Below are 60,948 nucleotides of genomic sequence, written 5' to 3'. Positions count from 1 at the left end.
TCTAATTCCTATGTTTTTGTTAATGTAGGAGGTAGTAGGGCTCTCCAGTGAGCTTCCTTTTAATTCCTTGCCAAGGTTAATTTTTTGGTAACAATTCTGACAGAAATTGACCAAAAAACCCCCACATTCTTCTGTCTGATATGGATATCTGTTAGATGAGGTATAAATTCACCTTGTCCTAAATCAAGGCTACTTAACCTTTTTGTTTGTTTGTTTGTCTGTTTAGGTTATGGGCCCCATCAGCAGTTTTTAAGTGCATAAAATAAAATACATTGAATTGCAAAGAAAAGTAATTATATTGAAATATATTTGTGTGTGTATATATATTGGTTGGTTGGTTATTGTCCTTCATTCTTGAAGAGGACCAAAATGACATCACTATGCTAGAGTCAAGTTATGGTGTGTCTGACTGTGTCTGATCAGACCAATATGAGCTTGGAATGCTCTCTCACAGGTTAGGCACAAATAGTCCACACGAACATTTGGGGTAGATTCTCTAAATTTGGGCATCTCATGTTTCTTTTGAGCTACTTCAATTCTGCTTTGCTCATAGAGCACAGCATCTTCTCTGATGTGGGTGTGCTATGCTGAGTGGTCCTGTGATGGTGTCTCCCATGTGTATATACACACATACATAGAGTGTTCTTAAATTGGGGCCTGTGAACTTCTAAAAAACTGTGTGTAATATACATATATGTATATACATAGTATATCTATATCCACATAGATATAGATAGTGTGTGTGTGTTATGTACGTGTGCGTTTTTTAGGTATGTACTCTAAAAAGAAATCTGAATGAGAAGTGGTTTTTGTTCCCTTCTTCTGTCTCCAACTGAATATGGTTCTTTTGTTTTTTAAAAAAATTCTCTGCAGTCTATCTTTTGCCTCTTTTTTTTCTTTTCTTCTGCTCTGTTTCCATGTACCTTAGACCATAGGCTATACCTAAAAGATGCCAATATCAAAATGAAAATCAATAGGTTTGATTTTTAAAATTCAGATCATTTCTGTACAAATAACCTAATGTCTAGATGTTAATTGATAGAGAACTAGCTGGTGTTAGAGGAAGGAAGACCTGGTTTCACCTCTGCCATACTAGCTGTATGACCTTGGGGAAATCAACTCTTAGTGCTCCAACAATTCTTCAAGTCTAAGAGTAACAGAGAAAGTACTAATCTTCATTTGGTAGACAAAGTGTCTAACCTAGATCTTGTTACATTGAGGAAATATGGGCATGGTAACAAAAAAGTAATGATAACAACTAATTTTTACATATTGCCCTAAGTTTTGCAAAATTATGTATATATATTACCTAATTTGATACTCACAAGATAACAATTATATTGAAATATACTTATTATGTATGTATGCATACACACACACACACACACACACACAAATTGTTCTTAACCTGGGACCTGTGAACTTGTTTAAGTGTGTGTGTGTGTGTGTGTGTGTGTGTGTGTGTGTGTGTGTGTGTGTGTGTATGCATGTATAACCTATATCAGATTGCTTGCCATCTTAGGGAGAGAGGGAGAAAAAAATTTGAAACCTAAAATGTAATAAAAATGAATGTTGAAAACTTTCTTCACATGTAATTAGAAAAAATAAAATGCTATTTACAAAAAAAAATGTAAACTTCTTGAGAAAAGGAGATATTTTGTGTTTTGTCACAGTGCCTAATACTAACAAGGTGCTTAATAAATGTTTATTGATTTATTGAAAAAAAGTGTACATATTTATACATATTTATATGCTTATATACACACTATATCCTTATCTATATGCCTTGTGAAGTAGGTGCTATTATTATCTCCTCTTTACAGATGAGGAAACTGAGGCACAGAAAGGTTAAGTTACTTGCACAGGATTACATAGCTAGTAACTGAAGCAAGATTTTAATTCAAACCTTTCTTACAACAAGTTCACTACTCTATTCACCATACCAAGTTGACTCTTTAATTCTTCCATTTTTATCTACTTGTCTATCAAGCAGGTGCAGTCAGACCCTCAGCTCCTTTTATAAGTCTCTTATTTAGTTGGGTCTAAAGTATCATTTAGATAACTTTTCTGTCATATCTCAAGTAGAAAAAAAAAGGGACCTCTCCTTGGGAAAAAATATTTAAATGATAATAGATGATCATATTTACAATGAAAATTGCACAGCAAAATGTTTGGAAATGTACCCAAATCAGAGTATTAGGCATTTGTAAATTCCACTTTCTTTGCCCTACTATATAATTCAAACATTCAACAAGCATTTATGAAGTGACCACTATGTAACAGGCACTCTAAATGTTAGGGATAAAAAGATTTAAAATGAGCTTAAATTCTATAATACAAGTTAGAACAACATTTCTTATTTATTGTTTTTGTATTTTAACCTATCTTACATGATTTTGATTAGTAAGTTTTCCCAAACTTGAAAAATCAGTAGATGGGCTGAAGTTAAAATATTTCCCTGGAAAGAAGCAATTTTATTTTGTTTTATTTTTATTCTGAACTTTGCAAAATTGAATATAAGGAGCATTCCCCCCCCCATATAATTGTTGATAGCTGCTTTTTCTCCTTCTGAGAACTGTCTATTCATATCCTTTGATCATTTATGCACTGGAGAATGGCTCTTGTTCTTTTAAATTTGAATCAGCTCCTCATATGCCTTAAAGAAACCTGCTTTGAAAATTCCACAGCCACCCCCCTGCCCCCTTTTAATTTTTAAAAGAATCAATAATAAGTTGGTAAGCAAATGTTATGTGCCAGTCATTGTGCTAGGTTTTCACAATACAGTGACAAAAAAGTAATGGTTTTTGCCCTCAATGCCTGGGATCCCCTTCTATCAGGGGAAACATGTATACACTGAATATGTATAACACATATAAGTTGTTGTTGTGTGTTATTAGTCATCCTTCGTTTTTTTTTTTTAATTGGTGAGGCAATTGGGATTAAGTGACTTACCCAGAGTCACACAGCTAGTAATTGTTATGTGTCTGAGGTGGGATTTGAACTCAGGTTCTCCTGACTCCAGGCCCAGTGCTCTATCCACTGCACCACCTAGCTGCCCCCATTCTTTGTTTTTTTAAGTGGACCAGTGACATCATGGGTGATGTCTTGACTTGTGCATGAATTGGATCTAAGTCAGGCAGAGTTGTACAAAGTCATCAGCCTCACTCTCTCTTCTGGTGTCATTGAAGTCCAGTGGCAGCACAAAAGTGAAGATGACTGGCAATGGTCTAGCATGCAGTGGATGACCTTGGTGTCTTTGTTGTCTGACCAAGCTCTAAGCACCTCAGAATACTTGCTTCATCCACCTTCATGGCCGTTGGGACACCCATTCTCCCGGGGGAAGTTTTCACATGCTTGGGTGGACATCCCCCTAACTTACAAGGCCTACCACATTTGAGGCCTGTTGGTTACCCTCAACCTGGTTTGACTTCTCTGCCAAAATTTTACTGGGCCGTGACTACTGCACTTCTTAAAGCCACAGGTGAGAATTGGGTGAGAGGTGGATGTATATAACATATATACACAAAGTAAATAAAAGGTAATATGGAGGTAGACTGTAGCAGAAGAAGGCATCAGGGGGAAAAATCATGCAAAACAAGATACTTGAATTGAGCTTTGAAGGGAGCTATGGATTCTAAGAGGCAGAGATAAGGTGGTACTGCATTCCAGACATGGCAGACAGGCTATACAAAAGCGTGGAGAGGATGCATGGAATGTTCTGACTGAGGAACAGCAAGGATAGTTTGGCTAGAATATAGACCACTTAAAGTGATTTTCCCAAGCTTTCAGGCAACTCCTCCCTCCAACCTCGCTCCCTTTATGTTCAGAATTGATCTCAAAAGCAAAAATCACAAGTTCAAGTTCCTCTATGCCAAGCTCTGTTAAAGAACTGTAATCTGGTACAGGAGATAATGATGTCCCAATTCTTCTCTTTGGTATTTAAAAACCTTAGGAATAGGCAGAATGTGGGCTGTGTCTTCCAGTAAACCCAAGCATACCCAGCCTATGTTCTATGTATGCTTATATTTGAAGTGCTTTGAAATATGTCTTCAGCCTACCTTTCCAGTAATTATACATCACTCCCCCATACACATTCTTTGTTTCAACCAAACTGCTCTTGCTGTTCCTCATACACTGCATTCTGCATTCCATTCCATTTCCTGTCTCCATGCTCATGACTAGAATATACTCCCTCCTCACTTCTGCCTCTTAGGAGTCCTAGGATGCTTCATAGATCAGCTAAACATTGTGTCCTAGGTCAGCCTTTTCCTAATCTTCCCAACTGTTAATAACTCAACCACCCAAATTACCTTGTATTTATTTTGTATATGCTTCTATGTGTAACTATTGTTTTCCCCAAAGAATGTTAGTTCCTTGAGGTCAAGGATTGTATTTGTATCTCTAGTGCCTTGTACAGGGTCAAAGGACACAGTAGGCACTTGGTAGATACTTGTTGATCGATAGATTGAGAGGCTATTTAGGTATTTAGACTTCAAACTTTTCCTGATTCCATGAATAGTGGTAGTGATAGTACCAATAGTGATAATACCAATTGCTCCATGAGTGTTGGATTGAGCTCAGACCACCAAATGATAATTTTTCATTAATGAACACAATTGACCTCTAACCAGTGAGCTGTTGGGATAGACTGCATATGGCTTTAGAAGTCTCCAAGCTAATATGAACTCTTTGGTGGATATGGGGTGTTTGATGTCTCAGCTTTGAAATTTCATTCATCTGTGTTAGATCAAAGCTCATTCTTTCTACCTTAAGTATTCTTGCAAAATGTGTGCTTGGAGAATATCAGCATCTTTAATGAATGGAATGGTCACAATTCTGTGATATTTTCTGTGTATGTGTGTGTGTGTGTGTGTGTGTGTGTTTCTGTGTGTGTATGTGTATGTGTGTGTGTGTGTGTGTGTGTGTGTGTGTGTGTGTGTGTGTGTGTTTTAATCTATGTTGAGGTTATTTGTGATTATGTTACCAAATCAATTTTTCTCAAATTCGGCAGCTTTTCTCTTTGCCTTTTATGTGGCTAATATCTTTTGAGTCAAATTGTTGTTGTTCAGTCATTTCAGGCATGTCTGACTCTTCATGGCCCCATTTGGGGCTTTCTTGGTAGAGATACTGGCATGGTTTGCCATTTCCTTCCCTAGCTCATTTTATAGATTGAGGAAACAGAGGCAAACAAGGTTAAGTGATTTGCCCAGGGTCACTCAGCTAGTAAGTATCTGAGGCTAGATTTGAACTCAGGTCTTTTTGGCTCCAGGCCCAGCACTTTATCTACTATGCCACCTAGGTACCTTTGAGTAAAATCTATCTACACAAATTTCAAAAGTCCCTGTGCTAGAATTATGTATTTAGGTGCTTCATAGCTATCAGAATGGCCGAGTTTAGCTTTGAACACCTTCAGCAACAGAGATAGTAGCCACACTTTTATTCTGCCTTTTTAAACTGCATTAAAAACAATTGTCCTTGTCCTGGAAACTTGTTCCTGTTTTGTTTTTTTCTTTTAGGGGCCTGGGGCTGGGAGGGGAACACATAAATAATTTTTGCCCTGGGACCAAGCAATCAATCAACCTATCAATAAACAAGCACTTAAAATTATTTTTATTTAATTAGTGAACATTTATTTTCTCTCTCTTCCACAATCTCCCCTCCCATTGGGGAAAAAAAAAGAAAAACAAAAACCTTATAAGAAATATACATGGTCAGGCAAATTAAATTCCCAAAGTGGCCATGTAAAAACATATGACTTATTCTATGTCTTTATCCGTCACTTTCTGTGAGGAGGTGGGTAGCATTCTTCATCCCCTGTTCTCTGGAATCATGGTTGGTCTTTGCATTGATCTTAGTCTTTCAAGGTTAAGAAATGTGTCTACTAATGTGTTAGGCACTGCACCAAATGATGAAGATACAAGGACAATGGAGCAAATAATTTCCTAGTCTCCCTTCTTGTTCTGTAAAATGGAAAAAAAAATAACACCTGAATTTGGAGGCTACCCCGCAGTGTTGTTGTGAGGATCAAACGACGTAATGTGTGGTAAGTGCATTTTAAAACTCAAAATCGCCTAGATTTGTTATTTATTGTTGTTATACTCCTCTTCTCCAACCTTGAGTATTGGGTGACACATTGAATTCTGCAATTAAAAACTGGGCCTTAAGCAACATAGAACCCTGCCTTGAGTGCTAAAGTCAGCCTTGGCACAAGTATGAAATAAGCTTGGATTGCCATTGCAGCACTTTTTTTGTGCTTACCCTAGCTCTCTTTATGCTGCCTCCTTGATTTCTCAGAACTTCTCACTTCAATGTTCCAGGAAGCATGCATATTCTGTAAATATTCTTCCTCTTCCCCATTGTGAAAATTCCTATTTCTCCTAAGCCCTGATGCCAGCTGGTAAGTGGAAGAGGAGAGCTACTAGGCAACTCATTCACAGTCAGATCTGTTAATGATGGATAAGACAGTAAACTGTAATTTTCCTCAGGGATGTTTGTCATTTAAAGGAAGACTCTTCGAGAGGGTAATACCCAAATTAATTAATCTAGACCTGAGGACATTTCAGACATTATGGCTGGCTTGTATGGATGAGATTTTTAGTGTGTTTGTGGTTCCAGTACTCATCAAATCATTCTACAAAGGAATGTGTCTACAATGTGATCTATTGCAGCAGAATGGTTTAGTGGAAATAGTACTTAACTTGAAGTCAAGAAGACTAGAGTGCAAATATTTGCTTTGACACTTCTAGATGTGTGGCTCTGAGAAAGTAACCTAACCTCTCTAAGCATCTGAGTCTGTCTTAATCACCCTAATCATCTTTTTTAAAAAAATATTATCTGTGATTTATTTATTTATTTGTTAGCCTATACATACACATTTCTATTAAGCATATTTTCACATTAGTGATGTTGTAAGGAAGAATTAGAACCAATAGGAGGAACCATCAGAAAGAGGAAACAAAACAAAACAGAAGGAAAAAAAATAGCAAATAGTGTGCTTCGATCTGCATTCAAACTCCATAGTTCTTTCTTTGGATGTGGATAGCATTTTCCATCGTGAGACCTTTGGAGATGTCTTAGATCTTTGCATTGGTGAGAATCAGCTTAATCATCTTTAAAGTGTAATGGTGGCACCTAACTTTCCTTGGTGGTTAGGAGGATCAAATGAGATAATGTTAAGTATTATGTAAATGTCAAATATTAGTCACCTGTGCACAAGGCTAGCCTAGCCTATGTTTGTGTTTATACATGTGAATGAGATTAACTATTTTACCTAACTAAAACTGAATATGTTCCTTACTGAAGTTATATTCTTGCCTCTACTGTCAACAGCATCACCATTCAGCCTATCCTTGTTGAAAATCTTGCATTAGCTTTGATGATTTCCTCTTTCTTATCTTCTGAATCCAATTGGTTGTCAAGTTTTGTGGCTTTTACCTCCACAAAATCTCTTACAATGTCCTCCACCCTGTATTCCCATTGCCATCACCCTAGTCAGACACTACTAATTACAGGCTTTCTAGACCACTGCAATGGCCTCCTAACCAGTTTTCCCAGCTTCTGTTTTCAACTCAGGTCTATTTTATTTCTGATAACCAATGCCAATTGACCAGCAAGGAGTTGTCAGAGAGGTATATGTTGGAAGAGGAGTTAGGATAGTAAGTTAATGAAAGAGAATAAGTGTGTTCCATTAGTATGCATGCAATATCAAAAGATCTCAGAGAAGGTTTCTCAGGTTTTTGAGTGGAACTCTTACCAAAGTACCAGATCAAATCATAGAACTAGAGGCTAAAGGGACTTCAGAGGTAATCTATTCCAACTTCTTCATTTTTCAGAGGAATAAAGTAAGGCCAGTTAAGGGACTGGTCCATGGTGACACAGAGAATAAATTTGAAGCCAGATCCTCTGAGTCCAGAGACAGTGCTTTTTCCATGGTACTATACTGCCTCTGTTAAATGGGACAAGAAAGCATGTAGGCAGGGGTGTGCCAGAGCCTGCTTGCACTGGCTTCAGAAAGATTGTTAAATTTTCACTGTGAACATTTATACCTCAGAAATCAGCAAATGCTACAAATCAGAGTTTTGTTGATTGTGGAGACATAAAAAAAGTGATAAAGAAAATGTTAGTAATGCCTATAAAACTTAAAAATGTTTTGTCTTTTATTCCCCCTCCCCCCCAAAAAAAGCCTACAGTGAAACATAGGTTATTATCTGCACCATTTTAGGTAAAACTTACATGAGTCAGCTCACAGATCCATAGAAAAATGAAGTAAGTTAATTGCATATGTGTCACATGCACTTAAGACTAAAAGCACCATAAAAGTGCTTCTACCCTAGCTTTGGCAAATTGGCAAATCAAGCTGACAGGGTATAGGCTCTGGAACCACCCACTCCCCAGCTTCCCCTGAACTCTCCCACATGGCCCTAGCAACAGCCTAAGGCTCATCTCAATATAATTCTTTCAGCTGTCCTTGCATTGTGGCTTTGACCCTACCCCAATCTCCAATTCTCTGTTATTTCTAACCTAGCCCAGCCCTCATTGTCTGCACCTGGCCCCACTCTAGACCACCATTCCTTGATTCCACCTAGACTCCTAGGCCAACCTGGCTCTTCTGGGTCCTCTGTTACATCCCAATTCCAGACTATTTGATCACATCCAGATCTTCCCATAGTCTTTCTGTCTAAAAGGTCCATCTTGGCTCCATTAAGGTGTTTTAATAAATCTTATCTCTGACTGCAAGCAGGCTTAAGTTGAATTCATTTGAGGCAGAACCTGTGTCATTTGAATTTTGGGGTTCCTAGAACCCCTGGACCACAACAAAGCCATTCAAACCAAACCAAACCAAAACTATCAGTGTTCTTTTTAAAACAATATTACCAGTCCAGTGAATTCCAACTGGATGATAAAAATTAAAAAGAAGTATAGAAATAAGGGATTAGAATAAAGCATTTTTCTCAATCATGGAGAGATTAATTTTTTAATTCTAAGAATAAGAGGAAATATGAGGAGTTAGATGGGCATGAATAGATTGAAAACATTATGCATTATGAAAATACTTAAAAATAAAGATAAATTGGGGCAAATACTTACAGAAACTGATAGATAAAAACTTGACATCTAAAGATGCGTAAGAAATGTTAAAAAGTTGCAGAAGTGCCCAATTGAAAAAGGCTAGATGGTAAAATGATATGAACAAATTTCAAAAGAAGAAGAAAAGATTATTAATAATCATTTGAAAAAAGTTTGACCTTACTGATAAGCAAAGAGATTCAAATAAATTTAACATTGAGGTATCACATTACACGTCAAATTTGTAAAAAAAAATTACAAATTATAAAACTCTATGCTAGCAGAGTTGTAGTGAAAGAGGTACATTTGTTCATTGCTAGTAGAATTGTAAATATTTAAAATATTTTTGGAGAGAAAGCTGGTAATATGCAATAAAAGTTACAAAAAGAATCATACCCTTTGACCCAATAATTCCACTTTTGGGAATATACTCTGAAAGTGTAAAAAAAAATAATCAAAACCCCTGTCTCTTTAAAACCTTTTGACAATAATAACATTGCTGTCTGAGAGGTTGAGACTGGAGTACAGGACAGGGTTGTCTGGAATAAATTCACAGACTCAAGCATTCTTTGAGTCAAATTGGCAAAGATTTGTTGTTATGCTTTTCAGCGGGCAAGGATTCTTAAAAAACCTGTGACCTTGTAGAGGTTTGGTTAAAGTTTATATAGGATAAACTGTAGTAAAACATGAGCCAAATATGCTAACTAGATGATTTAGGGTGGGATTGGGGAATGGTTAAGGAGTGGTCAGTTCTTAAAGGAACATGGACTTTTTGTATCTGCTGCACAGGTGTTTTACCCAGAGTTCACCAGGAAAAGCCCAAGGAGGGGCAACATAGAGGTGTGGTTTTTAGGTCTGCTATATCACGAGGTTAACTAGCAGTCAGGGCCAACTGAGGGTTGCCCAGTCTGCCACCAATTAGTGTCTTGTTTGACAAGATAGATGTAGGGAGTATACTTATGTCTTAAATCTAGAGTACGTATAATGAGTCCAGGATATAGATAATGAGGTAGAGAGATAGTATAGATAGTCCCGTGGGTATGAATATCTTTATGACCCAGTTCAAAGCCATTTCAAATTAATAATTCCTTCAGGGGTGGTTTGTAGCTGCACCAGGAAGAGAAATAAGTGTGTTGCTGAGGCCCACTCATGAATAACTGCTAGGCATGGTGTCCTTGGGCTGGGGAGAAACTGCCAGAGATAGTGTTTCTGATGCTATGGAGAAATATGGTCTTGGAATTGGGGTCCCAGTACAAGCACCCAAGCACCCCATCATTAACATATGTAATTGCAAAAATCTGACAGCAACCTAAACAAACAACAATGGATATTGGCTAAATAGATTGTGGCATATTAATATAATGGAATATTATAATGAAATTAAGACCAACACGTATAAGGGATATAAAGAAATCCATAAACACCAGGGTGTAATAATGCAAAGCAAGAAAGAAGTAGAATTAATGGCCATGTCAGAGGAAAGTGAGCAAGAATGAAAGGACAAAGAATCCTGATTGGGATTTAGAGTAATGACTAAAAATGTTATGACATTTTATAAATTGAAACCAATTAGCTTAAATGTAAATAGTTACTATGCACATTTCATTTGTTGTACTATCATTTAGGCAGCTAAGTGGCACAGTGGATAGAGCACCAGGCCTGGGGTTGGGAAGACTCATCTTTCTGAGTTAATATCTGGCTTTGTGACTCTGGGCAAATCACTTAACCGTGTTTGTTTCAGTTTCCTCAACTGTAAAATAAGCTGGAGAAGGAAATGGAAAACCACTCTAGTATGGTTGCTAAGAAAACTTCAAATGGGGTCACATTAGGAAGAGTTGGATGTGACTGAAATGACTTAACACTCACAACTGTCATTGAATGTAAAGCTTTTGAAAAGTTACTAAGAAAAGCAAAATTGCAAGTCAAGTACAAAAAATTCTTTTTGTATAAGTTTTACTTAAGATGCAACAATAAGAGTACTTGTACTTTTGTTAAAATTATACACTAATTTCTTCATGCAGAAAATTTATTCACTTAGAATTGTTTGGAAATGAATCCAAAATAAAAGTAATCTGGGTTAATATTGAATAGCCGCTTAGTTCATTTTATTAGAGCATGGTGCTAATGAGACCAAGATTATAGTTATAGATTCACATACTATACAGAATAGTTATCATCACTTGATCCATAGTTACAGACTATACTCCTAGTCTTGGGTAGCTATCTTGAGAATTCATACCCTTGATCACCTGGAGCAATCACCAAGGAGTTGGAATACGAATGTTGTTGTTTTTCAGTGGTTCAGTTTTGTCCAACTCTTTGTGACCCCATGGATCATACTGTCCATAGAATTTTCTTGGCAAAGATACTGAAGTGTTTTTCCCTTTTCTTCTTTAGTAGATTAAGGCTGTCACCTTGAATTTAAATGAAAACAGTCACTACAACAAAATTGAGATCTTTAATCAGAGCAAGTGAATTGCAGTTCAGGGTGTCACACAGCTAGCACTAGGGTACTGGGAATGATGAGGTCTAGAGGTTTAGGGGTGCTGAAATCCCAAAATCACGACACACTGGTCCTGCCTGAAAGAATTCGACCCAAGGCTTCTTTCAGCCAAAGACAAGGTTTATTAAAGATCTGCCATATTAGCCAGACTCTTAAGGAATCTGAGCACCTGTGACCTATTGGCTAGATTGTAAAAACCTGAGCAGTGGCTAGATTATAAGAATGTGAGCATCTTAATGGAGGCAAGATGGACCTTATATAAAGAAAGACTGTGGGAGGGATCTAGGAGTGGCCAAGTAGTTTGTTGGGACAGTGAGGTAATAGAATGCCAGGAACCTGAACCACATGGCCAAGGGAGAATGGAGCCTAGCTAGGGTTAAGGGTGGGAAGTGGCCAAGGGCCATAGGGAGGTAAGACAATGGAGGGCTAGGCTAGGTTAAGGGTAACAGAATTGGGAGATTGGGTGTAGCTGCAACGAAAGGCCAGTTGATGGGCTTATAGCCTCAGGTGAACGTCAGAGATTTGGCCATGTGGGAAAGTTGAGGATTTTTTCTTTTTGGGGTCTAGATCCTATCCTCATCAGGAACAGGGTTTGTATAGGGTACTAAGGCAGAGAGAATGACTAGGTTGTCAGTGGGAGGTGTTAGGCATCTTGGTAAATTGTCTTGCATTATAAACAAAAGTCTATAAAATAAAGCTTGGGAATCTGTGGAGGGGAGAATTAGGAGATCTACAAAATGATCGGAGGCTAGAAGTGATGATATCTGGTCAGTCCCAGGTAATTTATTGGCCTGAGAATGGAGACCAGGGCAGCTTCAGTCAGTTCTTAGTCAACTGTGTTTGCCCAAGGTCACACAGCTAGTGAATGTTTGAGGCCAAATTTAAACTCAGGTCTTGCTGATCCAGGCTGAGAGCTCTATACACTGCCACCTAGCTTCCTCCAGAAAATATGGAGTATTATAAATCCATTATTGCTATTTTAAAAAGTATTCAAAGAGCATGTATCATAAAAAAAGATTTGTTATCCTATATTTATATATAAAGAATAGTACATGTATTAAAATACCTTGGAAAGCTAGTTGTGGTGTGGAGAAAGAGTGATGGTTTGGGAACTGGAACAAAATTGGGCTTAGACCCAGAAGAACTGAATTCAATTTCTGACATGATGGAGTTGGGATCTGGACCCCAGAAAGGAAAAACCCTGGACTTTACCACATGGCCAAATCTCTGGCATTCACCTGAAGCTATAATCCTATCAACTGGCCTTTCATTGTGGCTATGCGCAGTCTCCCAATTATCTGTTACCCTTAACCTAGCCTAGCCCTCCATTGTCTTACCTCCCTATGGGCCCCCAGCCATTTCCCATCCTTAATCCTCCATTCTCCCTTGGCCATGTGATCCAGGTTCTGTTCACCCCTGCTTACTGGCCACTCCCATCCAGATCCTCCTTAGACCCCTCCTCCAGTCATCCCAAATTACTTGGCCACTCCTAGATCCTTCCCACAGTCTTTCTGTATATAAGGTCCATCTTGTCTCCATTAAGATGCTCACATTCTTATAATCTAGCCACTGACCAGATTTTTACAATCTAGCCAATAGGTCACAGGTTCTCAGATTCCTTAAGAGTCTGGCTAATATGGTGGATCTTTAATAAACCTTGTCTTTGGCTGAAAGAAGGCTTGGATCAAATTCTTTCAGGCAGGACCCACGATTTTGGGGTTTCAGCACCCCTAAATCTCTAGGCCTTATTATTACTACTACTTACTAGTATTGTTGACTATGGACAAATCTCTTCACTCTATAATTTATGCAGTTCCTCCATTTGTAAAATGTACTACCTACCTCAAAGTATAGTTGTGAAGAAAGAGTTTTGTAAACCAGAAGAAGCTATATAAATGGGAGCTTTTATTATGCTTAGGGACATGGCATGTGCACAATTCTTTCAGCCCCTGAAGTTGAAATGCTAAGGGAAGAAGACAGCTAAACACATATTCTCTCCTTCCCCTTCTCTTCGTAAATATTTAAAAGGATGTTTTGGCAGCAATGAATTACCAAGTAATTCTCAACACTACTTAAAGAGGAAGAGAATTGAAAGGAAGCTAAATTGTGAGCTTTTTTGTTTAAACTGTGCATTAGTATTATAAGGGTAAAATTCACCAACAGACAGCCCATTTTACAATTACAAGTTCATTTTCTATTATTAGTCTCTGTGCTATAATTAGGAGATTGCATGTGTAGGCTCTCCTTCAGTAAATAGTAGAGAGAGGTACTGGGTTAAATTTTAAAGGATGATTTCCTGGCAAATACTACTTGAATTTTGCCCAAAATGGAAACAAGCTGTGTTGGAATTTGATACGTTCTAGTCACAGAAACATTCAAGAGGGTTGGTACCAATCCTGAGTTCTCTCTCTCTCTCTCTCTCTCTCTCTCACACACACACACACACACACACACACACACACATACACACACACACATGCACACACACAGAGCATTATTTGGTGGCAGTGTTACTGTGAGCAGTCTCTTGTCATTTGAAATAGCCGTTTGTCCTCTGGAAGAATGGACCAGATTTAAAAAAAAATAAAACCCACAGAATACACTGAACAAATTTATTTACAGAAATGAACAGTTAAATTTTAATGGACTCTACTTACAATTCATTCCACTTCCATTCTCAATAAATTATTGGGAAACATTAAAAGTTTTTTTTTTAAATTTGAATTTAGGTCACTGGTTTGGCTTGAAAAGTTGTTCAATAGAAATATAGCTTTTATCCATATTTAAGCTAATGCTTTGTTCCATAGATTTCACATATCCGATTGGTATAACTACTCCAATAATATATAGATATATAAGAACTAAATAAAAGGTGCTTCCCAAATGTGTCATCACACTCATATTATACTAGCTAAGTGTATAACTTTCTACCTTTAGTTATTCAGAATGATCACATCATTATGCAAAATTGGGTCCTGACCTTGGTCAAGTCCTTTCACCTTTCTGTGCCTCAGTTTCATCTGTAAATTAATATAACAATTGTACCTATCTCACAGGGTTGTTGTGAGGATCAAATGAGTTACCATATGTAAGTGCTTCACAAAATTTAAAGTATTATAAGGTAATCATTGTTATCATTATGACATATCATTATAACAAAAATATAACATGGCTCATTATCACATAACTTCATATATGATCTGGATGAAATGATAGCCCCTGAAATAGAACAATTTAACAATGAAAACGTTATAGAATTCAATTTACCTACTAAGGCATAGGATCATAGGTTTAGATTTGGAAGGGACCTTGGAGACCATCTGGTCTGATACACTCATTTGATACATTTAACTGGGGCCCAGAAAGTTAAATCATTGTCCAAATTCTCAGTTAATTAATAGAGGTAGATTTTGAACCCAGGTCCCCAGACTGTAAATCAGTGTGCTCTCTGGTTATCTCCTCATCATACTATTCATCCTTCATTTTCTTTTTCTTTTCTTTCTTTTTTTTTTTTTTTGCTTTGGCAATCAGGATTAAGTCACTTGCCCAGGGTCCCACAGCTAGTAAGTGTCAAATGTCTGAGGCCAGATTTGAATTCAGGTCCTCCTGACTCCAAGGCTGGAGCTCTATCTACTGTGCCACTTAGCTGTCCCTCATCCTTCATTTTCAAAGAGGATTAATAACATCATGGATGATGAATTGACTTGCTTGTGAATTGGATTTAAATGAGGCAGAATTGCACAGTCATCAGCTCACTCTCTTTTCTAGTCACCAAAGTGCAGTGGCAAGACAAAAGTCAGGATGATTGGCAATGGCCTAGTATGCAGTGGATGATCTTGGTATCTTCTATTCCTTACTCATCTTCTCCTATTCATTTTTTGCTTTCTGAAGCTTTTTTTTTTTTCAAATATGGCACAGCAGCTAGATGGGCACCACTAGTTTGAGGCCACAGGAGCTGACAATCTTTGCCAATTACTGTTCTTTACTTGCCCTCCATTTTTACTCTGGGTCCATTGTTCTTGTCTCTTCAAAAAGGTGTTAGGGTTCCCTGTACTTCAATTCCATCCCCACCTCAGATTCCTGAAGAACAATTTTCATCTATTTATGTATTTATTTTTTTGCTCTGGTCTAAGGGGTCTCCAGCATGAGAAGGGAGGAAGTAAATAAAGTAAATGTGAATCAGTTATTCAACAGGTACTTTTATTTCCATGCTGAAAAAGGAATGCTAAGCAATGATCATAGAGTGAATACAATCACTTGAGAACTTAGTATTCAAGCCTCATCAGGACAATTGCCACAGGGATGCTCATTGGCTACTTAACATTTCATCTCCATTGACTACAGCCTGATCATACCAAGGGGGCTCATTCTTTCATTGATCTTTCTTTCTGCAGGCAACTCTTCTCTTTTTAGCTAGTCTGCCTCTGTTGCTCTTTCTGTCACCACTACTTCAGTAGCTGCTCTCTCTCTGATCAGGTGCCTGGGAGGGGAGAATGCCAGTTGACTGTGGAGGTCTCATGCAGTTCCTGTACCAACAGTAAGAAGACACAAACAAGAGGCACCTCATCCAAACACAAACTTGCCTAGGAAGCCATGAATTGCATGACTCGAAGCCTGGTGGGAGTTAGGCCATCCCCTCTGGAGCTCAGAGAGTAATTGTTATGCTTCAAGGCCAGTAGGAAGGAGAGCCGTGAGGGGCAGGGATTGCTCTGTATTTCCACAAAGTATTTCTACAAAGTTCCAGCTCAGCTCCCAGTTATATCATCATGGCCAATAGGAAGCAGCCAGAGAATGTCAGTATCTAATCTAAAATGGGGGTGGGGAGTGGGGTTTGAAAGAAGAGCCCCTCCATGAGGTATTCGTAGAGGGATGTCACATAATTACAATCTCTATGCCTTTCCCATGTACTTCTAAGGTTTCATAATGCCCCAAAAGTGGTTTAAAATGAAATATTAGGGTGGAGCCAAGATGGCAGAATGAAAGCCGTGACTTGCTTGAACTCTCCCCCAAACCCCTTCAAATGCCTGTAAAAAAATGGCTCTAAACAAACTCTAGAGCAGCAGAATCTACAAAAACATAGAGTGAAATAAATTTCCAGCCCAAGACAATCTGGATGGTTGATTGGAAGGGTCTGTTGTACCAGGCTGGGGGAGGAAAGCAGTTAGGTCGGGCACACAAAGGCACACAAAGGCCTCCGAAAACCTGGAACAGGCCTCAGAATACTGAATCACAAGTAGCTGTGGTGGTTTCTAGATTTCTCAACCCACAAATGCCAAAGACAAGAAAGTCAGTAGGAAAAGTCTGTGACCCTCAGTGAGAGAGAAGCTGGGTTCTAGCCCCAGGCCAGGTACAGTCCCGAGGTGGTAGCTGCTTCTAGAGCTCCTGACCCACAAAATGAGGGGTAATTGAGTGGCTAATTAGAGGGGGATTGCAGGGATCTTTTTGCTGGTGCTGAGGCAGGATTCTCTTGCTTTACTGGTGCTTGGATCTGGGTCCCAGTTTTGGGTGGCAGTCCTGGGGTGAGGAGGAGCGCTGGCGTGGTGGAGCTCATAGTGGTGGTAGAGAGATAATCCTCCTCACAGTTCTAAGGCAGAAAAGAGTGCTTGTGGTCACTCAGAGACCAGAATAAAGGCCAGGAAAGGAGTAAACACCTTGCCTTTGATCATACCACCTTGGAAGAACTGAAAAATTACAGGTTCCTAGAAGTACCTCTGAAAATAGCTGCACAAACCCCTGAAGCTTGGGACAGTGCATTCTCCACATTGGAAGCAGACCCCCTACTTTAACAAAGAGTTTATAACTCAAGTAATTGGCTGGGATCATGACCAAACTGTGCAAAAAAAAAAAGTCAGGCCATAGTAGCTTTCTTTGGTGACAAAAACATATAGCCAGAAGAAGACAACAAAGTCAAAACTCCTATATCCAAAGCCTCCAAGAAAAATATGAATTGGTCCCAGGCCATAGAAGAGCTCAAAAAGGATTTTGAGAAGCAAGCAAGAGAAGTAGAGAAAAAACTGGGAAGAGAAATGAGAATGATGAAAGAAAATCATGAAAAACAAGTCAACAGCTTGCTAAAGGAGACCCCCCCCCCATACTGAAGAAAATAACACCTTAAAAAACAAACTAACCCAAGTGGCAAAAAAGGTCCAAAAAGCCAATGAGGAGAAGAAAGCCTTAAAAAGCACAATTGGCCAAATGGAAAAGGAAGTCTAAAGGCTCATTGAAGAAAATATTTCCTTAAAAATTGGAATGGAGCAATTGGAAGCTAGTGACTTTATGAGAAATCAAGACATTATAAAACAAAACCAAAACAATGAAAAAAATAGAAGATAATATGAAATATTTCACTGGAAAAACAACTGACCTGGAAAATAATCCAGGAGAGATAATTTAAAAATTATTGGACTATCTGAAAGCCATGATCAAAAAGAGACATCATCTTTCAAGAAATTATAAAGGAAAACTGCCCTGATATTTTAGAACCAGAGGGCAAAATAGAAATTGAAAGAATCTACTGATCTCCTCCTGAAAGAGATTCCCAAAAAGAAAACTCCTAGGAATATTGTAGACAAATTCCAGAGTTCCCAGGTCAAGGAGAAAATATTGCAAGCAGCCAGAAAGAAACAATTCGGTTATTGTGGAAACACAACCAGGATAATACAAGATTTAACAGCTTCTACATTAAGGGACCAGAGGACTTGGAATATAATATTCCAGAGGTCAAAGGAGATAGGATTATAACCAAGAATCACCTACTCAGAAAAACTGAGTATAATCCTTCAGGGGAAACAGGAAAGAGAAATCATAAGGGACTTATTAAAGTTGAATTATTTACATTCCTGCATGGAAAGATGATATTTATAACTCATGAGACCTTTGTCAGTATTAGAGTAGTTGAAGGGAAAAAATTATAGGTATAGATAGAGAGATAGATAGATAGACAGAGGGTACAGGGTGAGTTGAAGATGAAGGAATGCTATCTGAAGGATAACATTAAGGGGTGGGAGAGGATTATATTGGAAAAAGGAGAAAGGGAGAGGTAGAATGGGGTAAATTATCTCACATAAAACAGAAAAGAAAAGGCTTTTACAATGGAGGAGAAGTAGGGGAAGGTGAGAAGGAATGAGTGAATCTTATTCTCATTGGATTTGGCTTAAGGAGGGATTACCATTCACACTCAATTGGGTATGGAAACCTATCTTACCCTATAAGAAAATAGAGGGTAAGGGGATAAAAGAGCAGGGGGATAATAAAGGGGAGGGCAGATTGGGGTAGGGGGTAATCAGAAGCAAACACTTCTGAAGAGGGACAGGGTTAAAAGAAAGAATAGAATAAATGGGGGGGGTGGGATAGGATTAAGGGAAATACAGTTAGTTTTTCACAACATGCCAACCATGGAAGTGATTTGCATAACTACACATGTATAACCTGTATTGAGTTGTTTGCCTTCTCAATGAGGGTGGGTGAGGAGGGAGGAAGGGAGAAAATTTGGAACCCAAAGTTTTAAAAAGAAATGTTAAAAAAATTGCTTTCACATGCAACTGGGAAATAAGATATACAGGCAATAGGGTATAGAAATATATCCTGCCTTACAGGATAATAGAAGAGGAAGGGGATAGAGAAGGGGGGTGTGTGTGGAGATACAAGGGAAGGCAGATTAGAAGAAGGGGTATTCAGAATACATGCTGTCTTAGGGTAGGGGGGAGAGATGAGATAGGGAGAAAATCTGGCACTCAAAATCTTGTGTAAGTGAATGTTGAAAACTAAAAATAAATAAATAAATATTTTTTAAAAAAATGAAATATTCAAAGCTTCTATCAGTTATGCTTTTTAATCTAGCGGACCTCAAAACATGGATTTGACTTTTGCCCTAAGCTGATTGTGCATGAATGAAGTGACCAGATATATTAGCACCATGCTGATGTAGCTTAAAAGTATTGTTGGGTATGCATTGTTGTGAGTGTATGAAGCTTTCACAACTGTGGGAAACAGTCATAGTAGCCAGGAAAATAGCTGTTTGCAGTTGTAATAACCTTGTCCTTATATGCAACTGTTACTTTTTTTCGGATGTTTTTAAAGTTCTGCCTCGTGACCAAAGAGTGCCTAAGCAGCTTAGTTAATTCCTATGAACCTAGAGGAAGCAGCTGATTGGTGCAGTGAATAGGGTGCCTGGCCTGGAGTCAGGAAGACTCATCTTCCTGAGTTCAAATCTGGCCTCAGATATTAGCTGTGTGACCCTAGGCAAGGCACTTAACCCTGTTTGCCTCAGTTTCCTCACCTGTAAAATGAACTGGAAAAGGAAATAGAAAACCATACCAGTGTTGCTCCCAAGAAAACCCCAGGGGCAGTGAAGAGTTGGACACGAGTGAAATGACTGAACAGCAACAAACTTAGAGATAGCTGGGAACAGCAGAAAATGCTGGACTAGGAGTTAGGAGACCTCAGTTTGAGACTGGCAACTAGGTGGGGCAGTGGATAGAGCAGGAAGCCTGCAATTAGGAGGACCTGAGTTCAAATCCAGCCACAGACAATTACTAGCTATGTGACCCCTGGACAAGTCACTCAACCCTGTTTAAAAAGAGTTGGAGAAGGAAATGGCAAACCACTCCAGTATCTTTTCCAAGAAAACGCCAAATGGGGTCCTGAAGAGTCAGGCATGACGAATCAATCAAACAGCAACAATAGTTTGAGATCTGACTTGGGTACTTACTAGCTGTGTGATCTTGGCAAATCCTTATCTTCTCTGAGCCTCAGTTTCCTTTAAATTAGAATAATAATCTTTTTACTACCTACCTCATGACCTGTCACCCAACTCTTACCTGTATCTCTAAGAAGCTGTAGCATGTACAGTGGCCAGGCCATGGTAAAACTGTTTGAGTAGATGTGCTAAAAGAGGTTGAGAGTAACAGTAGGCCTCAAACCCATTGGTGAATTAGAGGGATTTCTACCTCAAGCGTGTGGCTGTCTGGCCAAAATGGGCCAATGAGAACAATTTGTTCCAATGACCCCTTTCCTACCAAATACCAGTTACAATCAACCAATCAATAAACATTTATTAAGTGACTAGTATGTGCCAGGCACCCTGTTAAGTTCTGGGCATACAAAAGAAGGCAAAAGACTATTTCTGACCTCAAGGAACTTGCAATCAAATAGGAGAGACAACATGTAAGCAAATATAGACAAAGCAAATAACAATTCTCTCAGCTACTATGGCTTACCCATAGTAACATAGTGTTTCTAAAATAGTGCTTTAGGGGCAGCTAGGTGGTGCAGTAGATAGAGCACTGGCCCTGAAGTCAGGAGGTCCTGAGTTCAAATCTGGCCTTAGACAAAACACTTGACACTTACTAGCTGTGTGACCTTGGGCAAGTCACTTAACCCCAATTGCCTAAAGAAAGAAAAAAAAACCCAAAAAACAAAATAGCACTTGAAGCTAAGACTTCTTGATTGCAAAGCTTATCTTCTGAGATTTATACCATGGTGCCTTTTGAGCTATTATTATTGAATAATGATTTATTGAGTAGCGCTAATAGTTTATAGATTTTTAAAAATAAGATTTAGCACCGAAAGGAATCTTAGAGACTGTGTAACTCAACTTCTATGTTTTATATATGAAGAAAGCCCAGAGAGGATAGCTATTTGCCCAAGACAAAAAAAAAATCAGATACCAAATTATTCATCAGCCCTGTTTTTTATTTTAGTAGCAAAGAATTGGAAACAAAATTGATGCTCGTCAGTTGGAGAATGACTGAAAAAACTCTGGAACATGAATGTTAGAAATGTTAAATTTGAGGAATTCTTTTTTTTTTTTTGCTTTCTTTCTGGTGAGGCAATTGGGATTAAATGACTTGCCCAGGGTCACACAGCTAGTAAGGGTCAAATTTTACCTCAGGTCCTCCTGACCCCAAAGCCAGAGCTCTATCCACTGCACCACCTAGGTGCACCCGAATTTGAGGAATTCTTAAAAAAACAAACCAAAAACCATGAGATTTGTATGAGCTTATATCACCTGAAGGAATCAGAAATAGGAGAACAACATGCTTACATGACTATGAGATAAGCACACTAAAGGAAACCAAACTGAGTACTTGTAATAAATCTTCCTTCTGGAGACAAGCTAATGAAACATAGGCTGCTCCTTCCTTTAGGTAGAGTGGCAAGAGAATACGGGTCAGAATGTTTCATGCATTGTCAGAATCCATTATTTATGTAAGTATTTTCATTTGTTAATAGGGAGGATTTAATCCTGGCAGGAGTGGGGAGGCTGAATCCAGAAATGTTTGTGTTGTCAAACCCAAAGGCACTCCAGAAAATCTTTATTTTAAAAGTTATTTGCCCAGGCAGGTCGCACAAGTAGCAGAGCTATGATTTGAATTGATCAGGCTATCTGCTAAGTACCAGGATATAAGAATAAAATACTTTCTACATGCAATGAGCTTACATTCTAATGGGGAAAGAGAGTAAGTGCTTATAAAATATCCAGCATAAATATAAAGTTAAGAAATGCAAATATATACAAAGTAGTTAAATGTAGGGTGGTTTGGGAGGGAGGAAGCTAGGAACTAGGGGCATTAGGGAAGGACTTATGCAGAAGATGATACCTGAACTGTGTTTTTTTTTTTTGCGAGATAATTGGGGTTAAGTGACTTGCCTAGGGTCACACAGCTAGTGTCAAGTGTCTGATCTAAGACTGGATTTGAACTCAGGTCCTCCTGACTCCAGAGCCAGTGCTCTATCCACTGTACCACCTAGCTGCCTCTTGAACTGAATCTTAAAGGAAGAGAGAGAATCCCTGAGGCAGGAGACAAAGAGGGAATGTATTCCAGGCACATGGGGCAGTTGGTACAGTTCTGAGAGGAGAAAGAAAGTATCCTGTGTGAGGAACAGAGAAGTTCTTCTGACTCCAAATCAGTACACATTAATCCCAGTTCCACTTGCTTCACCAGGCAAACAGAAAACCAAGCCAAAATGTTTTGTAAATAAACTCTCATGTGGTGAGAATTGCTGGAACAGTTGTCCAAATCTCATCCTAAATGTTTTCCTTTTCCTTTCTGATGTAGGCCATGATTTCAAAGCTTAGTGTTTCAAGTGCAGTCACTGCAACTTGCTCATTGTGGGAATCCCTGCAACAGTTGGGGAATGTGTCAGTTTGGCATTTTGTTTCAGAGGCTGGGAAAATTTATAATAATTTTTTTTTTTTACTACTAGCCTTGGCTGCCTTTTGGACAGCTAGCTGAGTGAAAGATCTTATCTGTGTTATTTTAAACTCTCAAATATTTGGGTCCAAACTACTTAGTAGCAGACATCCTTTTGTTCTCTGCCTGTTGAAACTCTTGTGGTCACCCAGTGAAGTTTATTGATATAATAGCTAGATGGAAGGAGGCTCGATGAGGAAATTGCTAACGAAGACAACAAAGAAAAGTCTAACCTGCGGTTTTTATTTTAGTTTGGGCTAGACCAGTTTCTCTGGGCAGGATAACAATTGCTAGGGTGAAGATAAAACATCCAGTTTTAAAGAATTGACTGTCAGGAAGGCTAAAGCATACGAAACTCCTCTACCATTAATTTTTAAGTCCATTGACCAAATATCCTTATTCCTTCTAATGCTTTGGGCAGGACCAGACAGGTATGCTAGTCAGGCTAAGCATTTTAAGGGACACAGAAAAGGCCTTATGCTGAGCTGATCTAACCAAAAGGTTTGTTGACTACCAAAGAAACATGGAGATATACTCACTCATACAGGAAAGAGACAAGACATATGGATATGTCACCACTACCCATTGTTTGGTGAGGGGCTAATGAGGTCCCACAAGTAACTCTTAATTCTATGTAGATGTCATGAACTTCTAGAAGGAAGGGCAAACAGCAGCAGTGGCAGATAATAATAATAATAATGTGTGTGGACATAATGGCCTGTCCACACACCTTAGGATTTTATACCAGGCTAGACAAAGACCAGAATCCCTTCTAACTGCACTAATTTTAAGTGATTAGGTAAGGCTAAACACAAGGGATAGTAGAAATCCTTTGGAGCCAGGAGCTACAGTCATAGATATTCATCAATGACTCTTCAGGTATCTATCCATTTCCCCTTCTCTGGACAAAAGTGTCTAACTGGCCAATGTCAAGGAGATAGGATAGGAAAATTTATACTGAAAAGAAGCCCAGAGAGTGTTTTGCAGTAACAGACTATCCTATTCTAGCATCTCTGTAGTCTCATCGTACAGTGTAAATTCTAGAGACAGCTAGGTGGCACAGTGGCTAAAGTACTGGGCCTACAGTCAGGAAGACTCACTTTCCTGAGTTCAAATCTGGCTTCAGACCGCTACTAGCTGTGTGACCCTGGACAAATCATTTAACTCAGTTTGCCTCTGTTTCCTTATCTGTAAAATGAGAGGAAAAAGAAAAGGCAAACCATTCCAGTATCTTTGCCAATCAAAACCCAAATGGGAGCATGAAGAGTCAGATCTTACTGAAAATGACTGAACAATAAGTATGAGTTCTATGAAAAATTATTATTTTTAAAAAAAGTGATAGTATTTTCTTTTTTCCCAATTACATGTAAAGGTAATTTTACAACATTCATTTTTGTAAAATTTTGAGTTTCAAATTTTTCTCCCTCCCTCCCCTCTCCTTCCCCAAGATAGCAAGCAATCTCATATAGGTTATACATGTACAATCATGTTAAACATAGTTCCACATTAGTCATGTTATGAAAGAACAATCAGAACAAAAGGGGAAAACCACAAGAAAGAAAAAACAAAAAACAAAAGTAAAAATAGTATGCTTTGATCTGCATTCAGATTCCATAGTTCTTTCACTGGATGTGGTAACCATTTTTCATCATGAGTCTTTTGGAATTGTCTCGGATCATTGTATATCTGAGAAGAGCTAAGTGAATCATAGTTAATCATTGCACAATTTTGCTGTTGCTGTGTACAATATTCTCCTGGTTCTGTTCACTTAGCATCAGCTCATGTAAGTCTATCCAGGTTTTTCTGAAATCTACCTGCTCGTCATTTCTTACAGCACAATAGCATTCCATTATATTCATATACTACAGCTTGTTTCCTAATTGATGGGCTTCCCCTCAATTTCCAATTTTTTGCCACCACATGAAGAGCTGCTATCAATATTTTTCTACATGTGGGTCCTTTCCTCTTTTTTTATGATCTGCTTGGGATACAAACCTAGTAGTGGTATTGCTGGATCAAAGGGTATGCACAGTTTGATTGCTCAAACTGCTCTCCAGAATGACTGGATCAGTTCACAGCTCTATCAACAATGCATTAATGTTCCAATTTTCCCACATCATCTCCAACATTTATCATTTTTCTTTTCTGTCATGTTAGGCAATCTGATAGGTGTGAGGTGGTACCTCAGAATTGTTTTAATTTGCATTTCTCTAATCAATAGTGATTTAGAGCATTTTTCATATGATTAATAGATAACTTTAATTTCTTCCTCTGAAAACTGCCTGTTTATGTCCTTTGACCATTTATCATTTGGGGTATGATTTTATTTTTATAGATTTGACTCAGTCCTCTATACATTTGAGAAATGAGACCTTTATTAGAAACACTGGCTGCAAAAATTGTTCCCCAGCTTTCTGCTTTCCTTCTAATCTTGGTTGCATTAGTTTTGTTTGTGTAAAACATTTTAAATTTAATATAATCAAAACTATCCATTTTGCATTCATGCTAAATTATTATTTGAGTAACATAGTTCAATATATCCTTGGCATGGTGACTATCAGTTTGGGAGTTGGGGAAAATAATTTTTGCAACTTCATGGCAGTAGTGTACAAGAATACATTTGGGAATTACAAGGGGGAGGAAGCAAGAGTCAGGAGATTTTTGTGCATTTCAAGATTACATGAAAACGAAGCACATTTTCCTTTCTCTTTGATTTAGCCTTTGATCTTTGACCTCATTGGTTTACATATTTGGAATAATCTTTTGCCATTTGTTGTTCTTCAGCCAAAAACATTTCTTCTTGATTTTTTTTCCCCTTAAAAATATAAGTTTGAGGAAGATCTTGATAAAGGAAAATATTCATGAAAAGATGAAGTTTGAATGAAAGTTGCTTTTAAATACTATATCAATAATCATTTTGATGATATTTCTTAGGTTTCTAAAACTACCTTATACATTCCAACAGGATTTTAGGAAGCAAAAACCAAGTTGCTGGAGATGATGGGGAGAATATTAGATAACCTTCCTTTACATACACATACATACATACATACATACATACATGTATACATATGTTAGATCAGTGACTGCTCAGCATGGCTCTTGGAACATTCTTTCCTAAATTGTGGCTCCCAACTTGGCCAAAGGAGGAGGTAACCATTAATGTTCTCTTTCATTTCTTGTAAGTTATGAGATTGCTATCCCGTACGAGCAGCCAACTAGGGAACCAGAATGAAGTGTGATGATAAAATAATGAGGCTAGCTTTCATGGTATTGATTTATGAGCTTGGTCTCATTGTATTCATAACTTTGTCATAATTGAAAACATATAAAAATAATGTGTCACATTGTCAATGCTACATATAATCACCATTATGGGGCATGACAATTAGATACTAGTGATAAGCAGTTCATATAAATAATTACAATTAGTATTACTTTCATTTAATTCGGCTCTATTTTTAGTTTTTCTCTTCTCTTCTTCCATATTCTGGCAATATTTCAATCAATGAATACCCTAAGAAAGAAGCTTTGTTTTATGAAGTTAGCCATCTTAAAAAACAAACAGAAAATATTCATTAATAATTCAAAATAGTATGGCCTGCATTTGCAGCTGCATAACAAAAATGTCCCTGTGAAAAGCTATTTCTCTGCACCCAATTGAAGGTAAACAGGGCTTATCTTAGGTAAAATTGTGGAGTCAGTGGTTTGCCTTCTCCCCCAGCATCCTTTCTACACACTCTTTCACTCTTCTCCTCAATAACATATTCCCCTACTTCAACCACTCCATGCTTGCTTCTTTTCTTTTTTCTATTCCAAATATCAAATGTTCCTTTCTTCCTTCTTTCCTTCCTCCTTCCCTCCCTCTCTTCCTCCTTCTCTTCTTCCTTCCTTCCTTCCTTTATTCCGTATTCACTATTCCTCTAGATTCTGATAGAGATGAAAATGATTTTTTTAACCTGGACTTTTACCTTCAAAGAATTTACAATTCAGTGCTAGAATACATGTACAAGTATATAATAGCATACAACAGAAATAAAATTAAACAATAACTACTAAGTAGAAAAAAGTCTAATAAAATTTACTGAAAATATATGTGATTGAGTACTTTTTAAGATGATGTGTTAAGTGGGGTGTAGATAACGTCTGGGTGATTCTCTCGTGTATTAAGGGACAGACTCAGCTTCACTGCCTAGTTATAGTAGCTGCTGGGAATGATGGGGGAGAAATTGCAATCTTCTTTTCTCACTACCTACTTTCAGGATTTCAATATTCAGGCTAATAGGATCACAGATTGAAAGCTAAAAGGTACCATAGAGATCTTTCAGTTATATTTGCCAATTGCTTTCTCCTTCCAGATTTCCTTTCCATTCTCCTAAACAGCATAAAATGGATCTCCCAACCTTAATCCAACTGCTGATCTCTTCTCCCTCTGCTACAAGACCACACTTTTTTTCCCCTGGCACTTTAGTCATTTTCATTTTAATTAGTATTAGTTTAATTTCAAATGGCTGGAAGAGTGGAAGAGGAAAAGAAGATACTCCTTAACCATCTTCACAGTCAAGGGGGAAGACATGGACAGTGGATGAATTCATAAGTTCCCAGCCACATACCCATATAGTTTAAGAAAGGGAAAGCATGTTAGCATGTTATTGTTTAGGAAAGGGAAACACATAGCATGTTAGAAACAATTTCCACAAAGAGATGGAGAGAGAGCCAGCACTATCTTCCAAAAACCTTGCAGTAATACCCGAATCCTGGTGTGAAATTTAGGCCTATTATTTCTTTGCCTTTTGTAAAAAAATACAGTCAGCCATAAAGCAGTAAAACAAAACAAAACAAAACAAAACAATGCTGCTTCATGCTTCTTGTAGGCTTTAAGACATAGCTACTGGGCAATTGGGGAAGTAAGGACTTCCATGAATGGGCCATTAATCTATTTTGAGGGCTTTGACTGACTAGGTATGATTACCATAGCATTACCACCTAGCAAAGCTTCCAGAGACTGAGCTTGCTCATGAATATGCCTGGAGGTTAGAAGTAAAATTAGTGAGTGGTTTTTCTTATTATAATACCTCTTATCTGATATCCTGAAAAACTTCACTGCATTTGAGTGTCATATTACTTATGCCTCTGGTTTTGAAGTTTTTGGAAAAGTTCTTTCGGAAAAAAAAAAACCAAAACCCTTTACTAGAGATGTTACTAGATTTAAAATCGGTACCAACGTTGACAATTTTCCTTCATGGTTTAGGTAGAAGTTAATATTCCTGCACTATTAAAAGACAAAGACCTAATTTCCCAACAGTTGGATATCTTGTTCTGTTTTTAGGGGTGTGTGTGTGTGTGTATGTGTATGTGTGTGTGTGTGTGTGTGTGTGTGTGTGTGTGTGTGTAGCCTTTACACAACCATACAAACCCAAAGGGCACAAAAGCTTGGACTTGGTAACCTTTTGAATTTTAAATTCCACGATTTTGTGACTAATTGTGGAGGAGAATGCAGAACTTTTTCTTCTCTGTAAGAACCTTGTTCCCCATTGGATCTTTGCTACAGTTTCAGCCCCACTGCCTAGTCACCTGGAAGGACATATGTTGCTTTTTTTAAAGAGGTATTTGCTGATATCTGATATAATCTGACATTGTACCTAATGCCTTTCCAGAAGTCAAGTAGCAGGAAGTAGAGCATGGTGGTTTGTGAGATATTCAGGTTCTGTTGACAGAAATATTTGGGAGCAAGTTTTCAGTAAGCTTCCAGAGGTCTTGAAATCCAATTCCTCTGGTTGAGAAATACACATGCCTGTATACACGCACACACACGCACACACACACACATAGAATTTGCTTTTTCTGTGCCAATTAAGGCCTCTATTGAAGCATTTTTTCCCATGGCACTATAAATTGTGGCTTGGAAAGTTCATTTCATTTTGGTTATTTGCAGTTAAAATAACGCATTTTTCATATGACTAGAAAACTTGATGAGGGCCTATACTAGGGTCATAGCAGTGTTAGAGGAAAAGAAGGTGGTAAATGATTAGGAGCATGGTGGTACCCTCAAGAGCAATAAGAAAGTTAGGAAGAAAGGAGGGTTGGGAGGGAGGGGGAAGGGTTCAATTTTGGACATGTCAAGTTTAAGTTGTCTATAGGATATTCAGTTTGATATGCTGAATACATGATTGGAGGTGGGAGACTGGAGGTCTGCAGAGAGGGTGCAGCTGGATAAGTAGACTTGAGAATTATCAGCATTGAATCTGTGGGAAATGGTGAGATCATTAGTAACACAGTATAGAAGAAGAAGGGAAGAGGGCCCAGGAGAGAACCAAAAAACAGAAATACAGTTATCCCTTCCACATATCTGTGTAAAATATTTTAGTCCTGCCTTCGTACCAGAGAAGAAGTCTGAATTTTTCTTTTTTCTTTTATGAGGTGTTTATAGTACCTTATTGTAAAATTTGGGTTAAGTATTTGATCATTGGCATATTTTATGTATTTCTGAATTTCTAAACCTTTTCTGTGTCATCTGATGGCCTTCATATGTCATCTGCAGCTTCCATAGAACTCCCCAAAATTCCTATTTACAGTAATTTTTTTTTATGCCGACCCATAGTATATCGAAACTGTGATGGGGAAAGTTGCAATGTGGAAGTGATAACTGTTACCACATTAGAATTCAGGCACACCTTTCACAGTTCAAGAACTGCTTGTTACCCCTAACACAGAGATTCTTAACCTTTTTTTTTTTTAATGTGTCATAGAGCACTTTGGCAGTTTGGTGACTCCTATGTACCTCTTCTCGGGAAAGTGCTTTTAAATGCATAAAACAAAATATGCAGGATTACAAAGGAAACCAATGATATTGAAATAGTTAGATATTTTAAAAAAATGTTTGTGGACACCAGGAAGAATCCCTGTCTTAAAGTATGAAAAGCCTTGCCAAGGACCACATAGACATGGTTTCTTTGTATGTCTGATGCAAATTCTGCCTCCCCTGTAATCATAATCAATATTCATATATCACTTTACATGTATTAGTCCCTTTGATGCTAGCAACAGCTATGATGGGTTGGTGTTCCACTAGCTTTTCTTCACAAATGAGGAAACAGAGGCACAGAGGGTTTTAGCAGTTTGCCCAGCATAGTTAGGAAGTATCAGAAGTGGAATTTGAATTCATGTCCCAGTTCACTCTGAGTTTAGCACTTTATCCACTATGCCACAGTTATCAAATACTGGTCACTTATTAAAGTCAATGGTACAATTTATATATAATGATTTATATCTATTTTGCAGATGCTGTTGATTTCCTTTTCCTAGAAATGGCATGACGAAAAAAGGAAAAATACAATTCACAAATTAAGACCCTTTCATTTTCTTCCTTTTTTCTTTTAACATGTATTTTAATAAAAACAGCCTATTTCAGAAGGTGAAATGTGCTATTTATTGATCGAGTATATTTGCCAGAGTGTCTCTTTACAATCACCACACCTAGGAGAGGAATGGTGGATTTTTCTAACTATGGAAAAGCAGGCTACTTTCCCTTCATTCCCTATGATTTGTAATATAACTTAAATAATGTAAGCTTGTAAATGATAATATCCAATTTGGTTTTAGTTGGGAAAGGGTTCAATATGTTCCCCCTACACCAGAGGGAGAATAAGTCTATGATTAATTACTGCTATGATATCGTGCTTTCTTGCACTGATGTTTTTGTTCTGCTGGAGGTAATGACAAGAGGAGCAGAGAATCCCTGCAACCTGGAATAACATGTCTCTGTTAAACTGAGATTTTTCATCACAGAGACATATTTAAAGTAGAAAATGAGCTAAAATATCTTTTATGTTTCCACTGATCTTTAAAACAGCCCCGGGACATTTTTAACTTAAGTAACTGGACAATCACTTGGACTAGAAGTCATGTAGACACTAACCTTGACAGAATTAGACAGAACCTTTTCCAAAGGATAGAGTGTGTTCAAGGAATTTATCTGTAGCCTTAGGCACAAATGTGTTTTTGCTCTACATCAGGCCTTCTAACCTCCCTGCTCACCTGTTTTCACTTGGTTCAGATGGCATTTGTTTGTTTGCTTTATGCTTTATAGTTCAATTTCTCAGTTCTTTGCTCACCATAATTCAGATCAGTAAGACATTATGTGCTAGTATTCTATACATGGGCAACACCAGTCTCTTAAGAGCATTCTTCTTAGCTGTTTTAGATGGTTATTTTAGAGAGGACTTACACAGCATCAGTAATAACCTGGACACTTCTTCAGCTATCATAGGCCTTATGGAATAAAAGTCTTCATTCAACTCAGTTCCCTCCTCATGCTGAAGGATACTCCATCTCTCAATTTGGAGAATAGTGCAGATTTACCTACAATCCCAACTTGGGCTGTCACCTTACACCAAGATGATTCAATCAGTCCCCTGTGTGAGCTGCTAATTGTGATCTGGGTCCTTGTAGTGACTGATTACCTTTCCTCAGAATGCTCAAGTGCACTCACGTAAGTGTGCCCACACCCACACCCACAAATCTGACCCCTCGATTTTTGTCTGTCCAGCAATTATTTTTATAAATAAGCAGAGAGGATCAGACATTATGCTCAGAAAAATACCAATTTAGTATATTTTCTAGAGTTTTTTTCTCCCATTTGATACACATTTAGTTATATCCCAATTGGGTTCCGTAAGTTGGAAACTGGGCAAGTGTATTGCAATTTAATATATTGTGGATACTTGGGGGAACAAGTGAGGGGACAGAGAGACTTTCTCACCTACCTAAGTGCTTGTTGTCCATGTACGCCACGTCTACTCTTAAATTATTTGTTTGTAACAATCTCTGCAATGGTAATTCATTTCTGGAATAATGAAGTCAAAGAGCAATAAATTAAAGGCACACTGAAATTGGTATCATTATCAGCATTCACTTAATTCAACAAATATTTATCATGCCTACTATGTGCAAGTAACTGTGCTAAGCTAAGGGCTGGTTAATCAAAGGCAAAGGAAAAAAAAAACCTTAACCACCCCTGTTCTCAGGGACCTTGAATTCTTTCATGGAAAAGTTTCAACTAAGGCTGATTCTCTTGTCCAGGCAGACTGTTGTAAATCTTAAGAATGGCCTTGATCTTAGGATGCTCTTGGAAGTTTATCAGGAGGCTGGACTGTGTGTCCCTCTTCTCCTCCTCCACCTCTTCCACTTTGCACATTACTGAATGGCTGTGCCTAGGGCTAACTTGGCTGTGCAAGAGTCTAACTGTGTAGGAGTAATGGGCAAAATAGCTGAGTGGACACACTGCCATTAGCTGCCATGTTAGCTCTGGCAAGACTTTCTTTTTTAATTTGTTCACTTTGAGAAAAGGAAAAAAACAAGCATTTATTAAGCATCTACTATGTGTCAGGCACTGTGCTGAGAGCTCTACAAATATTATCTCATTTGATCGTCACAATAATGGTGGTGGTGGGGAGTGTAAGTGCTATTATTATTATTATTATTATTATTATTATTGAACTATTTTATAATTGAGGAAACAGGCAGATGGATGTTAAGTGACTTGTCCAGGGTCATATAGCCAGTAAACGTCTGAGATTCAATTTGAACTTGGGTCTTCCTGTTTCCTGGTCCAAGGCTCTATCCACTGTACCACCTAGCTGCCTCTTTGCTCTTTTGAAAAGGGGCAAATTAAAATTATTTTTCTTGCAGGTGCATCAGGCAGTATTTCTGCTCAGAAATGGGGGAGGCAGGCTACTTCCTCTTTCATTTATTCCTGGCCAGACAATACTTTTCTTTTCTAACATACAACAGGACCCATTGAGACCCCATAGATATAAATCCCTGTGAGGAATATAATTTCACAGAATCACAATGTTGGGATGAGACCAGAACTTAAACTTAAAAGACTTGAATCCCAGCTATTATAGAGTTTGAGTTCTAGAGGTAGAAGGGTCTTTGAAGGCTATATATTCCAACCTACCCATTTAAAAGATATGGAAAGGGAGGCCAGGGATTCAAAATAACTTTGTTAAGGTCACACAGATTATAAGGGTCAGAGGTGGGATTTGAAACCCGGTCCATTTATTACAGGCACAGTGCTTTTTCCAGCGTACCAGGCTGGTACGCTGTGTGATCCTTATTAACTGTGAGATCTTGGGCAAGTCACTTTGCTTCTCTAAGCCTCAGTTTTCTCATCTGCAAAATGGGGAAATTAGATTAAGTGACCTCTGACATCCCTTTTAGCCTATGATTCTATGATGATCTTATGATCTCAGAGATCACCTGGTCCAATCTTTGTGTGAAAAGGAATTTCCTCTATAAAATACGTGACTGTCAGTGATCCAGTTTTTGCTTGATGATCTCAAGTGAAGGAGAATCCACTATGTCCTGATATACCCCTTTTTCAACTTTTGGATAACTCTAATCACTAGAAAGTGCTCCTAACATTAAAGCCCCAATTTTCCTTTTTGCAAGTTTTATCTACCGATCTTTTGTTTTGCCTGCAGAGGCCAAGCAGTCACATCCCCCTTTTATGTGTCAGCCCTTCGAATACTTGAAAAAAGCTTCCATGTCTTTCTCTGTCTTCTCTTCTCCAGACTAAGCATCCACATTTCCATTGGGTCTCCTATGACATGATTTTGAGGTCCTTTACTATCTTGATTACTTTCTTTTGGGCTCTTTCCAGAGACACATTCCTTCCTAAAATGTGGTGGCTAGGGCTTGAAAACAATATCTTGGACTCCATATTTTGTGAAGAGAAAACAGACATCCTCTGCCACAAATTACTTAGTATGTAGGAGGAAGGTAGGTGGCCCTGTGGGATAAAGTACAGAGTCTCCAGTTTCAGACAGGCACTGGCTGTGCGACCCCAAACAAGCCAGAGCAACTCTGTTGACCTCATATTCCTTAACTGTAAAGTGAGGATAATGATAGCATCTACCTCACTGGGTTGTTGGGAGGATCCAATGAGATACTTGTAAAACTCTTAGATAGTGCCTTAACACAAAATAGTCACTTAAAAAATGCTTATTCCTGGGGTAGGTAGGTGGCACGATGGATAGAGCACTGGCTTTGAAGTCAGGAGGACCTGAGTTCAAATCTGGCCTCAGCCCAAACACTTGACACTTACTAGCTGTGTGACCCTGGGCAAGTCACTTAACCCCAATTGCCTAAGAAAAATGATGTTTTTTCCTTTCCTATATATTTTACATTTACTTATCTGTGAATTGTCATTTCTTTTGTTTTTATATCACCTACATCACCCAATGTATCTCTTGCCACCTCTCCAAATTTGAGATCTTGTTATGTTGGTATTTTTACGTCTTAAAGAAGCAGACATAGATTTGCTACTGTTTACTACATTGAAAACCATCAAGTGAAATGCATTTTTAGCAGTATTATTACAGATCAGTAGGAGTCTTTTGAATATATTGGACAATCTTCAACACAAATAATCATTATGAGATCACTGACCAAACAGCAGATTTTGCACAGGGCAGATGAGTATTGAACCCATTTATTTTTGTAAGATAACATTACAAAGTCCACTAATAGCTAGATGACTAGATGCTTTATTTGTAGACATTTCCACCAAAAACAAAAACATATGAGATTGTGTCATTTTCAGTTGTCAGATTAATTTTATATTTGAAAGACCTTTGTTCAAAAGAGTAATTGTTTATATGTCTAAAACCCCTAATTGGTTCCAAAGGGGTCAACTTATTTCATTATAATTTCGAAGGAGTTAGGGAGCTGAATTGCCTCTCTCTCTCCCTACGTATGGCAGAGAAGACATCATTAGAATTCCCAAGTAGCGTTAGTAATGCCAGGATTTCAGCAGAAGCCCAGGCACAGCTGTTTATTTAGTAGTATAGAAAGGACGTGGGGCTGACAATGTTTACATACTATTAGGCTTCTAGAAGATTCTAAGACCAACCCATTCCCCTTCTCCCAAAGAAAGTGTCTTTCTGACTTCCTTGCCTTTGCACATGTCCTCCACACTTGGAATGCTCCACTTCCACTTCCACTGTTGAAATCCCTAGCTCCATTAAAGGCCAAGTTCAAGTACCACATTCCTCATGAAACTTTTCCTGATCCTGTCCTGGTGCTTTCATTGAAATCAGCTCCTCTACCCCTAAAATATATTTGTTTTTATTTTGCATATATTGACCCTGGGCAAGTCACTTAACTTGGCTGTACTTTGCAGAGAAGATGCTACCCTGCAGTGGAAGAGGGCTTTCCTTCTACCAGTGAAATCACCGATGCATTCCCTCTCAATTATCCTTTATTTTTCTTCATCTATTAACGTGTTGTTTCTCCCAAGTAGAATGTAAGCTCTATGAGGTCAGGAACTGATACCACTCTTGTCATTATATATCCGTTGCTTAATTAATACTTTATTACATTATTATATTCCATGATTTAAACACATATAGCAGATGGAAAAGATTGACTGTGTCCTAGCTGTGACGTGTAATTGGATACACAGTCCATTGAGTTAGTTTATTAGTATGAGCACCTTGGAAAGGCACTGCACGTGGGGAATAAAAAAAGCCTAGAATTGAATAGGAGAGAGTGGGTTAAGTGGATAGATTTGGAAATTGTGTAGTGATTCCCAAGTTGCATTCTGATAAGAGAATCTGTTCTTCAATACCAGTCTTCTTCCAGTGTGTGTGTGTGTGTGTGTGTGTGTGTGTGTGTGTGTGTGTGTGTGTAATATTCTCTCTCTTCCTTTAGAGGGGATTACTTAAGCATGTTGGAAGTACAGGAGGAGGGGAATGAGCTATTATTATGCTGAAGGGGAACAAGAAAAAGGTCCCTAGGGTGGGATTGCTTTGGTCTGACAACCAGAACAGTACAAGTAGGGAATGATTTGGAGGAAGCTGATTTTGGTTGGTGCTTTGCATTGCCACAGGGCACACTCAGAAATGACACTGAGCAGAGGAAAAGGTATGCTGATCTGTCCCCACTTACCAAGAAGTAAAAAAAGAGAATTTCATGAAAGTAGAATGGTTTCAGGGAATGTGGCTAAAACACCACCACAACAGCTATTTAAGTATGCTGAGGTGATATAAGAGCAATGGTTGCATTAATGCAAAGCATTTTTTAAAAAAGCGTTTATAGATGGTGTGGTAGGTGAAATGCTGGCACAGAGTTCAGCAAGTCAATCCTGTTGAAATATTAGAAGGAAAAATGTGCTTGCAAGTGACTGCATTATGAATAGTGCCAAGAAGAATTGGTACTACATAAGGAGATTATAAATATTATATTTGATATCTTCAAAGTATGCCTGAATGTTGCAATGCTTCTTCAACTTGATGGGTATCTGCTGGAATTCCCATTCTGCCAAAAACAGAGCATCCAATAAAGTCTTAACTTCCCTTGCTGACAATTACATTTCCCAGATGGTAGAGGAAGCAAGGATTGGAGGAGAGAGATTACTGTTACTCCAATCTAGACATCATTCTGATAAATAAGGAAGAACTGGTTGTTGAAATAGAAGCTTAGTGGAACCTTGAGAGAAATTGTGTTATTTTTGGATTAATAGTAGCTGCGGAAGGAAGCACTGGACACAGTCAGATATACATTCTAGATTTTAGGAAAATATAAAAAAATTTCATGAAATGATCTGAGAGGATTCTTTGGGAGATTTTAAATGTATACTAAGATAAAAAAATCATAATTTAGAATTAAAAAGGACATTACACATCCATCTAATGTAATCCCCCTCTCTATTTCACCAATGAGGAAACTGAGGTCCAGAGAATTTAAATGACCTGCCTAAAACCACACAGGTAGTAAATAGTAAAGCTAAGATGTGACCTGAAGCCCCATGACTCTAAATTCATCAATCTTTTATTTTACCTAGTTTTAAGAGACACTATGGCTGCCTTGTAGATCTGTTGTACTACATAAATTCAAAATACGACATTCAAAGCTTTCCTACTTGTTCTAGTCTCCTTCTGTCGATGTCTATGCATTGTATTTTATTTATTTTTTATGGTAGGGCATTTGGGGTTAAGTGACTTGCCCAGAGTCACACAACTAGTGAGTGTCATGTATCTGAGGCTGGATTTGATTCAGGTCTTCCCAACTCCAAGGCTGGTGCTTAATCTACTGTGCTACCTAGCTGTCCCCATGTCTATGCATTTTTTGTTGTTGTTGTTGGTTTTTTTTGGGCTAAGCAATGGAGTTAAGTGACTTGGCAGGGTCACACAGCTAGTATCAAGTGTTTGGTCTGAGGCAGGATTTGAACTCAGGGCCTCCTGACTTCAGGGCTGGTTCTCTATCCATTGTACCACCTAGCTGCCCCCTAGAGTATCTTTTAAGATACATAGACATGCAGTATCTTTTAAAATACATAGACATGGCGGCAGCTAGGTGGTGCAGTGGATACAGCACCAGCCCTGGATTCAGGAGGACCTGAGTTCAAATCCAGCCTCAGACCAATCACTTGACACTTACTAGCTGTGTGACCCTGGGCAAGTCACTTAACCCCAATTGCTTAAAAAAAAAAGGTACTCTAGTGATCCTCTTTTTTTGGGGGGAACAACTCTACCCCATAACCTTATTTCCCCTCAGTTCTTCACTCAAAAAAAGAAAAAAAAAGAAAAACAAAACCTTTGTAACGAAACACACACACACACACACACACATACACACACACATGTAGTTGAGCAAAACTAATTCCTACTTGGCTGTGTCCAAAAATGTATGTCTCATTCTGTGCATTGAGCTTTCCACTTCTCTGTGAGGAAGTGGGTAGCATGCTTCATCACTGGTTTTCTGGAATTGTGTTTGGTTATTAAATTGATCAGAGTTTTTAAGTTTTTCAAAGTTGTTTTTCTTTATGGTGTTATTGTATAAATAGATATTGAGGTTTTATTCACTTCACTCATACAAATCTGCCAAGTCTTCCCAGGTTTCTCTGAAACCATTCCTTTCACCATTTCTTGCACTACAATAATATTTCATCATATTAATATAACATAATTTGTTCAGGCATTCCTAATTGAAGGGTACTACCTTTATAATACCTCCCAAATGGATTTTTTTCTTTAACAAAAAGAACCACTATAAATATTTTTGTGCCTCTGGGTTCTTTCTTCTTTGTTTGATCTCCTTGGGGTTTAGGCTTAGTGGTGCTTACTACAATCTCAAAGATTGTATACCATGTTTCTTCTTCTCTACCTCCCACCCCTAATTAGTCTGCTGGTGCTGGCAAAGCCTTCTTCCTACTTTCTTGCAAAGGTGGGTTAGGTCCCAGAATATAACTCTCCATGCCACTGGTGAGCTGCATTTATATATTTAGACATTCCCACGCATTTATTTCTTACCAGTGGGAGCCCATCCATAGAAATATCTTCACATTAATGATTACTGGTTGCTTATTTTCCAGGAAATTTAATTTTATAATTTTTATGAAAGCATTGAACTTTTTTAGCCTTCATTTTGAAGTTGTGCTGTGTGGTTTTGGGTAAATACTATTTGCTGTTATAAAGAAAAGCCCATTTTTTTCTTTTTAGTATTTTTAACCAGTGTTGAATTTTGTCAAAAGATTTTTTAGTATCTATTGATATAATGATGGAGTTTTAAAAATTATTTTTGTTAATAATTTAATATACTCTGGATTTCCCTCTACATCATCAGTGCCAGGAGTTGATGACAGAAGACAGATGCTCCATTTAGGCTTAGGCTTTTAGCTTCGTTGTAATCACTATGTCTAGCTGCATCTGTCTGAAGGGCTAAGGAATAGGCTAACCTCACATAGCTTGGGGAGCTCTTATGGTCCTTGCATAGTAACCTGAACCCTTTGAAGCTTAATTCACTTAGTCCACCCTCCTACAAAGTCACTGTTATCACAATTAGGGCAGTTGTGGGAGCAAGAAGGTTGTGGCTATTACTGATACTCTGGATGATGGACAATCATTTCTTCTACTCTAAAATTTCCTGCCAGCACCATTTAAAAATATTAAAGAGTCCAGGTCTCCTCGGAAAAGCCACCCAGAAATAACTTTGAGAGAACTCAGAACTCAAGACCAAAGCGGTGACCAATCACCACTTTATCATCACCACCTAATAATGAAGCATAACTCCCTAACTTTTTAACAGAGAGGTAATGTATAGAATTAGAAATACATTCTCAGACATCGCTAATATGTTTATTTGTTTTGCTTAGCTTTATATTTTTGTTATAAGGAAGGATTTCTACTCAGTGGCCAAGGGTGATGAGTTAGTAGGTAGTGATGGATGTAAATAAAAATGGTCAATAAAACATTTTAAGAATTCACAGAAGATAAAAGAAATACAGAAAAGGACGTGGCAATTTTGTTACCACCTTCTTAAAATTAATATATACATTTCTTTAAAAACTTACATAACAGAAGTTCACAGTTTCTTATTTTAAAAAAAGAAAGTTTATTTAAAAATATTATTTAAAAAAAGAAAAATAATCCTATTCAGGTAACTAGGCATGTAAGTGTTGCATGACTAGGACAGGACTCACCTGGCTGGCTTGCTGCTACATTGTCAGTGCACTTAAGGGTCTTTCCTCACCCTGGGCTGCTGTCCTAATGCCACTTACCAGGAACTTCCCTCCCACAATCAGCAGAATGTCTGTTCCTCCTACTAGTAGCTTAGCAAACCACTGAGGCAAAACTATTCTGCTTTAGAGTGCCAATATGGCAGAAATGAATTATATGCTTTGATCTTAAGGTATAGGGAGTTTTGGGATTTAGGGGAAAGATGAAGGAGAAAGAGTATGGAAGGGCCAATGGGTGGGGAGAAGATGAGGAAGAGGAAGGGATAACAGGTGGTTGCGTGATTTGAAAAAACAAAAACAAAACTACAACCAAGATGATATTAAGTGCAGCGCTGGCTTGGCTTATGGGTCAGAGGTTCCAATAGCTTAAAGAAAAAGGAAAGAGAAAGGTATATTTCAGGCTAATATGAGGAAAACTTTATAACGACTGGAACTGTCCAAGAACATTGGTCAATATTCTATGTAGTTGTGAGTTTAATTCCATTTGGCAGCCACTGTCAAGTACCTACTGTGTCCAATGCTTTGAGCTTCTCCCTAGGGTTGCAAGAAAAACAATGATGTCATTTTAGCCTCAAGGAATTTAAAGACGATTCTGTAGGATATACTAGTTACGCAAATAAATATAACACAAAAGCACAAAGATGTCCAGACAATGTATTTTGAGGAATTTGAGGAAGGAAAGAACACCTCCAGCTGGGGGGATTAAAGAGGCCAGATGACCATCTGTCATTGATGTTGCATGGAGAATTCCTGAAACTGGGTAGGAAAGTTGAACTAGATGATATCTAAGGTTCTTTCTACCTCAAAGATTCTGTGGTTTTTGTGGCTCTCAATAAAGCCTAGGGCACCTAATATTACCTGATTGAATAAGTATGGCTTTGAGAATGCTTAACCTCTTACCATCTGGCTTTTTGACCTTCTTCTACAAAAACTGCTCTTTCCAAAATACTGTGAGAAATGAATATTTCTCTTATATTTAATAACTAATTATTATATTAGGACCACAGTTTCCCCCCTTTTCTACTTCCTCATTCAGAAACTAACCAATGTGGGAAAACTCTCTTAAAGATTTACCCAGACCAAGATCTAATCAGACAGTAAAACAAATTCTAAGTTTAGGCTAATGGTGTGTTCCTGCTAATTGTATTTGCTCAGACCAGCCTGGGGAATGGTTGATTCTTCCTATAATTTGACCAAGATTTCAGTGACCTAAGTCACATACCCCAAGATTGCTCACCTCCCATTTGATTAACCAATCAGAGGTGATTAGGCATCCTTCAGGAACACCTCCTCTTTGATGGGTACATAAACTGTAACCCCACCATCATTAGGGTCTTTTGTCTAAGAGAGATGGCCAAATGACCATCATTTTATTAATTACCTACTGGCCTTATTAACAAAATGATTAAATTACCCAGAAACTATGTCTTTCAAACTTTTTAATTGTCACATTACTAATGATCTATTAGATGCCAAATCCAATGGTCTTTTCTCTACCCTCATTCTTGACCCTCTCTTCAGCCTTTGACACTGTTGATCACCCTCTTCTCCTTGATACTTCTCTTTAGGCATTAAGACATCAATCTCTCCTGGTTCTACCTCTATCTTCTTTGTTGGATCCTTATCCAGATTATGTCCTCTAATTGTAGGTGTTCCTCAGGATTCCGTCCTTGTCCCCTTTCTCTTTTCTCTCTACACTCTCATTATCTCCCATAGACCATCTCTATGTTCATGATTATCAAATCTACCTATCCTGCCCAATCTCTCTGATGATATTCTACCTTGCATCTCCAACTCTCTGTCAGACATCTCAAACTGGATGTCCAGCAGACATCTTAAACCTAATGTGTCCAAAACAGAATGCATCATCTTTCTTTCTAACCCCCCCCCCCTTCTGTCTTCTCTATTGCTGTAGAAGGCAACACCATCCTCCCAGCCCTTCAGGCACTCAACTCAGGAGTTATCCTTGACTCCTCCATATCTTTTACCCTCATATCCAATGTGTTCCTGAGGCCTGTAGTTTTTACCTCTGCAAAAACTTTTATATATACCTTCTTCTTTCCTCTGGACTCTGTATAGGCCCTCATCACCTTTTGCCATTGTCTGCTGGTTTCTCTGCTTGCTTCAGGTCTCTTCATCCCAATCTGTCCTCCATTCATCACCAAAGTGATTTTCCAAAAGTATACATCTGGCCACGTCATTCCCCTATTCAATAACATCCAGTTGTTCCCTACTGCCTCCAGGAATAAATACAAAATGCTCTGTTTGACATTTAAAGCCTTTCATAACCTAAACCCCTCCTACCTTTCCAGTCTTATTATACCTTATTCCCTGCTGTGTACTTCTCCATCCAGTGATCCTGGCCTCCTGGCTGCTCTGCTAACATTCACTCCATCTCTCAGCTCCAGGTAATTTCTCTGGCTACCTCCCATTCCTGGAATGCTCTCCCTCCTCAATTCTGCCTACTGACTTCCCTGGCTTCCTTTAAGTTCCAACTAAAATCCCACCTTCTATAGAAACCTTTTCCCAATCCCTCTCAATTCCAGTTCCTTCCCTCTGTTAATTATTTTCTATTTATCTTGTATATAGCTTGCTTTGTATATATTTGTTTGCATGTTGTTTCTCCCACTTGATTGTAAGCTCCTTGAAGACAGTGAATGTCTTTTGCCTGTTTTTCTATTCCCAGTGCTTAATAAAGTGCCTCGTACATAGTGGGGTTGATTGATTAAATGGAGCATCACCAAAAAAAAGTCACAAAAGTATGTTGTGGGGAGCCAAGATGGTAGAGTAAAAGCAGTGACTTGTTTGAGCTCTCCCCCAAACCCCTCCAAATACCTGTAAAAAAATGGCTGTAAACATATTCCAAAGCAGCAGAACCCACAAAAAGACATGGTAAAACAAATTTCCAGCCCAAGACAATCTGGATGGTTGATCAGAAAGGTATATTGTGCCGGAGAAGGGAGAGAAGCGCTGTTTGGCATGGGTACCCAGGCAAACCAGGCCTCCGCAAACCTGGAGCAGGCCTCAAAGGGCTGAATCATGGGCAGCTATGGTGGTTTACAGACTTCTCAACCCATGAACACTAAAGACAACTTAGAAGGTCAGTCGGAAAAGTCTATGACTGTGGTGAGAGAGAGAAGCTTGTTCTCAGCCCCAGTGCCCAAGTGCAGCCCTGGGGTGGCAACTGCCTTTTGAGCTTCCCGCCCATACAGTGAGGGGGAATTGGGCTGATCAGAGGGGGATTGTGGGGATCTTCCTGCTGATTCAGGTTTCTCTTGCTTTGCCCAAGCTTAGATATGGGTCACAGTTCTGGGTGGTGGTCCTGAGGTGAAGAGGAGTACTGGCATGGTGGAGCTTTCAGTGAGGGTGCAGAGAAAATCCTCCTCATAGTTCCAAGGCAGAAAAGAGTGCTTGTGGTGACATACAGACCACAGGCAAGGAAAGGAGGAAACACTTCACCCCTTATCATACCACCTTGAAAATTTACAGGTCCCTAGAAGTATCTCTGAAAACAGCTACACAAAACCCATGAAGCTTGGGACAATACATTCTCCACACTGGAAGCAGACCCCTACTTTATTTATTTATTTATTTGTTTTGGCTAGGCAATGGGGTTAAGTGACTTGCCCAGGGTCACACAGCTAGTAAGTGTTATGTGTCTGAGGCCAGATCCTCCTGAATCCAGGACTGGTGCTCTATCCACTGCACCATCTAGCTGCCCCTGAGACCCTTACTTTGACAAAGAGTTTAAAACTCAAGTAATTGGCTAGGATTGTGAGCAAACAAGGGCCCAAAAAAAGTCAGACGATAGAATCTTTTTTTGGTAACAAAGAAGATAAAAACATATAACCAGAAGAAAACAAAGTCAAAGCTCCTACATCCAAAGGCTCCAAGAAAAATATGAATCAGTTCCAGGCTATGGAAGAGCTCAAAAAAGCATTTTGAGAAGTAAGTAAGAGAAGTAGAGGAAAAACTGGGAAGAGAAATGAGTGATGCAAGAAAATCATGAAAAACAAGTCAACAGCTTGCTAAAGGAGACCCCCCCCCCAAAATACTGAAGAAAATAACACCTTAAAAATATAGCCTAACCCAAATGGGAAAAGACATCCACAAAGCCAATGAAGAGAAGAATGTCTTAAAAAGCAAAACTGGCCAAACAGAAAAGGAAATCCAAAGGCTTACTGAAGAAAACACTTCCTTAAAAATTAGAATAGAGCAAATGGAAGTTAGTGACTTTATGAGACATCAAGACACTGTAAACCAAATCCAAAAGAATGAAAGAATAGAAAACAATGTGAAATATCTGAAAGCCATGATCAAAAAAAGATCCTAGACATCATCTTTCAAGAAATTATCGAGGAAAACTGCCCTGATATTTTAGAACCAGAGGGCAAAATAGAAATTGAAAGAATCCACAGATCTCCTCCTGAAAGAGGTCCCCAAAGGAAAACTCCTAGGAATAGTGTAGCCAAATTCCAGAGTTCCCAGGTCAAGGAGAAAATATTGCAAGCAGCCAGAAAGAAACAATTCAAATATTGTGGAAACACAATCAGAATAACACAAGATTTAGCAGCTTCTACATTAAAGGACCACAGGGCATGGGATATCATATTCTGGAGGGCAAAGGAGATAGGATTACAACCAAGAATCATCTACCCAGCAAAACTGAGTGTAATCCTTCAGGGGAAAAAATCGATATTTAGTGAAATGGAGGACTTTCAAGCATTCTTGATGAAAAGACCAGAGCTGAATAAAAAATTTGACTTTCAAATACAAGACTCAAGTGGAACATGATACAGTAAACGGGAAAGAGAAATCTTAAGAGATTTATTAAGGTTGAACTGTTTATGTTCCTGCATGGAAAGAATGATATTTGTAACTCACAAGACCTTTGTCAGTATTAGAGTAGTTGGAGGGAAAAAATTAGATGTATGCACATATATACATATATATATATATATATATATATATATATATATATATATATATACACACACACACACACACACACACATATGTATATAGATAGATAGATAGATAGATAGATAGATAGATAGATAGATAGACAGATAGAGGGTACAGGGTGAGTTGAAGATGAAGGGGTGATATCTGGAGAATAAAATTAAGGGGTGAGAGAGGATTATACTGAGAGAAAGAGAAAGGGAGTGGTAGAATGGAGTAAATTATCTCACATAAAATAGACAAGAAAAGGCTCTTACAGTGGAGGGGAAATGGGGGAAGGTGAGAGGGAATGAGTGAATCTTATTCTCATTGTATTTGGCTTAAGGAAGGAATAACATACACACTCAATTGGGTATGGAAATCTATCTTACCCTATAGGAAAATAGGGGGGGAAGGGGACAAGAAAACAGTGGGATGATAGAGGGGAGGGCAGATTGGGGGTGAGGGTAATCAGAAGCAAACACTTCTGAGGAGGGACAGGGTCAAAAGAAAGAACAGAACAAATGAGGGGGGTGGGATGGGATTAAGGGAAATACAGTTTGTCACAACACGACTCTATGGAAGTGTTTTGCATAACTACTGTATTGAGCTGCTTGCCTTTTCATTGGGGGTAGGTTGGGAGGGAGGAAAGGAGAAAATTTGGGACCCAAAGTTTTAAAAACACTTGTTAAAAAAATTGTTTTCACATGCAACTGGGAAATAAGAAATACAGGAAATGGGGTATAGAAATCTATCTTGCCCTACAGGAAAATACAAGGGGAAGGGGATAAGAAAAGAGAGATAGAAGGGAGGGCAGATTAGAGGAAGGGGTATTCAGAATGCATACCATCTTGGGGCAGGGGCAAGATGGGTAGAAAATTTGTAACTCAAAATCTTGTGGAAGTAAATGCTGAAAGCTAAAATAAAATTTTAAAAAAGTTTTTAAAAAGTATGTTGTGAAACTATAAAGTACAATGTGTAGCCTATATCAGATTGCTCAATGTGTTGGGGAGGGGGAGAGGAGGGAGAGAAGGAGAATAATTTGGAACTCAAAATCTTATAAAAATGAATTTTGAAAGCTATTTTTACAAGTAATTAGAAAAAGAAATCTACTAAGTGGAAATAAATAAACACCAAAAACTAAAGGAAAAAAAAAGAAATTATAAAGTAAAAACATGACTCCAAAGAAAAGATATGAAGAGACATCCCCACCCCAACCCACTGCAAGAATGGAAAGTCCATAAATATTTTATATTGCACCTATTTTCAGACTTTTTTTTTGATGGGTTTTGATGGGATCAGTTTTGCTGTTTTTTTTTTCATTAAAATATAACTTTTTATGTGAATGGCTCCCTATAAGGGTACAGGGGGAAGGATATTGGGGGAAGTTTTGGTAATTAAAAGAAAAGGCAGAGAGATGGGACATGGAGAGTTGTGTGTGAGGAATAGAGAGACAGCTGGATTGTTGAGTACAGGAAAAATCACCCAATGAGACTAGAAAGATAATTTGGGGTCAGGTTGTGAAGGCCTTTAAAAGTTATAAAATGGAATTTATATATAACGTAAGCAATGGGGAGCCACTGGAGTTTATTGAATTGGGGATTGACATAGTTAGATTTTCACTTCAGGAAAATCATTTTGTCAGTGCTGTATAGGATGGAGCTGAGTGGGGACAGTCTTTCTCCACCTTTCCTCCTAAAATTCACTGCATCTTTCAAGGCTCAGTTCAGGTGCTATTTCTAATATGGAGCCTTTCCATTCCACATGTTGTGAGTTCTTTATCTCTTCTCAAATCATTTTATGTTTACTTGTCTCGTTATACATTGAATTCCTAGAAGATTGTAAGCTCCTTGAAGGCAAGGACTGCTTTGTTTTTGTCTCTGTATTCTCAGCACCTAGGATAATGCCTTACACAAGTAGATGTTGAACAATTGTCTGTTGATTTAAAAAAAAAGTTTATTGGTAACTTTTGAGAAATCAGTCTTTTCATGATACCATGTTGTTGGATGAGAGCGCATGTCTCTACATGTGAGATAACTTGATTCCCTCCCCATACTCTACTCTGTGTTGGCCTCAGGCAGCTAAGAGGTCAAAGAACTAAAATATTCAGAAATTGTAGGGCTGGTACTACAAATCCCTCATGCCATTCCTCCTATTCAGATTGTGTTTGTTCCTAGAAACTATAACTCTTAGAGGTGGAAGTTTTCTTAAAAGATGGTCTATTCTAATTGTCTCTTTAATTGAAATTTCTATTCATACAATTTTCAGGTGGTTAAAATATTGTCACTCTCATTTCAGAAGAGAAACAACTGAAACTCAGATAGGTTAAGTGGTTTGCCTAAGGTCATATTGTTAAGAAATAGTGAGGGTAGTATTGGTGAGGGTGACCAGAGCACAGGTCTTTTGTCTCTAAATGCAGTCCTCTTTCCATTACTTTACACTGCCTTTCAAGAATCATAGGATTGAATTTAGAACTGGTAGGGACTTTGTATTTCATAGTGTTCAACATTTTAGAGATAAGAAAATTGTAGTTTAGAGGTGGTAAGTGATTTACCCAGGGTCACTCAACTGGTAAGATTTTGAGGAAGAATATGAATCCAAGTCTTTCTGCCTTCAGCTCCAGCATGCTGTTCACCAAACCAAGCAGCCAGAATGGCCCCTGGAACAGTGGCTTCTCATTGCTTCTATGATTATATATAAACTCCTCTCTTCAGCTTTTAGGCCCTTTGCATCCTGGCTCCTACCTGTCTTTCTGGCCTCGCTGGATGGTACTTTTTTGCACTCAGCAATCCAGCCAAATTGACCTTCTCTCTTCCTCACACATAACTTTCCATTTCTCATCTCTAGGTCTTTTCTTTATAAATTTTTTTTTTTTGATATCTCCCCTCTTTTTTTTACATCACCAAAATTTCCATCAGTATTCTTCCCCCTGCACCCTTACAGCAAGTCATCCTACATAAAAAATAATATTTTTAAAGAAAAAAAATCAGCAAAACTGATTAACACATTAAAAAAAAGTCTGAAAATATATATAATATACCACACTTATGAATCTTCCACTTCTACAGTGGGATGGGGTAAGGATGTATTTTCATATCTTTTCTTTGGAGCCACGTTTGTTCTTTATAATTTCACAACATTCAAAATGGGAGACAAGGGCCATTTATACAGAGCAGAAGTAGGAGCCAGTGACATTGTAGCCAGACTAGTCCTGAAAAAGAAGAATGGAAAAATTGGTCCTAAGGCATTTGTTAAATATGTAGTTACATAGGGTTTGTGCTCATAGAATCCCAGACAGCGGATCTCCTGAGCCAGAATGACATGTAATATTGTTTTGCTTCTTTCTTCCAAATCCTGGTCATGTTCAGTCTATATTCTCAGGAGTGGAGAAAGAAGATACAGGCTAGCTGCTTTCCTCACTCAGCCAAGCTAGAGGTACTCTCCCATACTCCCACTACCAGATGCCATATCTGTCCTTTCCCTTTCCTTAGGCAGTTCAGTGGTGTAGAGGATAGAGTACTTGCCTGGTAGTCTGGAAGATCTGAGTTCAAATCTGGCCTCAGACACTTACTAGCTGTGGAATTCTGGGCAAGTCACTTAGCCTCTGTCTGCTTCAGTTTCCTCAACTGTAACATGGGGATAACAGCAGTACCTAATTCCCGGGGTTGTTGCGAGGATCAACTGAGATGTTTGTTTAAAAAAAATAAAAGGGCCTGGCATAGTGCCCAGCACATAGTTGGCGCTATATAAATGCTTATTTCCTTCCCCACCTTTCTTTCCTTTTCCAGCCTTTCTGTTCTCTCCTTTTTCGTTCTAAGCTACTTCCTTCTTTAACCTCATGTAAAGGAACACCTGAACTCTCTGTTTTCATAACAAGAAAAAGACAAATAAGGAAACCAAACAACCTCCCCACTCCCAAACCCAATGTATTGTTGTAACATAATGGCAGGGGGAAAGAAATTGTACAGAAGCCAATCAGTTCCAATGTAGTTCTCCTGGCAGTTGGAACTGGCTTGACTACCAGATGTGTAACACTAACTCTAACTGTGTTATAAAGTTTTAAATGGGCATAATAAAGAAGAGAAGAACTCTGATTAATGTCACATACAGCCCTGACGTGTGAGACTAGAGGAAGGAAAGCATGTGGATTATTCCATAATGGAGAAGGCCGTACAGATTTTATGGAAGAGAAAAGATGCTTTGGCTGATGCTGAGACCGGTAAACAAGGAATCTGAGGAGTTCTAATGTTGTCTAGATAAAAGAGATACATTGGAACATAGGATGTGGAGCTAGAAAGAACCTTAGGAATCATGTAGCCCAACTCTTTCATTTTTCAAATGAGGAAACTGAGGCCCAGAGAGCTTTGCAAAAGCCTCTGTCCCCAAATCTGGCATTCTTCCCACTCTAACGCACCATTGAGGATTCCCTGGAGGACAGAGCAGTAGAAAGGGTGCTTATTGAAAGGGTATATTGTTGCAGTTGGAGAGCATGGTTTTAGACTGTGCTGCCCTTTGACCCAATATGTCTCTGTCTACTCCCTCAAACCCATTGGAAAATTTTATAAATGAGAACTCCAAATACTATGTGCAAATTTTCTTCTCTGTCCTATCAGTTCTATGATAGGGCAGATCTGCATATTGGATCATAGACTGTATAACAAGAGACAATTATATTACAGTTAAGCAAATGAGACTAAATTGAGTTCCTTAGAAGAAAATTGCTATATACACTGAAAGTATTGTGATCAGTTCTCAGGAATGGGATTTGCAAAGAAAAAGAGTTAATGCTGCAGGAAAAATATGCTGGAGTTGTGTGTAAAGCAGCTTATACAGTGCCTCCTATTGGAGCAGTGAGTCAGAAGACCTGGATTCAAATCTTGGCTCTGACACTCTGAGATTAGCTGTTTCACTATGGGCAAGTCACAGTCTCTATGATCCTCAGGTAGATTGAATTCTATAATTATTGAATTGAAATTTAAAGCACTATTTTATGAATCAACTCTTTTCCCCCTACTGCTTTTCACTTTATACATTGTTGAATTGGAAACTCTGTAAGGACAGGGCTTAGGTCTTAATTATATTTATACTCCCACACCCCAGACTTAGCACTATCTTTTGCACATAGCAAGTACTTTATGTTTGTTAATGAATACACCAGAGATCAACATGTGAAAACTGTAAAATTTGGTCCAAAGATAAGCTAGAACTGGAGGAATGAAGATTAGAATTCTATTTCTTCTTGACTCTGCTTTCTTCCTCTCATTTATCTTTTTAAAAATTCTATGACTGACAGTTAACTGGTTGCTTCTCCTGACTCACTGACCTAGGCATCATTTTCCTAACTCCTTTTCCTTGGATTTCCCTGGTCTTCTACTCTTCAAACCCCACTTCTCACATGGCAAATTCTAAGACAGACCTTTAGCTTAACGTTTTACTTGGACTTTGCCCTCTCCCCATCACCACTAAAGTAGCTGTTGCCCCCAGAGGGACTTCCTTCTTTCCACTAGATGACTGCTGACTCAAACACAGCCCTTACATTTTCCCTTACCCCTCACCACTGCTCTTTCAATGTAAGAATTCTTTTTCTTGTTTTAGAATTTATATTTTGTTTTTTTAAATTAATATGCATTTATTTTCTTCCCTTCTTCCCTTTCCCCAACTGAAAAAAAAAAGCCCAACAACAAATGTTGAGCCCTCATAATAAATATATATAGTCAAGCAAAACAAATTCCTTCATTGGTCATGTTCAAAAACATATGACTGATTGCAAACCTTGAGTCTATCACCTCTCAGTCAGGAGGTGGGTGGTATGCTTCATCACTGGTCCTCTGTTTAGGCATTGTATTGATCACAGCTCTTCAGTCTTTCAAAGGTCTTTTTAATGTTATTATTGTAAAACTGTTCTTCCAGGTTCTGCTCATTTTGTTTTGCGTGAGTTTGTACAAATCTTCCCAGGTTGCTCTGAAACTGTCTCCTTTGTCATTTCTTACAGCACAATATTTTATAATATTCCTCTACCATAATTTGTTTAGCCAGTTTCCAATTGATTGTCACCCTTTTAAAGTCAAGGTCTTTGCTACCACAAAAAAGAGCAGTTATAAATATTTTTGTACGGATGGGTCCCTTGGTGCCTTTGGATATAGGCTTAATAGTGTTATAGATGAGTTAAAGGTTATACAGTTTATTGAGTTTGTGGGCATAGTTCCAGATTGGTTGGGACCAATTCATAGAGCCATCAATGGTGGATTAGTGTGCTTATTGTCTTGCAGTCCACTTAACATTTGTCATTTTCCTTTTTTTTTTTGTCAGTGTTACCAATTTAATGGGTGAAAAGTAGATCTTCAGAGTTACTTTAATTTGCATTTTTCTAATTATTAGTGATTTGGAGCATTTTTTTTTCATGTGGCCACTGATAGCTTGGAATTCTTCCTTTGAAAAATACCTCAAATGTGAGAATTCTTAATCTACAATAGATTTATTTTGTCTAGGTCTGCTCCTGCCAGATTTAAGGATTAAAGATCAACTGACTTCTGGAAAGACTTAAGGCATGAGAGGAAGAAGGAATAAGTTGTCTTTTGAGTAAGCTGTTCATCCTGGAACTTAGATTGCAAAGCACATTCTGAAATCCTAAAAACTTATATTTATATAGTGCTTTAAGTTATGCAAAGTGTTTTTTTCACCCTAGAATTGTGAAAAAGGTTTTTAATCCTTGTTTTATAGATGCAGAAACTAAAGATCATAGAAGCAAAATTACTTATGTTTGGTCATGACAGAATTAACAGAACCAAGTCTTCTGATTCCAAGTCCAGGTTCTACACTGGGCTGCCACTAAACCTTATCAAACCTGATCAAAATTCCATAAATGGGAATTTCAGGTCATACATAACAAATTTATTCTATGTCATCTGAATTCCAAGGGGCTGAGATTTTGCGTTTAGGTCATAGAGTACATAACCAATCACTCAATGAACAAGTATTTATTGAGCATGCCTTGTATAAAACACAGTGGTCACTGTGCCAAACACTGGAGGTATTGAATAGAACTGTTGAGGTATAGGAGTTTCACAACATATGAGTTCTGCTGGAAAGAATTCCACCCAAGCCTTCTTTCAGCCAAAGACAAGGTTTATTAAAGATCCACCATATTAGCCAGACTCTTAAGGAGTCTGAGCACCTGTGAGTTATTGGCTAGATTATAAGAATCTGAGCACCTTAATGGAGACAAAATGGACTCTATATATAGAAAGGCTGTGGGAGAGATTTAGGAGTGGCCAAATAGTCTGCAGGGACTGTGAAGTAATAGAATGCCAGGGACCTGGACCACTTGGCCAAAAGAGAATGGAGCCTAACTAGGATTAAGGGTGGGAAGGGGCCAGGGACCATAGAGAGGTAAGACAATGGAGGGCTAGGCTAGGTTAAGGGTAACAGAATTGGGAGATTGGTTGTAGCCACAATGAAAGGCCAGTTGATGGGATTATAGCCTCAGGCCAAAGCCAGAGATTTGGCCATGTGGGAAAGTCCAGGGTTTTTCCTTTCTGGGGTCCAGATTCCAACCCCCTCAGAACCAGGAGAGTAAGGCAAAGACACTTGCATAAAACTCTTGTTGGTGGACAATGATTGTTTAATGCTCTTGGCCTGTGTAAAAGGCAATAACTACCTTGGGAGAGCTCAGGAGAGGAAAGCTTATTGGTCTTTTGGCTTCCAGCTTCCAGAGAGAAGACATATGTTTCAGATTTATTTCTAGAGGAAATTCCTTGAAGACTCTCATATGGTAAGCTGGGGATAAAAACATAACTGAGGTGCAGTCTCCTTTACATGTTGGCTTTGTGCCAGTCCTTCTCTCTCTTCAAGAGACCTTCTTCCTAAGAGAACCTGGAACTGCATATTTTCTTTCTCTAGGTTGGAAGCCAGAAGACCAAGATACCTATTATCTTAAACACTCAATAACTCCACAACTTCTTCAGGCCTGGAGCACTAAGTAATTAATCTCCACCACTGAGGAGAGTCTTAAACAGTTAAATAACTTTGTATAAGAAAAAAATGAAACCAACATCTACTCATAAGGAACTTATACTCTACCTCTATTATGACCAATAAAAATGATAGAAACTGAGGGCTTCTGAAGAAAGCTTCTATGTGAATTCACAATATAGTGACTGGTAATAGGATTTGAACAGGCACAAATGAAGGTAAAAGGAATTGTTGGGGAACTAACTACAAGGGGAAAGTCGGAAGTGAGAGTGAACACTGGGTGCTCCAGAGCTATTGAGCCAATGTGTATAGGTCAGTGAGTATATATTGGGAACAATGGGAGCTAAGATGAATTAGAAATCTTTTGATGACAGATGCAGAGCAGGAAGGGACCTTAAATTCTGTCTAGTCTAACCTTAATTTTACAAATAAGGAAACTGAGGTCAAAAGAAGGAAAGGGACTTGCCCAAGATCACATAGGTAGCGAATGGATTAATTAGCTAGGATTCAAATCCAGCTAATCTGACCCCAAATCCTTCATCCTTCTCGTTGCATCAGGTTGGATAGCATCAACCTGAATTTAAATGAAAACAGTAAACACAACAAAATTGAGGTCTTTAATCAGGGCAAGAGAGTTGAAATTTGGGGTACCACATAATAAGTGCTGGGATACCCAAGGAGGGGGCTGGGAACAGGGTTTATATAGGGTACTAAGGCAGAGAGAATGATTAGACTTCAGGTGGGAGAGGTTAGGCATCTCACAGTGTCACAAGGTAAGTTGTTTTGCATGACAAGCTGAAATCCATAAAGAAAGCTTGGGAATCCCAGGAAGGAGGAGTTTGGGAGACCTGCAAAATAACCTGAACCTGGAAGTGACTTGGTCTGGTCAGCCCCAGGCAATTCATTGGCCTTGGAAGGAGATTTCAGTCAGTTCTTAGTCAACCCTGTTTGTCATAGGTAGACTGGGGGGTGGGTGGCAGAGGAGTACATGAATGTCTAAACACTTCCCCTTTTGGGTCTTAGTTTTTTCATCTATAAAATGAGGAAGCTGGATTAAATGGTCCTATTAACCTCTAATTTTCTAATAGTCTGTGGATCTATGAGTGACATTGCCCAAGGATTTACCTGGGCAATGTGTACTGATAAAAAGCCAGTTCATATTTTCTGTAATGTGACCCTGCTATTCACTCAGGCCTGAAAAAAATGCTAACCTACAACAGGTAGAAGTTCTCCCTCAAATGTACTTACTTCCCCGACAGCATGATTCAAGCCCGCTAACAGATGAGCTGTTTGTACTTCAGAAATTTACAGTTCCAGTTAGGATATTTTTGATGGTATTCGGTATGCTCTTTGCAATGCAGCCAGCTGATTCATGCTCTCTCCTGAAGGTTATGAGTCTCCATGTGACGTTAGGAAGTATAGGCCTGAGCCATTAAAAGAGAAGTGTGTAAAATGCAATCCGGCTCTATAGGAGTTATAAGAGCTCAAAGTATTTCATTTTATGCCATGTCTTTAGTTATATTTGAAGCTTTTTAGTACTAGTCATTCTTTTTTTACTCCCCTTCACTTTTGATGCAATGGCTATCTCCAGTGTTTAAATAAACAAACAAAAACCCCAACCATCCTCCCCCCACCACCACACAATTACAGCACAAAGTGATACCAGCTAACTTAGTCAATAGAAGCTTTTTTTCTTTTGGGTCTAGACCAGGGGTGGGGAACCTACAGCCTTAAGGCCACATGTGAACAGTTCTGTAAAATTTGGATTCAGGCAAAAGGCCACACTGAAGAATCTAGAAGGCCACATGTGGCCTCAAAACCTCAGGTTCCTCACTCCTGGTCTAGACCTATGATTTCATTAATGTTTTGGGGGCAGCTAGGTGGTACAGTGGATACAGCTCCAGCTTTGGAGTCAGGAGAACCTGAGTCCAAATCCGGACTCAGATACATAACACATGACACTAACTAGCTGTGTGACCCTGGGCAAGTCACTTTATACCAATTGCCTAGAAAAAATAAAAATAAATTCAGAAAAAAATTAGTTTTTTGGAATTCACAGTAGGGAAACACTTGTCCACAGTTGCAGATCAGCAACTGATTTGTACCTGAATATTAGAGAGTTACCTTGGAGCATGGAGAGGTTGTGTCTCCATCATTGTCCTATAGGAAGGACATATCAAAGCTGGGCTTGAATCCAAGCCCTCCTGACTTCAAGGCTGGCACTTTGCATATTAATCAATAAGCATTTATTAAGTGCCTACCCAGTGGGTAAGAAGACAAAATGAATAGTTTATGCTCTTAAGGAGTTTGTATTTATAGGTATCTAAACATTATCCACAAAACTAACACAAGGACACTTTGGGAGGTACAGCACTGGTTGCTGGGAGGATTAGGAAAGGCTTCATAGAGAAAGAGGTGCTTCAGCTAAGTTTTGAAGGGAACCATGTTTATGTATGTATATAGTTTTTAAAAATTCTAGACCTTAACAAATAAAATTTTCTTTATAGTTTTAGAGTTTAAATAAGTTGTCTGTTATATGTATTCTAATTTAAGGATCATAAATGAAACACATTTCAATATAGTAAAGGACTGTCCCCAGTCCCTGAGAACTGGGGTAGTATAAAAACATCATTTCATCAGCAATTACAAAGGAACTGTGGCTCTGCCAAGATGAGAATGAGTTATTTAAGATTTTCTAGGGTGGGCTGCACAACAGGGCAAGTCCACTTATGAGTTTGGTAGATCAGACTAGGTTCTCATAAATTATGGAACATAAATACAATGCACTGTTGCCACATCATTATGAGATAATGAATTTGAAGGATTCAGAGAAGCATAGGAAGACTTATATAAACTGATGAAAAGTGAAGTCAACAAAAATGAGGAAAATATTATGCATGATGAGTAGAACACACAAATAGCAAGAAGAAAAAAAGACTGATCAGTTAAACTGAACAGGTTTTACCAAGCTAGATTCCCAATAACAATTGATACATTTCCCTCTTCTCTTTGCAGAGGTGGGAGGTTATAGGTGAGGAATGTAAAATATGCTACCATATCTTGAAGAGCCCCAGCCATGCTACTTACTTTACTTACTTACTCCCTAGTCTGCTCCACCTTCATACCAGGTGCTTTGGCTTTGGGCAGGTAATCTCTCTTTGCTCTTCCTGCCCTTTCTATTTCCCTTTTAGATTTTGTCTTCCTCTAATAAAATGTAAGCTTTTTGAGAACAAGGACTGTTTTTTTGTTTTTGTTTTTGTTTTTTATCCCCAGCACTTAGCACAATGCTTGACACATGGTAAATGTTTAATAAATGCTTTAGCTATCTATCCATCTATCTGTCTGTCTCTTCATTCAAACATTAATAATAATAATAAAGATAGCATTTATGTAGTGCTTTAAGATTTGCAAAATATTTTACAAATATCTCATTTTATCCTTACAAACAATTTGGGAGGTAGGTGCTTTTATTATCCCAATTTTATAGATGAGAAACCTGAATGACACAGAGGTTAGGTGACTTACCCAGGGACACATAGTTAAAAATATCTGAGGTGGGACTGAAACTCAAGTTTTCTTGACTCCATTTCTAAATCTTTCTATCTAAGTATCTGTTTGTCTGTCTATCTGACTGTCTATCTCTCTGTCTATCTATCTATCTATCTAACTATCTATCTATCTATCTATCTTTCTATCCTACTAGACTATTGCTATGTTGGTTGGTTTCTCCTCTTTCCTTTGAAATATTTCCTAAAGAGATAACTTGCTGGATTAAGGAGGCAGAGATTTATCTGGAAATGAGGAAATAAAGACAAAAAGTATCAATAAAATTTTTAAAAAACTTTAAAAATTGCATTTGTATGTATGTATATTTGAATTAATTGCCATCAGTACTTCACTCACTGTCAAAAACTAACCATGTGTAAGTGATGAATAGTAGAAGTCCTTTAGATACTTAGATGAAAAGGGCTTTATAGTTTGCAGAAACTTCTGGATTAGCAGTAGTTATAACATTTTCATTGTTGTATACATCTGTGAATTCAGGGTGAAGGAACTCCTTGTACCAATGCAGATTGGCAACTGTTCTTCAACTTACTGACTTAGAAAATTATCTAGAACAGTGAGAAATCACTTGACTTGCCCAGGGTCACACAATCAGTATATGTCAGAGGTGAGACTTCAACCCAGGTTTTCCTGACTCTGACTCCAGCTTTTTATCCACTATATTACATTGCCTTTCCATAAAATCATAGAACCAAAGAATTCCAGAGTTGTAAGAGATCTCGTGTTATGTTGTCCAACCATTAAAGGTTGGGTAAGTCACCTAACTTCTTTTTCCTTCAGCTTTCTCATCTGAAAAAACCATTAAAATATGAAAACTGTTTACAGTATTCCTGATGAGTGGTTATACAGCCTCTACTTGAAGATTAAAAAAAAAAATTTTAGGCAATTGGGGTTAAGTGATTTGCCCAGGGTCATACAGCTAGTAAGTGTCAAGTGTTTGATCTGAGGCTGGATTTGAACTCAGGTCCTCCTGATGTCAGGGCTGGTGCTCTATCCACTGCACCACCTAGCTGCCCCTTGAAGATTTCTAATAATAGAAAACTCACTACCCCTAGTGGCATCTCATTCCATTTCTGGACAGCTCTAATTGTTAAAAATTTTTTCTTATGTTGAGTCATCTTTTTACTTCTATGAGTTCCATCATCAAGGTCAAGGCAGAATAGATCTAATTTTTCCTCTAAATGAAAAGAATTTAAACATTTGAAGAACAATTATCACCTCTCCTAAATATTCTAACTATATGTTCCAGGTCCTTCAACTCACAATTGTAAGGCATGGCTTCAAATACACTCATCATTCTGATTACTTTCCTATCATTCATTCATCGTGCCTAGAACAGGACACCTCCACGGTATGATTACAGAGTGATCTGCTCTCCTTCTTTCTTCCCCTACTCCAATCACACCTGTGGACACCATGGATTTTGGAGACACTTGCTGGTATTGAGAACCTCAACAACTTTCTGGTGGACAAGAGCTATATAGAAGGTTATGTACCATCAGAGCCTAACATTGCAATATTTGAATCAGTCTCAGACCCACTACCTACCATTTTGTACCATGTTCTCTGTTAATATAACCATGTTAAGTCTTACAAGAAGCAAAAGTCAAGCTTGCCAGGAATAAACAAAGCTTTCAACAAGTATGGGCCTGCTGCTGTATGAGGTACCCCAGGAAGTGGAGCTACATATAGCAAAGATGATATTGATCTTGGGATTTGAGGAGGAGGAGGAGGAAAGAGAAGAAGCAAAGAAACTAAGAGAAATATGCCTTGCTCAGTATAAAACAAAGAAAAAAAACCAAACCCTTCAACTGTTGTGAAATCTTTGCCATTACTGGACATAAAATCAGAGAATAATGAAACAGTTATGTATGGCAAAATTGGAGGAATGTATCAGAAGCATTCAGGCCTGGGGATTTTCTAAACTAGTTCTAGTGGAAAGCGGCATGAAGAAAACTTCAAGCACAGTGTAGTCAAAGATGACAAAGTCGGGGCAGATGTGCTAGAGGAATTCATGGATGTTGCTACCTTCAGTAATATCTAAAACTTGCCATCCTTGAAAAATTGCATTTAAATAAAAGTATCTGTGAGCAATACTACCTTTTGATTCTCAAGTTTTCTTAATTGCATGGTTAGATAGTCTCTATTCTATTTTTGTGCTCAATTAGGCAATTAAAAAATTTATTACCTTAATTTCCTTCACTCCAAACCATTTTTCCAATCTACATGATTCCCCATTGTCTACAGAATCCATGCCCAGACTTATTTTATCATTCAAATACCTTAATAAATTTCCTCATTATTCTTTTACAAAAAAGAGAGAGTACAACAGAACTTAGTAAGTCATTCTGGATATTATTCTTCTGTTAATACAGCCTAAGATCCCATTAGCTTTCCTTATTTTTTCTTTTTCTTTCTTTTTTCTTTTTGCTATGACATTACACTACTGACTCATATTAAACCTCTAGTATTAAAACCTCTACTTTCCCCACATACATTGCTGTCTCATCTCATCTCCACTAACTTGGAATTTGCGTAGCTAATTTTTTTGAATCCAATTCGAAAACTTAAAATTTAGACATTAATTGTGATTGTAGTCACTTTAGTGTCTATGACAGAATTTTAAAGTCTTTCCTGGTACTGATTGTGTCACAAATCATATTTGTTATTCTTGTCAACTTTGTCATATTAAAATTTAATGAATATACATGATGACTTCATTCAAGTCATGATGAGAATAATGCTTGGAGAATACCTGGACAACTTATGGTCATCTGGGTGTAATGGAAGATTATTCTGCCTTAAGCAATGATGAATAAGAAGAATTCAGGGAAACTAGGGCAGATGTGTATGAACTGATGCAGCAAAAAGTAAGCAAAGTCAGGAGAACTTTGTTCTCCTGATAAATTGTTCAATTTATCAGAATCATGACAGTATAAAAGAAAGCAACCCTCAGAGACATCAAAACTCTGATCACTGTTGTAACCAGTCATGACTTCAGAGGACTTCTGTTGAAGCATGTTCCTTATTCTCATCAGAGAAGTGAAAAAACAGGTACAGAATCAGTCAACAATCAATAAGCTACTTTAAAGTACCTTTTTGTTCCAGGCATTGTGCTAGACTTGGAGCACACAAAGACAAAAATGAAATAGTTCTTGTCCTCAAAGAGCTTACATTCTATTGGGGGAAACAGCCTGAACATATAAAAGAATATATGAACTATGTGACACTTATAATATCAGTCATAGCCAATGTGTTTATTTGTTTTATTTGTTATAAAAAATGGTTTTATTGTATGGGTAGGGTCATTAGGAAATAACAGTGATATAAAAATATATCAATAAAGCATTTACTAAAAAATAAAAAATAATGCCCAGGGATGATAATATTATCTTTTGAAGACTGGCAAAATTTGATTTTGTTGATTTCTTTCAGAAAGGAAATCCTGTGTCAGATGACAGTGTGAGGACATTTGAGAGGAGATAGTTACTCACAAATCATAGACAGACTACATAAAGTCTGTTCATTTGTTTTAGCATTATAACAACAAGGAAGGAGAGCATTTATACATATACATACATATATATGTATATATACACACCCAGAATATATATTATGCACTTGTATATGTATGTATATAATATACATAAATATAAACACACATTTGTATATAAAACATATACATATAAACTTATGTATATATATTAGTACACATAAATATATATTTACACATATACAATTATGTATATATTATGAGTTTATTGTATACTTATATGTATGTATATTCTGGGTTTGTATTTCCCTGTTATTGCAATGCTAAAATATGCACAGACATATCTGTATCTGCATATATATTTAGGAATAGCTATATATTATATATGTAAGTGTTTCCTATTTATTTATGAGCACAAATAACTTAAAACAAACCCTAATTTAAAATTTTAAACATAAGTGATGACAAATCTGTTGGGATTATGTAAACAAGAAATAAATTTAAGAGGCAACAGAGCTAATCAGTATGAGAATTTAATTTGTGCCTGTTCACTAAAAACTATATTGTGTGTTGACTAAAAATGTAAGCCTCCTTTTTCAAATCTCTCATACTACATTTTTTTTACCCCTGAAATGCAATTAATCAAATTTCAACTTGCATTATTGTTATTTGTGTCTATGTTTCAACCTTCCTACTAAATCATGATGTCCTTGAGGGCAGAGACTATGTCATTTTTTTTCATATTTGCATGTCCGAGGCCAGCACAATGCATTGCAATAGTATATACTTATTAATTGTTTGTTGAATTGAATTAAGCATTAGGTTTTGATTAACTTATTCTGAGTACTTTTCTTTTTTACCACTAAAGCTAGGTTATAGTTATTTTTTTAATTGCTCTTATCCCAGAAACTTCCACAAAGATCCTATTCTAATTCTTCATTGTCATATGGACATGCTTTTGTGTTCTCAAAAACTTCCCCAGTGGGGCATGAACTCTGTCAGATTTCATTATGTCTGAAGGTCTCTGCTGATGACTGGGTATATCTGTTGCCTGAGAACTATCCTAGCCAAACACAGAAAACATCATCACCAGATGTTAGTCATGAGATGGGGAACTCTTAAGCCAAGGGAACCCATGAAGTGACTAAAAATAATAACAAAAAGATGATTCTCAGTCCTACGTAGACTCTCTCTGTTTGGAGCTCAAAGCTATCTCTCCACCCCCCCCCCCAGCTGCTCCCTTTTTCAGTTTTCTTATGCCTTAACCAGTAAAGCAGAAAATCTGGTAACACTGTCCTCCTTCCCTTTCCTCTAACAAGACATTCTATTTCTTGACTCTGGGCATTTTCATTGGCTGGCTTCCATGTGTGGAATACTCCCCTTCCTCATCTCTGCCTCCTGGCTTTCTTGGCTTCCTTCAAGTACAAACTAAAATCTCATCTTCTACAGGAAGATTAATTCTAGTGCCCTCTCTTTGTTGATTAATTTGTATTTATCCTGTATATAGCTTGTTTATACATAGTTATTTGTACATAGTCTCCTGTAATAGATTATAAGCTCCTTGAGGGCAGGGAATGCTTTTTGCCTTCCTTAATATCCTTAGTGCTTAGCAAGATGCCTGGCATATACTAGATGCTTAGTAAATGTTTATTGGCTGAGTGCCAACAAATCAGTGTTGATGCTACTTAAACCT

The 60,948-nt window shown here is 38.0% G+C and overlaps 1 pseudogene; it reads left to right on the top strand.

Annotated features, from left to right (window-relative positions):
• Positions 1-3,309: 3,309 nt before the first annotated feature.
• Positions 3,310-57,806, top strand: LOC110197618 (elongation factor 1-beta pseudogene; annotated as a pseudogene).
• Positions 57,807-60,948: the final 3,142 nt, after the last annotated feature.

The sequence above is a fragment of the Phascolarctos cinereus genome, unplaced genomic scaffold (genome assembly GCF_003287225.1).
Source record: "Phascolarctos cinereus isolate Bilbo 61053 unplaced genomic scaffold, phaCin_HiC Scaffold_5;HRSCAF=322, whole genome shotgun sequence".
Classification (NCBI taxonomy): Eukaryota; Metazoa; Chordata; class Mammalia; order Diprotodontia; family Phascolarctidae; genus Phascolarctos; species Phascolarctos cinereus.
The sequence above is the reverse complement of the archived record's forward strand: the minus strand, read 5'-3'. Positions and strand labels throughout refer to the sequence as shown.